Below are 72,089 nucleotides of genomic sequence, written 5' to 3'. Positions count from 1 at the left end.
CTGGTGCTTGGGGTCCCGGGTTCGATCCCAGCCCCCGCCAAGTGAACTTTGTGGTGGACAAAAGCCGTGTGCGTGGGTTTTCCCGGGGTTCTTCCGTTTCCTCCCACTTTCTTCATTCCACCATTTCATTCATTACTCATAATCACCGTATCCTTTAGCCTAACCGGCATAATCATGGGACGTAAAACTCAAAGATTTCATTTTCAATAAATATATAAAATTCCTTACAAGTAAATTTCAAATTTTCCCTGATACAGTCCCTGTCATCTCTTTAAAATTATCTAAACACATGAGCAAAATATATTAATCGTTGATAGATGGGGTAAGGTGATAGTTTTGTATTAACAGAATGAAAGTTACTGTTTAAATCTATATTTCGAATTAGATGAAATTGCTTGGAACTAGATACAAATTGCTTGGAACTAGAAAAAACCGGTCATATAGGGGTTGGTACAGGGGCGGATCCAGAACGAACTTCCTGGGGGGCGGTGGGTTGTAATACTTATACTTAAAGCTACTTTTAAGAGCTTCAAACTCTGGGATGGGTTTTATTTATATATAACATTAAAAGAAGTTTCCTCTTCTGGGGGGGCGATTGCCCAGATCGCCCCCCCTGGATCCGCCACTGGGTTGGTAAGAAGTTTGTACCGGTCACCGGCTTTAATCAAAATATCATCAATATTTCCGGCCAGGCCTGTCAAAAACCGGCCAGTTGGCAACCCTAGTAATGCCACTCTGTCTTGCAGATTGCTTTGTTGATTTTGATCGGCTTCGCTCGAACATCTCCCTCACTGTGGCCACCTTTTCCTCTGGTACCGAAATCGAGGGCCTGCTTGGTCTCTTAAATGTCCACCACGCTTCTGGTAGTCATTAATTTTCTGTGCAATTTTTAACTGTTTTTGCATCCAGAACAGCTTGCCTCCCATGTTGGCCCCTCCACCACAGTTGGACCTGAATTACGGACTACCACATCTCAAGTCTTGCTGCAATTTTGGTTCTCTCCTCAATGCTTAACCGTCCTGGTCTTCCTGTGGTTTCAAAGGAACAAAAAAAGCTTCACAGAATCAGAAAGGAATGGAATACTTTAGTCTATAAAACAAGATAACTTTCATTGCTATCTACACATAACATAACTAGAAATTCACAATTCAGAGTTGCTTTCCGCCCATCCTATATATGTCAGGCGGCGAAAGAAGCTCCGGGCTGTTGGGATGGTGGAATATTAAGCACGTTAAAAGGATTCTCTATTCTCTGGGAGTAAATCTAGAGACAAAATTTTTATAGTATATAGGCGCACTCGGTATGATTCTGCAGTCTAATGTGATATTTTGACCTCGATGAAAACCGCAGTAAAGATACACACCTAGTGTAAGGGGTTAACATACTGTCTGTTCGGAAAATGGAGAAGTTTCATGTTTCTAAAATTCTCTCTTTACTCTTTGTCCCTAATCATTGTCCTAGCCACTCTTGAATCGACCTTGAAAACCACAAACTTTTAGCTGAGGCGTTTCCTCCGCCATATTCTTTTCGTACGATGTCTTAGTTGCATCAAACCTCAAAATTATTAACGTATCTTCTTTTACTTCTAAATGCCTCATGTCATGTGCCATCTTACCTTTCTTCTAGTCTCTTGTCTTTCTTATTTGTTTTTCATTGTAATCTACACTTGCGTTTCTTTTTCTTCTACTTTTGTACTTCTCTTCTTCTTTGATCTGCGGATACCCTTCCACTTATCTTCTGAACTTCCACTTCCAGTGGATATCTCTTCTTCTGGGCAAACAACGTACTACGTGAGGTGCAGCAGAACTGCAGTGGGCAGTAAACTGAGCAGATGATGACGTAAAGTAGGCAATCTTTTTGATTTCCAAGAATGTGCACATTTGTTTAAGTCGGTATTGTATTACTCTTGAATTTTGTGTACAAAGTTTATTGTACGTTTTCTCACTGTTATTCCTCACTTATTAAATCATTTGCTATTAGTCTTTATCTGAGAGCCATGAATTTCGGAAGTTTTTATTCTATTCACTCCACTTAACCTTTATGTCAAGATGGAAGTGAAAATGAAATGAAATCTTTGAGTTTTACGTCCCACGGATATGCCGGTTAGGCTAGAGGAGACGGTGATGATGAGTAATGAATGAAATGGTGGAATGAAGAAAGTGGGAGGAAACGGGAGAACCCCGAGAAAACCCCCACACACACGGTGTTTGTCCACCACAAAGTTCACTTGACGGGGCTGGGATCGAACCCGGGACCCCAAGCACCAGAGGTGAACGCTCTACCACTGAGGCACCGCGGCCCCCTATGTCAAGATGGATAATACACATCACAATTAAATTTGCAATATTCACGCTTACACAACACCTTTCAGTTACTGTGACTAGACATTCGCTGAGACAATAGCAACACGGTCAGAAACTCTGCAACAGTGCGAACTCAACAAATATCTAATGTTGTCAGATCTGAAGATTAAAAAAAAAAAAAAAAAAAAAAAAAAAAAAAAAAAAAACCTAAAACAAGAATTGAACTAGTATCGAACATGTTAATTTTAGTAAAATTATTGATCATTGCGAATGAAATTATTCAACAAATAAAACCTATATTGTATTATGCAAAACCAGTAATGTATTGTGAACTTAACTATGAAAATAATAATAAAAAAGTAGTAGCGTATTCTTAAGTTACAGCCTGCAGAAAATCAAAAGTAGCCCAAAGAGTAGCGTCTCGCCCAATTTTAAATTTTTGTAGCGAAGATACTTAAAAAAAATAAAAAAAACGACCAATTTGCTACTTGTGGCCTAACCTGGCAGCACTGGTTCTGATGCGTGGAAGTCCGATAGACCTCCATGCAGACTATTAAACTGAAAGGGGCCGCGGTGGCTCAGTGGTAGAGCGTTCACCTCTGGTGCTAGGGGTCTCGGGTTCAAACCCTGCTCCCGCCAAGTGAACTTTGTGGTGGACAAACACCGTGTGCGTGGGTTTTCTCGGGGTTCTCCCGTTTCCTCCCACTTTCTTCATTCCACCATTTCATTCATTACTCATTATCACCGTCTCCTTTAGCCTAACCGGCATAATCGTGGGACGTAAACTCAAAATTTCATTTCATTTTCATATTAAACTGAAAAATGTATTTATATCGTCTACAGATCGCAATTACATTCTTTATAATACCTTGCTGATCCTCCTTCCACCATAGGGGTAGCGCCGAGGATAAGGCTTGTTGATCGTGATCGACCTAAATTAGAATGGTCCATTTCGACAAAGTTAACCGCCTTTCGTTCGATTTTCGATTCCCCGTAGGGACATTCGGTCGAAAAAAGGAAAAGTTTTACTAGGCCATAAATCCTTAAAGACGTTTTTCTACTTTTTTTCGCATTCACACCAGGAAATACTGGGATGGTACTAATATAATGATCCTAGGCCACTTTCTTTTTCCTCAGCCCTTTCTTCCTCTCGAATTAACCGGGTATGGTGACCGCCGAGAGACGTCATTCCTCATACGTGACGGGATTAACATAGCCATAGATGCCGAAAGTACAGAAATCTAATTCCTAATCCTAATCCGACAAAGTTAAAGTATGTGATAGTAGTATTTAAAAATATTCCGTTATACTGCGAAGATGTTTAACGATCATATAGTATTAAACGTGAACTGTAAGAAAACTACATGTGCAATTCAATTTGAAACTTCTCTATTGAATTGAGTTGGTTGGAGTTTACCGTCCGTTTTCAGAAACGAGGCTAGAAGTAGGATCTATTGTTAAAGTGGGATCCGAATTATTATTAGGGTTTCTGTCAAAATCGATTACCTCCACCGGAAATCAAACCCAGTCCACGCGCACAGAAAGCAAGCTCGTTAGCCACGGGGGCCGCGGTGGCTCAGTGGTAGAGCGTTCACCTCTGGTGCTTGGGGTCCCGGGTTCGATCCCAGCCCCCGCCAAGTGAACTTTGTGGTGGACAAGCACCGTGTGTGTGGGTTTTCTCGGGGTTCTCCCGTTTCCTCCCACTTTCTTCATTCCACCATTTCATTCATTACTCATCATCACCGTCTCCTTTAGCCTAACCGGCATAACCGTGGGACGTAAAACTCAAAGATTTCATTTCATTTTCTCGTTAGCCACTGGAAGGCACGAAGCCTCTCTGTTGCTGAATCAACGAGTTTGTCGTTCTTTTCCCCCCGAAAGAAGACTTGTCTTGATTGTCAAAAGCTACGTTGTATAGGACAAGAATGACAGTTGAAAATGATATCTGAACCACAGTAGTACAGAAATTAAACTCGAGATCTTGTGCTTCGATTGGTGGCATCGTTCCGTAATCCATCGTTCTCCTGGCAAGGTAGTGTGGTGGGAAAGAGCTTGTATTGCTTATATATCCAAATCGCTAGGCCATGTAAGTTCGTGGCGGACAAACATCGCATCTGTTAGTGTTCTCGGGGCTCTCACACTTTCCTCCTCCCACACTTTCATTCCACCAATTCATTCACCACTTTCAATAACTGTCCATCTCTTTTACCTACAGGGCATAACTGAGGAACTGCGTTTCAAGAAGGTTACATGTCCACCAAGAATAGTTTTTGGCAATATGAAAAAGAAACTTCGATGGCCATGATAAGATTACATGCAAAATACAATTTTTCAGGTGATAAAATATAGGGACAAGTATTTTTCTAGTTGAAACGATGTATTGTATTGTATTTGATGGAGATGCAGACGAAAATAAATAATTAATTGAAGTTTTAATTTCGAAATTTTGGTGACATATACATACATATATATGTCACCAAACACACACACACACAGCCACCCACCCACACACACAAACACACTATATATATATATCTTTTCCTAGCACCTCCTCACTTGTGGGACGTAAAACCATAAGTTTATATATTTTATTGCTTTCATCTTTTTAATACTTAAGTTTATTCCTCTTTCTCCATACCTTTATTTCAAAATTATAATATTAGATTCAAATTTAAAAGAATTCGTTTCATATATGCAAAAGGTAGGGATGCATTCGAGTCGAGTCGAGACAGAATTTTCCTGACAAAATTCGAGTCGAGACACAGCTCTTCCAATAGAAAAATATATATTTTTCGAGTCGAGACATCACTTTTACAGCATATTTTCGAGTCGAGACAGTCTCAAATCTTGTCTCGTGCGCATCCCTAGCAAAAGGAATGCATTTATTAACTGTTGAATTACGAGTACGGAAATACAATTTTCACTACGTAGGTTCTTTGTTTCTTTTCTCTTTTCTTTCTTTTTTAAATAAGATAATCTCAACCTATGGATCACGATTGACTTTTAAGTAGTGAAAATGTGTTAGGTGAGTCGCGAAGCTTTTGTATTGGACTCCAACTCCTAACGATTATAGTGTTTCTAAGAGATAAGCATTCCATAAAGTTTGGAGGGAAAATATTAACTGCCATCATGTCGGCCATTACTATACACCGTATATATACCCGCTGTCGACCATGCTGACTGGGATTTTCCAGGGTTTTCCTCAGTCTACCAGGAAAATGCCCGGATAGTACCTATTAAACAGGCCCTGGCCGATACCCTTCCAAGTACTTTCCATTATTATTGTTGTTGTTAGATATTCAGTAAAAAATGGCCTCTGAGCTGTGTCTGATGATTGTTAAATAAATAAAATGAAATATCAATTTGACAAAAATAGCATATAAGTTGCTTTTGTATTAATCATACAGTACAACTTTCGTGTTATTTTGTTGACTCGACTAACACTCTAGGAAAGTCTCGCAGTAGAATTTCTACTTTTTTTTTCAGCAAATAGCCTAAGTTAGGGTGACCAAATCGCCAACTAGAAAAAACGGGACACCTTTTATTTCTGGATAGGTTTCTCCTCTAAATATATATTTTTAGGCTCTCCGTTCTTCCTCTCTTTTTGTATCTCACACAAAAAAGGTCACATTTACACTTTTTCGTTTTAAAACCTATTGAAAAGGTTGTGGAGTTAATTAGATAACAAGTAATTATCAGCAGCTAACAAAAAATGAAATATTTGAGAACATTACTAAAAACATATGAAACATTTATAAATTTATTAAAATGAAAAACATGAGGTATATTCATGAGAATAATGTAATGCTAAACATGAGTTCGTTTCATGAGGTAGATTCATGAGAATACTTAGCTGTTGTCATAGCCATCTTTTAAACTTCCTTCTTCTCTAATACAAAGTTATAAAAGTTACAAGACTCCATTTCTAAATTGTATAGTACTTGAACAACTGCAGAAAAGGTCTCCACTCCCATCCTGTTCTTTCGTCTATCCACTGAATGTTCATGAGTGAAAATATTCTTTCAGTATTACCATTATGGGCAGGGATCCCCAAACACATATTGAAATATCTTTAAAAATTCAGAGTGCTGTTCAGACCTAACTAACTAACTCTATGGCCTATGGAACCTGTAGGTTCAATGCCGCGTTCACCAAAGCTCTCCACTGACTTCTATCCTTAGCGCTGTTCAGACCTAGGTTTTGAAAAAAACAAACAAACTTCTCGTAGAACTGGAGTGTTATTTTTTTTATCTTCTTCGCTCCACTCTATATTATTACTAACAAAATCCTTCAACGAAGCCATTTGATGGAAAAACAAAGAATCATTTATTTCAATACCTTTCTCCTTGAAGTAAGCAACACTATCTTCAACCTGTCTCCAACTGGGGATGCTCTTCAACAGCATCTATTTGAATATTGAAAAAGTAGAGAACAATACACTCTATTTCCTTAGATATTCAATGCAGGTTTCATAAAACTTTTAACTTCATTGTTGAAGTTGATTTTGTCTTGTTACGTAATTTCATTCATTTTAAGAACGGATTTTATATTAAATGATAAAAACTATTCCCCTTTTCTTTTAGATATAGCTTTAAGCATGCCTTCCAATACATCATTGACCTCCATAACACTTCTTGCATTTCCTTCAATTTTTCTGAATTCCGTGGTGGTAAGTACTAAGCTGGCTATGGATAAACCATAGATATGCTTCACTTAAAGGATTATTTAAAAACGTAGGCAAAATCTTAGGAGCTTTCTCCTCGCTTAGAAAGAATCCTTCAAAGCATCAGACAGTTTTAAAATTCGTCCTACTGTAGGCTTCAAAGACAACCAATGAGTTTTGGAATGTGTCAAAATAGTTTCAAATTCAATATCAACTATTTCACAAAATTCTTTTAGCCTCTCTGTTCGTACCGCGTATACAGAAAAATAAGAGAAGAGCTTCACAACAATACTTTCTGTCACAACTTAATCGTACGCAGTTATGTAAGACATGTGCTGGACAACCCACACCTTCAATATTTCTATGTAAATTCGCTTTCAATTTTGTAAACACATTACATTTTTACTGTCTATTCAAACCACCAAAATTTGTGTTTGTATTGTCACCACAAAACGCAATGCAACTGTTTTTATTTAACTTAAACTCATCAATACAGCTCAAACAGAAATCTACAGTTGATATCTCGTCTGACGTTTCACAGGGCAAGGAAGCAACTCTGACTTTACCCCGTCGTTAAAAAAAAAAAAAAAAAAAAAAAAAAAAAAAAAAAAAAAAAAAAAAACCCTGAATTACAAAAGAAAAGAGTTTGGTAGCTTTATGATTACTCGCATCTCTTGAAATGACATAAAAGGGAGATTTATTTATCTCTTCAATGTTAGTTTTTAAACTAAATGGAGCTAAAACACCAATTATCATGGCCGATTACTTTGTACTGGCAGAACTGAACTTCGATGCGATTGATCATTTGACCGAAAATTGTGATGTTTTATCGTGTGGTAGACCTTAGTTAACTCAGAAGCTCTCACTTTTCTTTCTTCATTTGATTCTTTTTGTATAAAATAATTGTTAACAGACTTGTTGCAACTTCCTGCACTCAGTCTGTTCCTATGTTTCACTGATTTGGTGTGTTGTTGTGTATCTGTACGACCACTATGTCCAATACTAAAAATATTGCTGCAAACTGTGCACTCAGTTTCATTGTCAAAACGTCCATTTTTAATATAGTTCCACTCCTTAGAATGCTCCTCCTTCAACTTGCATAAACGCTTAAGCATTGTTAAGCAGATAGTACGGAACGCAACAGAATAAACAATTCGTTTTCCCAATAAAAAATAACCGCAACACATCCTATTTGATTTAAAGTTTAACTCACTCTGACCGAAGATAATATTACTCTACAAAAAAATAGGCAACGACAATGTTAAATTCATGTATCGAGTTTGTGGCTGGAGGATCAAATCTGTCAAATAACAGGATTTATAGATTTTATTGCTCTCAGCATCGGATTCCAACTCCCTTTATTTGATTTTTTTACTTCTAAACATTATTTCACTTACAACTAATTTTCTTTTTACTTTCACTTTTATACTTCTATACCTTTGTTCCCCTTTCGTAGTGTGTTACATCTTAGTCAAATCACGAAAACACTGTACTGTACTGATGACAGCGTCTCAATCTTCCTCCGCCCGAAACAGAGAGAAAAAATAAGTTACATTTGTTCTTTATAAGACTTTCAGCTTCTTGCACTGTCGTCTGCGGATTGGGGAGGCCTAGGAGGGAAAACAATGCAGCCACCACATCCAATATCGGAAACGTCGTAATGACGTTGCTCATAGTAATTAGATATATTCCAATATAGTCACATAGCTTAGAAAATAGTAATATAAATTAAGACATTTTAGCGATTGGAGAGATTTTTTGTACACAATGTACGTAAATACGGGACATTTTGACGTCCCGGGAGAATTTTTCGGGACACCGGGAATGGTAGTGTAAAATGGGACAATCCCGTTTTTACGGGACGGTTGGTCACCCTAGCCTAAGTGCTTCGGTAGATCGATAAGTGGAATTAACAAATTCAGTTGCGCACCTTCTATGACTTACATCTTATTCTCGTTCAGAATAACTTGAGTCAAAATCGAACAGTAAAGTGAATCAGTTCTAGACATCATTTCAACAAATACTTGTTTGATACACTATAGATATGCCAATTGGGACGTTAATTGTACAGTCAACGACAAAAATTATTTCCGTTTGGTAAAATGTATTTTGGTAATAATGGCGGTATGACTCAAATGTGCAACAGTGTGGTATGGCTGGAACGTACAGAAATTTACGTTATTTTTAATTTACTGAAAACTGTGCTCAAATTGACCTTCCACTCTGAAGTTATTTACAAAACTAGTTTCATCAAATGACAAGCACTTTTGTTCCTTACTGTACAAGGAAATCAAATCCAATTACCAAGGTTGCTAGATAAAGTTTATACGGTACAATTAAGTGCATGGAAAAAATATTATTATTATTATTATTATTATTATTATTATTATTATTATTATTATTATTATTATTATTATTATTATTATTATTATAAGAGTTAGTTTAAGATATCTGAGAATGAATCTTTTAAGTTCTGAAAGGAGCTTCAAATAGAGATCTTATAGCCCAAGTGAAATATATCCAATATGACCCCCAAAATGCACTTGATTTCCTTGTACACTGAACGCGCCAATTTTTATTTCTCACTTAATGCATCCATATCAATGTTTCTAGGGTGGTGATTGGACTTTTACCGTATAAAACTTGCATACGATCATCAGTCTTATATTGTAGGCTGTAAATAAATTTCTCGTCATGCCAAAGAAATGAAATGAAATGAAATCTTTGAGTTTTACGTCCCACCGTTATGCCGGTTAGGCTAAAGAAGACGGTGATGATGAATGAAATGGTGGAATGAAGAAAGTGGGAGGAAACGGGAGAACCCCGAGATAACCCACGCACACGGTGTTTGTCCACCACAAAGTTCCCTTGGCGGGGGGCTGGAATCGAACCCGGGACACCTAGCACCAGAGGTGAACGCTCTACCACTGAGCCACCGTGGCCCCCTCGTCATGCCAAAGAGGGATGAGTGTTTGTGAAAAGTTGTACATTTTGGTGTAATTCAGATGAGAAGATCAATTGTGTTTATTTGCTGACGTTTTATAGTATTTAAATAGAATGAGCTGCTATTCGGAGTTTATTTTAACGCTATACTTTTTAAGTCCCCTTTAAGAAAAACGACCAAGACGCTAAAGATATATTTTAAGATTTTTTTCCCTGGATTGGAAATTAAAATGGAAAGTAAAAGGAAAAAATATCTTGGACATGTTCACATCTTCGAGGCCACGTTGCTTCAGTGCTAGAGATATCGACTCTGGTGCAAAGGGATCTCATTCAATCCCAGCCCTTTCCAAGTGGGCGTTGCAGTGGACTATTTAACACAGTATACTTCGAATTACGGGGATTGTATAGTACAGGGATTGTATAGTACAGGGATTGTATAGTTCGAATTACGGATTTTCCACACAAAGTTCGAAGCGTTATGCGGTGCAACGTCAGAGAATGAATGTTCAACAGCATTTTTTAAAGAGCCGAACACACAATATGACTAACGTAAGATATAGGAAAGGTCTTACTGACACTTTTGAAAATGTAACAAGTATTTGTTAAATGGTGCTGAATTGGGTAGATTTGTACCAACTTTTTCACAAAAGGGACTGAAAATAACAGCGTGGTACCAACGCAACGGGTCGATAAATGACAAAAAGGGCTGAATTTGGTACAATTGTACCAAGTATGGCAGCACTGCTTGGACTTCGGTTCCTGTGGTGCTGGTAGGATGCTAAGATTTCATGACGTAATCGGACAATGAAGGTCTTGATGCGCGGTTTGGAATCTTAGTTGTCACTTGTGAGTGCGTTACTGGATGAAACAACGTGGTGCAGCTAGGCTATGTGTGTCATTGATGCGGGCGACTGCCGAAACGTCTTCGAGTTACGTAAGTACGCTAGTTTAACACTATTTATTATTTTCATATCCTTCATCACAGTAAAGCTATCAGAAAATTGACTTGTTAGATCAACCAAGGATCACTAATGTCCTGAATTGCTAGGCATTTAGAATTTCGGATAATCCTTAGGTTTGTTCGCTACGGACACTCCTACTTTTTGGAATTTTGGTGAATAACTTAAAGACAAGGAAAACATCACTAAATTAGAAACTGTGGCAGATATTATCTGGTAAAAGCTATTAAATAAATAAACCAAGAACTATTTTTAGTACTTCAAAACTTTTTCTTTCTTTTTTCTTCTTTTTTTGTAAAAAAGGAAGAAACCGCTTTCTAGAAAAAAAAAAAAAAAAAAAAACAGAAAGGAAACATTTCGGTTTTCTCCAAAACTGATTCGCGTTTTCTCCAAAACCAGTTTCGACTTTTTATCAAAACCAGTTCTGGTTTTCACCAAAATCAGTTTCGGTTTTGTTCACAATTTCTGTTTTTCTTTATTTTTTTTTTATTGGAAGCAGTGTGATTTCTCGAAAGCGGGTATGGGTATCCTTTCTTTTTTCTTGTAGTACTTCTTCCCAAACAAGTTTGGGAAGAAAAAAAACGGTATTTGATAGAAAACCGGAGAGGTTTGAAAAACCAGGTTTTGATTTTTCAAAAAAAAAAAGTTTCGGTTTTTCTAGAAAAAAAAGCGAAAACCGATAAACCCGTTTTTGTGCCCATCACTAATTTCCACTTTTTTTTATGGGTCAGAAATGTGAGTGAGCAGTTTATGACGTCATGATTGTCGGAGATTCAAATTTCTATAATATTCGAAAGGTATTCACAAGTTGTTGGAATCATGCTATTTGAGCCTTACAAGAGTGTAATGTTCTTTATTCCACACGATTACTCTAGAACAGTGGTTCTCAAAGTGGGGTACGGTACCCCTGGAGTTCCGTGGGACGTAGCCAGGGTGTCCGCGACGCGTAAAAATTGAAATATGTTATAATAAAATGTAACTCTCAACTGTTATGCAAGGTTTTTTTTCAGTTACTAAAAAGAAAGCAATTAGAAATTATACTTACGTTTGTAAATTTAAATGTTTTCCTACTTTACTAAATTTCTGCCCTATGAGTATGAAGAGTTATCTAAAAAGACATTGCAAAATTTGATGCCTTTCCCTACCACTTACTTATGTGAACAGACCTTTTCTGCTCTTTGCAGTATTAAAGCCTGAATAGAAAGCGAAATCGTCTTAATGTGGACCTACGATTAATGGTGACAAAACTTATTCCGGATTTCAGTGCAATCATGGAAAAACAGAAAGAATTTCACTTTTCATATTTGTGACCCCACATTTGAGAACATTTTTTATCAAGTGAATTTTCTTTTTCTTTCTTTTTTTTTTTTTTTTAAAGCACATTGATTTTCAGTCTTGAAAATTGCTGTATTTTCAATTGAAATTTCGTTCACTAGGAAACAATCATGAATAAATTACTTATTGCAATATTTTTTTGATCTTTTTCTTGGCAGTGGTAAATTCTAATCAGTATAGTTTTTAATATCATATGAAATTTCAAATAGCATTGAAAGGGGGTCCGCAGATCACTTTCCGAATGAACAGGAGTTCCGCGGGTCACTTTCCGAATGCACAGGGGGTATGCGCCTTCGGAAAGTATGAGAACCACTGCTCTACAGTGAAAGCAAATTACTTTCGAATCCTGCTTTTGCGATAGATAGATAGATAGATAAAACAATTATATCGACCGAGTTCGTTAATGAACTTCACGGTTAGCAGTGACTTTAAAGGTGGCTATCCATATCCCATTTATTCATAAAAAAAAGACGTTCTGCATAACGTCAATATGTAAACCTAAAAACATTTAAGAGTACGGTTTTGCATAAACATCTAGGAGAAAATATTTACATTTTTCTCAACCCGTATTATAGACACAAGCCTATTCTTTGACAATTTTGCGTTTCTCGCGGTGGCGTAACTGTAGGGTGGCTGGATTGGCAAAAGTGCAGGTTCCTACACAAAAGGAAGGGGTCTTCTCGTAACCCGGAACATTTGTTTACTTGTTTTTTTTTTTTAATTTTACCTAGGTATATATTTTTTCCAAGAAAGCGTTCTTAATATTAAAGAAAGTAAACACATGATACTCATATCTATAATAATTATTACAATGATTGTCATTCTTAAATCTTTAAGTTACTACCGTAACGTCTTATGCGTAGGTGAGCTCCGGCCTCGCTAACCGGTTAGCGTACGCGCCTTTGGCGTGGAAGACCCGGGTTCGATTCCCGGCGGAGCTCATGTGGTTCGGATCCCACGTCAAGCTGTAGGTCTCATACAGCCTTGCTATTGAAAGGGACGCAAAACTGAAGATCAAATCAAACGTGTAGGCAATGTTGTAATGAGGCATTAGTGTTTGTTAGGGCAAAATACCAAGCGGTGGAATATAGTCAGCAGTATTTGCCTTAAAAGTGAGATTTCAAGACACATAAAAGGCTTTTTGTAAAGTAATTCTGTTGAGTCTCAAGTCTGACGAAGAAAATGATAAAATGAAATGAAATCTTTGAGATTTACGTCCCACGGTTATGCCGGTTAGGCTAAAGCAGACGGCGATGATGAGTAGTGAATGAAATGGTGGAATGAAGAAAGTGGAAGGAAACGGGAGAACCTCGAGGAAACCCACGCACACGGTGTTTGGAAGATAATGAAGTTGAAGCCCTGAAAATGTATAAGTCACAATTATAACTTCGTTTACTTAATGGTTTTCTAATGCAAAATCTTGGGGACAATTAACATTGTCTCCCACGCACTTTGATTTCATTTTTCAATTCAACGTCCCTTTCAGCACTGAGGCTATATAAGATGTGGATCTACAGATTATCGTGAGATCCGGACCAGATGAGCTCTGGCCGAAAATCGAACTCGGGTCTCCCACGCCAAAAAGGTGTACACTAACCGCTTAACCATGAGGGACCTCTAAATGCTCTTTAATCGATTGAGCTCCTTCGTGGATAAGCGGTTAGCGTATTCGCCTTTCACGTGGGAGACCCGGGTTCGATTCCCGGCGGGAGCTCACGTGGTTCGGATTCTACGTTAATCAATAGGTCCATGTCTCATATAGCCTCCCTACTGAAAGGGACGTTAAACTCAAAATCAACTTAACTCACTTTGATCGAAAAACGTACGTTTATGAAAAGGAGTATACCTTTTAGAAAGATGCGTTGAAGAGCTAAAAAAAATATCGAAATGTATTTGAGAAACTGAGATAGGCAAACGTTAACGAAAATAGCTGGTCAAATCAGCCCGAATTTCTTCATACTCGACATTGAATAGTATGAAGTCACTATGTCTTTTTTTTTTTTTTTTTTTTTTTTAAGACGAACGATTAAGGGATCCTGAAAACTTCTATCACGTAACTGGGTGTTTGCTTTTTTTTGGGGGGGGCAGAGGGGGTGCTAGACGTGATAACAATTCAAATAGGCCTATAATATGGTTTCAATCATTTGAGTGAAGTTATCTTAGACGTTAGCATGCTGGAACCTAAATCACTGTAAAATCTAAGCAACACCGTTCTTTCACATATAGCTGATGAGTTTCCCAGAAATATACAGCAAAGATATTTCTTCAGCACTTTTGCTAGAAATTATAACAATGCGGTCGGCTATTAGTAATGAGATTTCTAAAGTGTCTACAATAAATGAATCCAGTTTTCTGGGAGGACGGTGGCTCAGTGGTAGAGCGCTTACCTCTGGTGTGAGGGGTCCTGGTTCGATTCCTCACCAAGTAAGTTTATGATGGACAACATCGTGTTCATGGGGTTTCTTGGGGTACTCCCCTTTCCTCCCACATTCTCATTCCAACACTTATTCTACCATCATTGACTTCCCTTAATGTTGTCTCCCGTAGCTTAATAGGCTTAATCGTGGGACGTTGAACCGAAAGATTCCATTTCATCCAGTTTACCGTAAAGTCTGTACAGCTTTGATGTTGTCACTTACCAATTAGCATTCCTGTCAAAATTACGAGTGCGGAGCGTTTATTTTCCGAACTTAAAATAATAATATCTAATGATCATCATGAGTCATTCATTTAGCAGTCCTTCGCTGGGAAGATGGATATGGAAGAAATAATGGACACATTTGCCGAAGTCAAAGCAGGAAGGTAGGAACTTTAAGGTATAGAAAATGTTACAGAATACTACCTTCAACTTTTTTTTTCAGAAGTGAGCTAGAACTACCCTAACCTAACCTAACCTAACCTGCCCTACCCTATCCCAGTGGCGGATCTACACCGGGACTGGGGGACCTGGGCTTCCAGTTTATTCAGTGACATAAATAATTTAAGCTACTATTTATATAGCTTTGAAAGTTTATAGTAAACTCATGATATGCCTATGACACTGAAGGGGCTTCTGGCTGTCCCCAATTTTTACCTTCAAGATCCGCCACTACCCTACCCTACCCTAAGCTAACATAAAAACTTCTACCTCACATCCACTTAATATATCCCATATAATTTGAATATAACTTACGTGTCAATTATATATAAATTATATATTTAGAGTTGCGTATTTCTAACATGCGGAGTATAAAAAATATTCAATTTATATAAAATTGTGATGATGTCAATTGTTAGTTGTAGAAAACAGAAGAGTGCGAGCACGATAAAAGTTTGCCAGGGGACTGCAAGCCTCTGGTTACAACCTCCCTTTTCTTCGCGCGATCCTTTATTCCATTTAGTATTAATTTATTTAACAGCTTTTTACAGACGTTATCTGGCTCCGTTTCTAAGTTTCCGGTGCTCTTCATTAATCTCTCACTAAAATTTAAAAAAGTGAAAGTCAGTGCAACAAAGACCTTTAAATGTAATGCGAAACGGAACTACAAAATCCAACAATTATCGGAAAATTAAATTCAATTTCAAGTTTTCAGAGTCTCACTGTTTCGCCATTTAGGCTAAAGGAGACGGTCGATTAATGGAAGTGAATGGTTATGAAGTAGTTTGTGGAATGAGGATGTGGAGGAAAGGGAAATCCCGAGAAAACCCAAAGACACGATATTTTCCACTATGAACTTCTGAAAACCGGGGATCGAACCAGAAGTGAGTGCTGTACCATTTTAAATACTCTTACTTGTATCATCTGATTCTTTTCATGACTATCAGAAGTGACATACACACACACATCGACGAATGTTAACCGTAACGTGAGATCTTTTTCTTGTTACACTCTATATACTTTGGATGTGACATATTTCATACTCAGCACACAAAGTATATTATATTTCGAAGTCTAAATAAATTATTTTTATAAAATTAATTTTGAACGAATCTACGATCTCATTTTCATCTCACAAACATAAGCAAATAATTTTCTTTCGGGGAGTCTTCTGCAGCCAGTAACGGATTAATATTGCAAACTACAGAATTACAACAGATTCTGGGAGAGGTTGGGATAGTACCTATACTCCATGTCCTAGGTAAAAGGTTAAAATGCCAGTGTTCTTGAGAGGGACTCGAACCTCCAATGGATTGCGTCTCGCAATCCAAATGCGAACGCGCGAGACCACACGGCTATTGCCGCCGCGGCCGGCACCTCTGAGCCACAGTGCCCTCTCTGATGAACCAGATTTTTGGTTTGGAGTTTGAGACGTAAGCCTACAGCTTCATGTGGAATCCAAAAGCACTTGAGCTCCCACCGGGTTTTCCACGAGAATTATGTAGCCACGAGGGAGATTTCCGATGAACCATAGAGAAAAAGGTGGCTCAGTGTTAGCCAGGGGCGCGCCCATATGGGGTTCACCGGTTCTAACCCCCCCCCAAAAAAAACTTCCTAACTCAACAAATATTTGTACAATTTTTCAGTAAATCTATACTTGTTTAACTGGAAAGTAATAGAAGTGGCATAAACATCTGACAATCTAATTTATATATATATATATATATTTTTTTTCTGAAAATACAGATGGAAGTATTTTACAATTACTTATCGTCTTTTCGGCTGCAGAATAATATCCGTTCAATACTACATAGACGTAGTGGTTTGTAGTATTAGAACCCCGTCCCCAAAGTTTGGACCTCTCCCAACAAAAATTTATGGTTGTGCACCTGATGGTAGCGCGCTTACCTCTGGTGTCTGGGGTCCCTAGTTTGATCTCCGGCCAATTAAGTTTGTAGTGGACAGCATCTTTTCTCTGAGTTTTCTCGAGGTACTCTCGTTTCCTTCCACATTCTCATTCCACCAAATCTTCCATCATTATTCACTTGCCTTCATTGTCATATCCCTAGCCTAAAAGGCAGAATCGGGGGCGTTAAACTTAAAGATTTCATTTCATCCCGTTTTCCGAAAGTCTTTACAGCTTTGATGTTGTTTCTGACCATTCCCTGTCACAATTACGAGTGCGGAGTGTTTATTTTCTTAACTTAAATTAATAATATCTGAGGATCACCATAAGTCATGCATCCAGCAGTCCTTCTCTGGGAAGATGGATGTTGAAGAAATAATAGACAAATTTGCCGAAGTCAAAGCAGGAAGGTAGGAACTTTAAAGTATAGAAAATGTTACAGAATACTATCTTCAACTTTTTTTTCTGCAGACGTAAGCTAGAACTACCCTAACCTAATCTAACCTGCCCTATCCTATCCCAGTGGCGGACCTAGACCGAGACTGGGGGATCTAGGCTCCCTGTTTATTGAGTGACATAAATGATTTAAGCTACTATTTAAATAGTTTTGAAAGTTTATAGTAAACTCATGATGTGCCTATTATATGAGGGGACTTCCGGTTGCTCTCAATTTTTACCTTCAAGATCCGCCACTACCCTACCCTACCCTAAGCTAACCTAAAAGCATGTGTCTTATATCTGTGGAATATATTCTATATATTTCAAATATTTTCGGTGTAAATATAGGGGTATAAAAATAGTTCAATTATTATAAAATTGTAAGTATATCAGTTGTCAGTTATAGAAAACGGAAGAGGGTGGGCTACCATAAAAGTTTGCCATGGGACAGCAAGCCTCTAGTTACGCACCTGGTTTCGTGTGATCCTCTTTATTTTATTTAGCACAGTTTATTAATTTATTTAACAGCATTTAACAGATGCTATCTGGCTCAATTTCTAAGTTTCTGATGCCCTTCATTTTCCACTCACTAACATTTTTAAAAAATTAAGGTTACTGTATGTATCAAAGACCCTTAATTGTAAAGCGAAACGGATCTACAAAATTCCCAATGTACCGGAAAATTAAATATAATTTCTAGTTTCCTGTCTCACTGCTTCGCCATTTAGGCTAAAGGAGACGGGTGGTTAACCGAAATTAATGGTTATGAAGTAATTTGTGGTATGAGAATGTGGAGGAAAGGAAAATCCCGAGGAAACCCAAAGACACGATGCTGTCCACCACAAACTCGCTTAAATCGGGGATCGAATCACAAGAGATATGTAATATTAAAAAAAATATATTTTTACTTTCATTATCTGACTCTTTTCATGACTTCACACACGCAAACACATGAACGAATGTTAACCCGTAACGTGAGATTTTCTTTGTTAGACCATATATACCTTGGATGTGGCATATTTCCTACCCAGCAGACAACGTATACGATATTCCTAAATCAAAACGAGTTATTTTTGTAAAATTAATTTTGAACAAATCTGCGATCACATTTTTATGCCACAAACATAAGAAAATAATTTTCTTTCGAGAAATCTCCTGCAGCCAGTAACGGACTAATATTGGAAACACTGGAATTACAACAGATCCTTGGAGAGCCTGGGACACTATCTACTCCATGTCCCAGGTCAAGGTTAAAATGCCAATGTTCTTCAGAAGAACTCGAAATACCAATGAATTGCCTCTCCGAACGTGCGATATCACTCGGCTATTGCCGCCGACATCTCTGAGCCACCGAGCTCTCTCCGACGAAGCAGATTGTAGTTTTGGAAATGAAATGAAATGAAATGAAATCTTTAAGTTTTACGTCCCACGGTTATGCCGGATAGGCTAAAGGAGACGGTTATGATGAGAAAAGAATGAAATGCTGGAATGTAGGAGGAAACGGGAGACCCTCGAGAAAACCCACTACACGGTGTTTGTCCACCACAAAATTCATCTGGCGAGAGCTGGGATCGAACCAAGGACCCAATGCACCAGAGCTTTAATCTCTACCACTGAGCCACCACAGCTTTCTTGTTTTGGAGTTTAGTGTCTTGTTCAGTAACGAAGCTATATGAGACGTGGACAAGAGCGCCCGAAGAAATTTTTTAGGGGGACATCTCCATGGTTGCTATATTACGTCTGTTATTTAATATACGTGGTTTGCTATATTACGTATACTTTTTCGTGACCCAGGGGTCCCGGGCCCCACCCTGCCCTCTTTGGGCGCCCATGGACGTTTGGTTACAGATTCATGTGGGATCTTTTTAACTTTACCTCGCACTGAGTCTTCCACGCCGATCATATACGCACGAAGGAGATTTGCAATTAACAATAGGGAGGCTCAGTGATAGACAGGGGCGCGCCTACCAGGGGTCCACCAGGTCCGGACACCTCAAAAACTTCCTAAGTCAACATACATTTGTACACTTTCTTAATAAAACTATATTTGTTTAATAGGAAAATGATTGATAAGGATGAAAATTTGACAATCTAGTTTTATCTTTTTTTTTTTTCCTGAAAATATAGGTGGAAGTATTTAACAATTACTTATCTTCTTTTCGGGTGCAGAATACCATTCATTCAATACTATATAGGGTTAGTGGTTTCTAGTATTCGACCCCCCAAAACTTGGATTCCTCCCAACAAAAATTTCTTTATGCGCGCCTGGTGGTAGCGCGCTTACCTCTGGTGCCTGGGGTCTCTGGTTCGATCCCCCACCAAGTAATTTTATGGTGGACATCATCTTGTGCGTGGGTTTTCTCGAGGTACTCCCGTTTAATCCCACATTCTCATTCCACCAAATCTTCCATCATCATTCATTTGCCTTAATCATCCTCTCCCAAGCCTAATCGTGGAACATTAAACTGAAAGATTTTTATTTCATTTTCCGATGAATCAGAGTCCATGAGCATTGCTAGGTAGGACAAGACCGAGAATTTTACGAAAAAATAATTGTGGATGAGTCTTCATTAAGTAATATATTCAGAGTTAATGTCCTGTGCTAATGTTCTGAAGCCTAAACGATGCAAATGGTAAATGTAAGCTGAAATCAAGTTTATAGTTTAATCTACAAGGTTACGCGCAGAGGCTAAAGGCAAATACTTGAATGAATACAAAAGCAAATAAATAAAGTAGTATAAACTAAGACTAGGAAACATGGGAACTCCCAAGAAAACTCACTAACATAACGTTGTCCATTTTAAAATCACGTGTCTTTCAATCGAACCCTTCGCACCAGAAACTACGGTGTACCATAAACCAATGTACTTCACGTGTAAATATTGTATATTTTCTAGTTTGGTACCACTTATGATATACGTTTGTATTCTTTAGGCAAGAAGGGGGGCGCGGTGGCTCAGTGGTAGAGCGTTCACCTCTGGTGCTTGGGGTCCCGGGTTCGATCCCAGCCCCCGCCAAGTGAACTTTGTGGTGGACAAACACCGTGCTCGTGGGTTTTCTCGGGGTTCTCCCGTTTCCTCCCACTTTCTTCATTCCACCATTTCACTCATCTCTCATAATCACCGTCTCCTTTAGCCTAACCGGCATAACCGTGGGACGTAAAACTCAAAGATTTCATTTCATTTTTTTCTTTAGGCAAGAAATAATAAAACTGAAACAGACTGAACTCAATCGGATGTTTACCCGGCGGGAGCTCATGTGGTTCGGATTCCACGTTAATCAGTAGGTCCACGTCTCATATAGCCTCGCTGCTGAACGGGACGATAACCTCAAAATCAACTCAACTCAATCGGATGTTTAGTATGAACACCTTTTGGTGCACATGGTCCAGGGATCGAGTCCTGATGGGACAGTATTGAATGCATTACGTTGGTTCGAATTCCACCTTAAACTGTAAGCCCACATCTCGTACAACTTCGGTGGTGAGACGGGGCGTTGAAATTTAAACGTTTTAAGCTTATATGTAAGCTGTAAGTTGGAGAGGTTTTGGTAATAGAAATGAATGTCAAATTAGAGGAAACAGAACTCGGAGAAAACCTAGGACGTGGTGTTTGTAGAGAATTGAATATGGGAAGCTGTCATAGTCTTATCACATTTCTTGCAATCACGAAAGATAAAAATATATATATGAAATGCATTTGTCGCGTAGGACGCACAGTGACTTACTTGTAAGACTTAATCTTGGAAAGAAAACTTGCATGTTCGAATCTCGTTAGTACCATGTAAGGTTTGAGGAGATAAAAACACTATGGTGGGTAGAGGGGTCTCGGTGTACTCTTATTTTACGGTTTTTGAAATGAAATGAAGCCGGCTAGGATACAAAGGAGACAGTGATGATGTGAAATGAATGTAATGTAGGAATGAAGGAAGTGGGAGAATTCCGAGGAAACTCACGCACACGGTGCTTGTTCACCATAAAGTTCACTTGACGCGAGATGGGATTGAACCAGGAACTTGAGGCCCCACAGATGAACGCTCAACCACTGAGCCACCCCAGCCCCATTTTATACGGCTTTTGAAGTAGTTAACATTACACAAGTAAGGTGTTACTATTAAAGCAACGATACAAGGCAACGTGTTGTAATAGTTTTGAAGTAATTGTAATGCGTAACAGTGAGAAAAAAAAAGAAAAGAAAAGAAAAGAAACTGAGAGCTATATGAGAGAAAATTTCCAAGTAAAACTTCAGAATTTGAGTTAAGTGATATTCTAAACATTTTGAGTTTCTCAAACATGTACAAAAATATAAAAAAGATTATTTAATTGATTTGTTTTTTCACGCCCTAATTCAGCATCAAGGTTATATGAGATGTTGACCTACAGTTTGATAAAAGAGATCAAATCCACACGACCTCCCACCGGGAAGCGAACCCGGATTCCACAAGCTGAAGACACCTTGTAATTAGTGCTGTTTAAATAGATTGTTTCGAAAATCTGAACTTCGATTTTTGGAAAAAAAAAATTGAAATTAGAGAAAATATCGATTTTCGATTTGGGTTTTTTAAAAAATTGACTTTTTTCCTTACCTGACTGCAAACGTTATTTTAGGGTGAATGTGAACGGAAACAATGAAACGAAGTGGTAATAATATACAGAAAGAAATAGTACACTCGCATGTCTCAGTGTGTTGATTTTTTTAGTGCAAAGTGCTCACCACTGATGCCGATCTGAACGCTATAAAATTCTATCTCAAGAGGCAAAAATACCATTTGGATCTGAATTTCCCATTATTATTATTATTATTATTATTATTATTATTATTATTATTATTATTATTATTATTATTATTATTATTATTAATAATAATAATAATAATAATAATAATAATAATAATATCAAATTGAAACTTTTATATGACGTGTGTTACTTTTTTCAATTTCAGGATGAATTATGAGCTCTTTCGTTACTAAACAATTAGCGTACGCGCCTTTGGCGTGTGTTCGGTTCGGTTCCTGGCGGGAGCTCATATGGTTCGGATTTCACGTTAATCAGTAGGTCTAGTCCCGTCTCATATAGCCTCGCTCCTGAAAGGGACATTAAACTCAAAATCAACTCAGTTCATAATGAATTATCTTCAAATTTCGATCTTCTACGTTTATAAAATAGTTTGTGAATAACTATTTTCCTTAATCGAGAACAAATGGAGCCGGGATGGCGCAGTGGTAGAGTATTGACCTCTGATGCATGGGGTCCCTGGTTGGATCCCAGGTCGCCCAAGTTAACTTTGTGGTGGACAAACACCGTGTGCGTGGGTTTCCTCGCGGTTCTCCCGTTTCCTTCCACTCTCTTCATTCCACCATTTAATTCATTTCTCATCATCACTGTCTCTTTTAGCCTAGTCGACATAAAAGTGATACGTAAAACTCAAAGATTTCATTTTTTAATCGAGGACAAAGTTTACTTTGTTGTATTTTCACAAATGCAGTGACTCCTTCGCACGTTTCTACCATCATTTTATACTGAGCTGAGTGATATTACGAAAGCTTTATTCTAAATACATTTTTTATGGAATGTTCGGAAATTCTTTCCCGTTTGATATTTTACTTTTTTCTTTCATTCGTTCATTATTTTGTTTTCTATCTTTAAATACGCGGAGCAGAAGTTTTGTTTCTTGGTACTTGATTTTTAAGAATCACATATGATTAAGTCACTCCTCACTACCATGGATTTTGCCGATAAGAAAGAAATGACTTCAAACTAAAAGTTGAAACACTGACACGCTAATTGATTACATTATCTCTACTATTTCCCGCTCGTTGATAATCTTGTCGGCGCGAATTTTACGTATAGTGAAAAATCCCATGTACTATGTTGTCAATTTCGACGAAAGTTTCCTTTATCTCATTCTGAACAATTTATGTCAAAAGATCCCACAAAATGGGGATTTTTCTCATAGGTTGGCAGCACTTGCGGGCATACCGTAGTAATGTTCTACAATACACAAACAAGTTACATTAATATATATGGTATGCACGTTCCTTGCGTGAGAGGCGGCTATAGAAGGTTCACCTCTAGTGCCCTGATTTGAGACGCGGGGTTAATTACATTAGAATATAGTGACTGCAGATCCCAAACAATATTTACAAACATGTGAGATTGCATTTGTAAGAAAAGAATACGACATAAAAAAAAGTGTCAGAAATCTGCTTTGAACATCGATCACCTGTTTGATAGTCGCATACTTACCTCTGGTCCGCACCGAGCAATAGCAATTCTTTGCTTAGATATATGTTTTGCCGCCTGCCGTGCGATGTTGCCACATTGTCATATATTTTCTAGGATCTACTGGCGAAACAAGGCCCCAGAGGTTAAATCTCATATGATATTTTCATCTTTTTATCTCTAGCATTAGGTATACCCCTCGTTTGGCATAGATGTGTGTTTTAGAATAGTCGATGTGGATTTACCTAGGTATTTTTTTTTATGTAATGGAACTCCGTCACGTTTCCTGAAAATCCTAATGGTAAGTCAATGATTTACCAACTCAACCACGGCCACTCAATATATAATTAGTGAATGAGTTACTTTTATTTATTTAGTCATCCCAGAGAGAGAGAGAGAGAGAGAGAGAGAGAGAGAGAGAGAGAGAGAGAGAGAGAACCACTATCTGCTTCCCAAAGAAGGAGAGGAATGCCCTCGTAAGAGGAGAAAGAGAAGCTATTCTTTCTCTCCGTCTTTTCCCACTTATGTGGGGGCGACGACGAGTCGTCCCTCAGGTTCCATATATTACTGTGATCCAGTTTCCTCCCACTGTCGTGGAGGAAGAAGCGATCCCCACATGGGTGCACTTCCTCCTCCACGACAGTGGGAGGGAACCGACAGGAGAAGAGGGGTGCATGTAAACTTTTAAGGGAAGAAGAGAGCCATCACCTCCTACCCACGAGTGTCCCTCAGGCACGAAATGAATTTTAGTTCCAGGGGTAGTTTTCTGTTGTCTTCCACTGTTGGAGGGAAAAGAATGTGATACAGGTACAGGGAAGAAAATAATAAAAAGGAAGAAAAATAAAAAGAAAGAAATGATAGCGCGATGCAATAATTCCCTTCAGGTATGATATGGAAAGAAGAAAGGAGAGATTCACTCGAAGTAGAAAGAAAGGGGTATCTGCCCTCCCACTTCCCATAGGTGGCATATATAAATATATGGAGAAAGAAGTTTTACTTCAGTGCTGTAGAGATAAAGGAGAACATTTTCTCCTCTTTCTTCTTCGTCTCTGGGAAGAGGTGTCACAGGACTTTTCTCTTTCTGTCTCTCTGTATCTCTCAATAAGTAAAGGAACGAGAAAGAAAGATTCAAAGGGGAGAAAGAGATGACAGAAAATACTCTCCGAATCAGGCCCGCAACCAGCGAGTGGCTAGGGGGGCCTAACCGCCAAACGTTTCATGGCCCCTCCAGACCTCAACACAAAATGCTATTATTAGTACAAGAACACAATTTAGATATTTGTCAGATAGTTTTTGATGACTTGGTCCCCCTAACATAGTCATGACTCTCCCTAACCTCTTTTTCTGGTTTCGGGCCTGCTCCGAATTGAGGGTATGGTGACAGGAAAGAGAGGTTCTTGGGTACTCCGTCAATCTCACAACTTCTCTCTCCTTCCGTAAAAAAAAGGGGGAAGTTTCAAATTGTTTTCGGGATCGGCGTCGTAGCAAGCACAGAGGCAGATTCTGCTCTCTCCTTTTCACGGAGTTCTCCCGTTTCCCCCTTTTCTTCCTCAGTACATCAGCGGTCATACTCTGTCCCTCCCACTCTCCCTAGGCGAGCTAAGGGGCCCCTCCTGATTTAACTTCGCCTTTCAGCCTGAGGAAATATGCATGGAACATCTGGGGAGGAGTTTGAAGTTGGTAGAGGAGCAGTGAGAGAGGATTGAACAGGAAGGAGGAGAGAGAAATGGAGTGCGGGCATGGTGACTTCGTATGGAGAGTGAGAAGGGGAGAGACTGCTTTCGTTTCGCCCCCTAGGTCCCATAACAACCTTCTCTTCTTCTAAGAAAGGAGAGGGAGGGCCACACATCGCTCGCAACCTCATTCATGCTCGTTCTCAAAATATTTTCTTCTAAGGAGAAGGGGTGAGAGGGGCAAGTAATTCATTTCTTTTTCTAATTTCTAAATAAAAAATTAGAAAGAAAGTACTGGAGTTGGGGGGTAAGTACCCCCTTCCAGTCTTCTAAGGTGGTGTTCTATCTTTCTAAAAAATGGAAAAGAAGAGGGAGTAGGTGTATCATAATTCCTTCTATCTTGCTTCAGAGGAAAAGTTCTAAGATTTATCTTTACTCCTTTCCTGAATGAGAAGAGTTCCTATGAAAACCGGGACCGGCAAGGTGGGAGGAGAGAGCATATTCTTCTCACTCTCCCCTAAAAGAATACATATTCACCCCTGAGGGAAGTCTTTCCCAAGACATCCACCTCCCAGAGATGGAATCTGCTTCCTGGGGGCGACGGGAGAAAAGAAAACTCCTAGCCACCAACAAGAGAACCTTGAAAAAGCCAACGGACTGGATCAGAGAGAAAAAGGGAAACCGGAGGAGAAGTTAGGGGATGCGGGCAGAAAACGAGGAAAGTAGTTACTGTAGATTACGGAAAAGAATGTGCCAGGGTGCACCTACACGGGGCGAGCTCTCTTTCCTTTTTTAAAAGTGGCTCTCCTATCTTCCATTAAGAAGTAAAGAAAAGAAAGAAATGTGTTTTTTATATATTTCCTTTCTTTCTTTTATCCTCCGAACTAGTCCCTGAAAGAAAAAGGCCCTGGCTCCCTCAGTCCCCCCAGGATCTCTCACTACTATATTATTTCATAATAATATCTGAGTTGATATTTTTTCGAGTTTTTTCCTTTTAGTATTTTAACCTACATAAACACAAAGTCGGATAAACAGACTGCTAGAAACAGCATTTGTTTTCTTATGAATAGCTTATTGATTTATCTCTTACAATCCGCTTTTCAACTTCAGTACTGTCAAGATCCGTCTTTTGTTAAGGTAGCATCGAGAAAACATAATATGTGTATAGTATACATGGTGAGTTAAAATGCTTTCATATTCTGAAAGAGGTCATTTGTTCTGTTTTTAATGTGTGAAAAGCTTTCCTCCCCCTGAAAGTAATGTTCCCCTAGAACAACCTGTTGGTTACACCCCTGATTATCCTTTAATAAAAGTTGAGTTCCATTTCCAAATCGAAGAAAAATCCACTGGAAATTAGACGGGACTCAACGCTCGTTTACTAATTGTTTTATATGGAAACCTTTCAAAGCGTGTATCATGACAACCAGTTGTCATAAAAAGATGTAGTTTTCACGTATGTGTTCGTAATTCTTTTCTCTACTTCGTAAAGTGAGCAGTTAATGTGCTAATACAATATTTCTAATAAGCGCCTCTGCTATTGTCAAGATTCGCAGTAGCGCGAGAAGTCAGCGTGCAGAACTGCTTGTCGCGAATTGTCAACACCGCTCAAAGCCAATTGGACGCCGCGTAAAGCCAACTCAAGGCCATGCCGCTTCTCATCTGAAATCATTTGTAGTGTCATTCCCATCCCTGGCACCGAAAACAGCCTAGTTCCTCCTTGCCTTTGAGGAGAAGAAGGTAAAGGAAATTTGTTCTGGAAGGCAGTGTTGTGTTGGAGGGAAAATTATGTTTTCTTTCTTCTTCTTCTTCTTCTTTTGTCTTTTCCCTTTCATGACCCCTTCCCCCTTTTCAGATAATCTTGGTCTTGGATCGAACTAGTGACCAGAAGTCAGAGGAAAGGAAAAAGAGTATATTTCTTCCCCCCTTAGGATAGTCCTTCAATGGAAGAAAAGGGGAAGAAGGGAATCAGAATCCGAAAAAAAAACCAGCAACTGGTTTCCCTAGTTGCCTTCTATCCCGCACTATTTGTTCAAGGGCGGACAGTTTCTTCCCACCACTCAAGGGGTCAAGAGATGGGATGGGAATAAATCTTAAAAGAGAAGAAAGAAGTGTGTCGATTGATATGTTTTCTTATATATCCTTCTTCCACTTTCCTACCTTACTCTCTCTTCTTGCTGACGTTGAAGAATAAGTTACCCCTTTCCTTCTCTCAAGTAGCTCTTAGAAGGGGAAATAAGTGAATTGTTAATCTTTTCGCTGATTCCTCCTTCATATTTCAAAACTTTTATTCCCTCTTCTTTCTTGTCATCAACCTGTGCATTACGGAAAAGCTTGCACCTTGTCCCCCCCCCACGGAGGACATAAGAATATCTGCCCCTTCTCTGGCCCCAGTGTTCTTTCCCTTCTCACGTATTTCTTTCTCCACGGAACCACTCGTTTTTCTCCCATGAGAAAAATAGACAATGAGAGATAGGAAGAGAGATATTAGGGCCGCTCTGTAAGGGGGAAAGGGTGGGGCTTTAATCGTAAAAGAAAGAGGAAATAAGAAAGAGAGAGGGGCCTTCTGTCCTTAGAACATCTATCTGGAGCCCCTCTCCTTCCAACAGAGTCTTCTCATCGCGGCTCCCTTTCATCACTTCTCCTTCTTAAGTGCATGGTTAATCGATGCGTCCGAAATGCGTTTTTATGGCTTATGCGTACGCTTGGAATACGCTGGCCATGTATTTAAATGTGGATGACTAATCACAATGCGCTGCAAACGCGAAAGCATTAAAACACGCAGATCACGTTTTCTCGGGCGTATTTGGTGCGTTTCGGAACCAAAAAAACACCTACTGTTTCGGAATCAGTAAAAGACGTGTTACCAGGCCAGGATTTTGAGCAAGAAACAGCTGCTTGGAAGATGCTTTGTGTAGAGTATTGGAACTCTGCTATTATAAAGTGTGCGTGTATAACAAAAGAAAATTCACAAAAAATACAAGGAAATTCCGAAAAAAAAATACCTAATCACCGAAAAATCTATGTAACACAATAGGGTTATTTCTCGTGATTCGCACGAATGAGAATAAGGGTGTGGCAGTAAGGCCTGGAAACCGACTGGCTTACAGTATGATTTATAACTCTGGCGAAAGTAAATTTACCGAGTAGGCACCTAGGTCGCGTTAGCTGCGGGGGTTAACGCACCGGAAACGCATCCTCGAATAACCATAGTCTAACGGACGAAAGAGGGAAGACATCGATTCAAAGTAAATTCTCCAATCCAAAGCTTAGAAGATGAATAAAGAAGACTTAGAGAGGCCAGCCTGTGCATGATTCACAAACCGACAATAGACATAACAAGCATAAATATCGTCGCCTCCTATAGCTTTGGATTGGTACATTCCAATATGTTTACCAGATGGATTTATGGAACGTAACTGTCTGAAGTATTTCCTGGAACTGAAGTCTTATCTGTAACTATTCTTATAGACGAAAAAGGGAAAATAATGTGTCGTGGAGGTTTGTAAGTAACTGAAATTTGAATCATGATGTCCGAATGACAAACTAAGATTGATATGTATTAATGCAATGTTTTTCTATATTATAGAAATAATATTTACCACATATTATACTATAAAAGATATAAAGTAATACGTAGGGTTATAACTAGCTAGTATATTAAAAGTGCGTATGTTAAACCTTTAACACTCTTTTGATTCAAAATATATTTACTTTACATAAGCTTATTAGCTGCCTAAGTTGGCCACTTTTCAAAACAATCCGTTAACACGTTTCAGTGTTTGGATATAATTATAAATGTTTAATTTCTATTACTATTAAACTACTATTGATAGGAAGTTCTCTGTTTGTACATACCCGTTATAAAAAATTGTACATGCCACTGCCGTCCTGTATAATAAGGGTATAGGGTTAAAATTTCGTTCGGTTGGTACAAATGATTAGAACTAGGAATTAGCCTACACTTTTTAGCATATGCCTATACTTTCAGCATCTATGGTCATGTTAGTCTGTCACGTATGAGGGATGACGTCACTCGGAGATCACAGTATCCGAGGAAAGAGAAGGAAGAAATTATTGAGAATGGAAGGAAGGGACCTGGGACCTGTATGTTAGGTACAATTCCAGCATTTGCCTGGTGTGAACGAGCAAAACCGAGGAAAACCTTGCTCAGGATGACTGGCCTGAAAAAGCACTTACATTTTTTCAATCGAGTGTCCCCACCGGGAATCGAACCCGGGACCGCTGGCACCAAAGACGAGAAGTTTAGCGATTATGCTACGCGGAGCCAACTGGTGCAAATGAAATGTCCGCTTTGACGATTGGTAGAAACAAGACAAGGATAGACTAAGTTCACGTATCTAAAGTCACAACCTCTGTACTCATCCAGCAAAAAGAATGGAACCCTGAAACAATATAATTGAGCTATGAATGGCAAATAAACGCACCATTCGTAGCAACTGGTTCCTCAAATTTGGTTTCGCTGACACACTTTTCCCTTTAGATGAGCTCCTCAGGAGCATCGTGGAAGTATACCCTTAGCACTGCCTCCTACGTCAGCTCCGCGAGGAGGCAGTGACCGTCAGTAAACTGCTCGTGTCATTGCAGATGAGTTACGCAATCAACTTCCAGTATGGTTTGGCGGCTTCTTGTAACCGTTAAAGTGAAAAAAAATCGACTCATGAGTTCACACAGATCAACAAAAATTGTCGTCTGGAAGTGTAAGGTTCTCTGAGTGCAAGAAATAATCTGTAACATTTTGTGCATGGAATTGTCGCTTTAGATGATAAATGAATCTGCTATGGCAACCATAAACTTTCAGAACAGAGGTTAAATAGCGACCAGCAACCGTAGAGGTGGTTAAGCGTTTTTTTATTAAATATTTCCTCTACAAGAGAAGAAAAAAACTAGAAGAAAATAGTCGAGGTTGCAATTGTTAGAACAAGATAGCCATATCACGAAATCCCTTAAGGTTAGAGGCACTTTACGCTTTTAATTTAAAATAATTAAAGATGTTTCAGCTTTTCTTTTATGTTTCTCTTAAAAGGGAAGAAAAGGGTGGGAAGGAAAAGGATGGGGATTGCAATTATTATAATTGAAGGCCACAGGAGAAAAAGGAGGTAAGTCAGGAAATGGTCGAAAATGAGTTAACAGCAGGATTATGTAGCCTGAAATGTGTACAGAGTGGCCCAAAAGTAGGTTTACAGACCTGCAACTAAAAGTATGACATTTTAATTGATTAAGATAATAAATGTGCTTGTTTCGGTTTGTTCCGAGCTTAAGGTATAAGTTAAAATATATTAAGAACAGATAAGGAAGAAATTAAGTCAATATCAATATGGATAACAATAAGTAAATGATATAAAATATCTTGACCGATCTGTACGGGACTGTATACCTACTTTTGGGCCACCCTGTAGTTTGCATGGACTCAATCTCACAGCATAAAAGTCAGTCACTAAGAGATTTAATGCTAAAGATTTCGTCTGCAGGGAAAGAAGGAGGTAAGTCAATGGAAAACAGGGCAATTGTGTAAAGTTAGAAAAAACTGACTTGCCTCCTCTTTCCCCTGTAGTCTTCAATTATATGACGGCCATATCTCGAAATTCGTTAAGATTAAAGATATGCAATTTGGTATCTAGATGTTTCATTTAAAATAATTAAAGAATTGATTCTTTACTTTTTCGCATTTCGCCTGCAATGGAAGAAAAGGCGGGAAGGAAAAAAGTAGGAGTTGCAATTACCTATTAAAATAAGATGGCCATATCTCGAAATTCCTTTAATGTTAAAAGCATCATAATTGATATTTAGGCTTTCAATCTAAATAAAATAAAGAGTTGATTTGTGTGTTTGTCTGCCTGCCTGTGTGTCTGCGTGCGACCTGGGGAGCAGGCGAGTGGACCGAGAGTTACCAAATTTTGGTCGCGGGGGGATACCGAGACATGTAAAAATAATCCAAAATGACCGATATTAGTGTCAAATCCATAGTTTTGGCGGTCGCTGAGATCAATGGTGACACTTACATTAGCGATGACTTTCAAATTCAACTACCAATGTATGCGCGCCGGGGGTCACTTTCGGGGGGGATGCTGAGTATTTACCGGAATATGTAAAAATAATCCAAAATGCCCGATATTAGTGTCAAATCCATAGTTTTCGCAGTCGCTGAGATCAATCGCATAAACTTCCAAATTCACTCCATTTGGCTGCGGGCCGGAGGGTCACCGAGGGAGATACTGAGACATGTTAAAATAATCCAAATGGCCGATATTAGTGTCAAATCCATAGTTTTCGCGGACGCTGAGATAAATGGTGATACACCCACAGGCGTTGACTTACAAATTTAGCTACCATTGTATGAGGGCCGGGGGTCACCTGCAAGGGGGGCTTACAGAAACGTGTGAAAATAACCAGGGGGTCTCAGAGAGTGTTTACTGGGATATGTAAAAGTAGTGGGAAATGACCGATTTTTTTTTTTTCTTAAGTTTGTTTAGATAGATATTTTATCTGACCCATGCTAAGAATGGGTATTTCAGCTAATTTAAATAATTAAAGACGAGAGTTACAGTGTTTTTTTTTTTTTTGTGTGTGTGTGTTTCCCTTATAAAGGAAGAAAAAGGTGGGGGTTGTAATTGTTAAACTAATATGGGTATATCTCGAAATCCTTTAATTTGATTTGATTTTCAGTTTTTGCGTCTCTTCCAGCAGCAAGACTATGAGAAGTGATCCTACATCTTAAAGTGGGATTCGAACCACATTTTCTTCTTAATTTCACCTAGAAGTTATCAGAATCCTTTTGCACTCGTAGAAGAGATCAACATAAGGTGTGATAACAACATTTAAAATATATTTATTATTGAAATATGTTTTGTTATGACTTGTGTATCTTTAAACGTTGATAAATGATCCTCATTGTGTTCATGGAATCACTTTATCAATTTATAGTTTTTTTTAACAGTGCTTGATATCTAAGAGTTGGATGAATTGACGTTGCCTGGGAGACTAAATTGGAAGAATTTGGTGGTGGTTATGATGAAAGAATTGTTGGAATGAAATGTGGAAGGAAACGGGAGTATCCCAAGAGACACCCTAGTCCCACAGAATACGCTTTTAATCTAAATAATATGATTGAAAAAACAAGCTTGAGTTGAGTACTAACTTATCTTCCAAACGTCCCTTCATATTGATATCGTTTCTCCGACCCCGAAAACTATGAATTTGACACAAATCTCAGTCACTTTTGATATTTTATTTTGTAATGTAATGAAATGAAATCTTCGAGTTTTACGTCCCACGATTATGCCGATTAGGCTAAAGGAGACGGTGATGATGAGTAATGAATGAAATGGTGGAATGAAGAAAGTGGGAGGAAACGGGAGAACCCACGCACACGGTGTTTGTCCACCACAAAGTTCACTTGGCGGGAGCTGGGATCGAACCCGGGACCCCAAGTACCAGATGATTTTATTTTGTGTCTGTCCCTCTATGCTGATGAGGCTAAACTTGGACTTAAATGGCATTTGGAGCATCAATATTTAGCGTGCCCAAAAGCTATGATTTGTACACTAACATTAGTCGTTCTGTATTATTTTTACATAATATCCTTTCCAACTCCCATTCCTTCACCCTTTGGAGTGTCTTATTTTATTAGTGTTATTTTTTTCAGATTGCAAATCTCAAGTGCGGTTGGAATTGCTCCAGACGCTCCAGAGTAGTGCTCTCAACGGGTCGGGTCGGGTCGGGTTGAAGACCAACCCGACCCGACCCGTGACCCGAATTGACTGACCCGACCCGATGACCCGACCCGACCCGACTGACCCGAACCGTGATCCGATCTGATTGACCTGACCCGATAACCCGACCCGAGCTGACCCGGTTGACCCGACCCGACAACCCGACCCGAATAACCCGACCCGACAACCCGACCCGAGCTGACCCGATTGACCCGACCCGACAACCCGACCCGAATAACCCGACCCGACAACCCGACCCGAGCTGACCCGATTGACCCGACCCGACAACCCGACCCGAATAACCCGACCCGACAACCCGACCCGATCTGACCCGACTGACCCGACCCGACAACCCGACCCGAGTAGCCTGACCCGACAACCCGACCCGACTGACCCGACCCGACAACCCGACCCGAGTTGACCCGACCCGAACTGACCCGATCCGAGTCGGGTCGGGTCGGGTCACGGGTCGGGTCGGGTCAACCCGACCCGTTTGAGAGCACTATGGTCACGACACTGGGTGAACGCCAAAATGCACTCACATTGGGAAACTAGTTTTAAAAGCATAATTTTAGAAAATAAAGCATAATTTAAAATATATAGCACAATTCTTGGAAAATTCTCTTTAACTGAAAGTTTAACATACTGTGTTAATATTTTTTAAAGCCAATATTTACAATGCAAAATCATTGAGAACATAACAATGCAACAATGAAAAGCTTATTTTCATTTCTGTAAATTTATCGGTAAAATCCTTTGATGTGGAGAAAAGAAAAAAGTAAAAGAAGATTTTTTTCTGCCAACAATGAATAGTATGCAAGAACTCCATACTATATTGTTACAGTGACGACGCCAGCTTTAAGTTCTTAGGGGGGCAAAGGAGGGGCAGATACATTTTCGGGGGGGGGCTATTTGCCATACCAAAAATGACATAGGCTATATGATTATAAATTAAACTTATTTCAAATAAAATTTGTAACTAACAAATAAGTAACGTCTGCACATGAAATATTTTTCAATGAAACTTTTGAAGCCTAAACATAAATTGAATTACTTTCGCGTAAGCTACAAGTAACACATTCGTCTATATGCTACGTCTCTCTCTCTCTCTCTCTCTCTCTCTCTCTCTCTATATATATATATATATATATATATATATATATATATATATATATATATATATATATATATATATATATAGCCAGAGAGAGAATTTACGAGGAGCTGCTGAAAATGTCGTAGTCCAATCCAGAAGGAGTGTAGGTACTAGGTAGAAAAATGAAACCGTAGTTTAGAAAAACATATCTATGTATGTACAAATATAAATTTTCATATTAATAATGAAATTCTTATTGTTTCTCAGGCCTCTGAAGTGATTATGTGTGCCCAAACAGATAATTTCACGAACATCCAGATCCTTACTGTTATAACATTTTTGTTTCAGCAAGGAAAGTCACCGAAGTAAATTAATGAGGAAATCAGTGAAACACCACGGGACTCTCCTCCGTTATATATGGTGGTGAAGAAGTAAGTGGCTTAGTATAAACGTAGCAATTTCTCAACAAATTATTCTTTACATCCAGGATGATTAAAAGCAATGACTCTTCCTGGAATCATGGATGCAATTTGTGACATTATTCTTGAAAATTGCAGCATTTCACCCAGTGGTGGATATAGCCCGGGGCCGGAGGACCTAGGCCACCCCAGTTTTTGTATGACAAAAATAATTTAAGCAAAATATATGTCAGGAGAATAAAAGGGTAACGGCATTAAGAGAAGTCTTCTTCCAATTTGACCGTAATGCTGATCAATTTCGCTGACGAATAGTAACCATAGATGAAATATGATTGTACCACTATGATCCTGAATCGGAACAACAGTCAATGGAGTAGTAGCACTCATTTCTCCATCGCCCCAAGAAGTTCAAGACACAGAAGTAGGTTGAGAAACTGTTTGGAACATTCTTCTGGTATAAGTATGGAGTGGTAGACTACCTCCTCAATGGTCAGATATTTAATCCAGAATCTCTACATTACTTACAAAACTGAAAGAAAAATTCAAAGTTCAACGCTGCGGAAAATGAAAAGAAAGGAATTCTGTTCCTTCAGGAGAATACACCTGTCCATCAAGCCCCTGCGAACATAACTTACATTGCATAATCTAGGATTTCAATGTCTAGATCATCATTCTTATTCCGCAGATTTAGCTCCGTCTAACTATTACGTGTACTTATTTCCCAAACTTAAGTAACACTTGAAAGACGCCATTTTAGATCTGATAGGGGTAGTGCTACGAACAGTGGTGCGAGGAAATCTAGATTTTTTTAACTTTTCTGCAAAAGCTGGAACACTGTACAAGGTAGTATATTGACTCTCGGGGGAAAAGAAGAAGAAGTAAAACTTCACCAATCCACGTGCACTCCTTCTGGGTTGGGCTACGAATTTTTCAGCAGTTCCTAGTCAATATGGTAAACGTCACGTCAGTACTTTGAAACAAAATAAGTAAAGGAGCACTAGTATAAACCAATTACTAACTAAAGATCAGCACTCTGACAATACATTTTATTGGGAATCAATTTCTTCCATAATTTTATTATTATCATTTGCAGGAAGGGAAAACACAACTCTTTTTATCTCCTTCAAAAAATTAAGCCCTGGTAGTTGCAAACTAAGCTGTTATAAGCACATCCTCTGAATATTGGAAGCCGAGAATAATGTTTCAGAAAAAATAAGTTTTAAATAAAACAAAATATGAAACTGAAAACTTCAAACCTGGATAAATACAAACAAGTTACGTAACTGGTTTTACCTTTCTTTTGTTTCCAATCGAAGTTGATCCAATGAGAAGAAAACAAGTCGACCAAATCTACTATTGTTCGCTATGCACAATTATTAAAAATCATAAGAAAGAAGTATAACTAAAATTTACCTCAAAAGGGGCTAAATTAGAAAACAGAAATATGCGTGTATACCCAGACGCTCAAAGAAGAAAGCTTGAGGATTAATCTGCCACATAGTAAATTCATGGAAAGTAGACTACAATTTGTCAATGAGATTGGTTATGATACTGATATAAAATACTACGTGAAGAATGTTTAAAGATTGTACGAGTCTGGAGGGGCAGTCTAGGTGGCAGTCAGGGGGGCAGAAGTAGCTACTAGGGGGGCGCTCTCCCCCCTTCTCCCCTCTGGCGTCGTCACTGTATTGTTATGTTTACTTTTTGAACTTAAGCACTTTCTGTACTTTTTGGTGGCATCTTTTACTTTCCCTTTCTGTATATATGTACCTGTAAGGCGCACACAAATGATAGAAAAAATTTATTCGAGCAAAGCACATCTCTTTACAATGAATTAAGTAGAAAGTTCATTAAATATGAGAGAAACTAGTTGCAAAAAAATATGAATAAATAGATTAACATATTTAGAATATTTAATGTATAATAAATATACATTATACACGATTAATGTAAAATAATCATTGAAATTAACAATAAAGCATAATTTTAAAAAAAAAGCATAATTAAACAAGAAATAAAGCATAATGTGGGTTGCTCTAACAATTAAGTTGTATGAAGACGAGAAGAAAACGAAAGCTGATTCCTTAACGAATTTCGTTGATCTTCTTTGTGTCTACAAAAACGCATTCCTAGAAACCTACAAGCTAGGTATCATCTCTGTGATTATATCAGTTTCTAGTGCTACATGTGAAAGGTCATTCTCTTCTTTGAAAAGATTAAAGACTTGTATACGCAATTCAATGACTCATGATAGGTTGAAAAACTTAGTGTTACTTTATTTTGAGAAGAAAATTGATAAATCGTTAGATCTTTAACAAGTTGTGGATATGTTTGCTGCTGCCCACACGAATAGAAAGATCCTCTTCAAGTAGAGGCATGAACCTATAAGTTATTTTCTTTACCTGTAAAAGTGTATTTGCTTCCACTTAAGTCAACCAGCTACACATATTTTAAACGCCATGATTAAATAACTATTTACTTATATTAGAAATCAATTGCATTAATGAATCCTAGTTGTTTGAGGTACTAAATTCTTATATTTTCACTGTTTTCCAAAGAGTAAAATCATGAACAATAAAGATGGAAACATTCACCTTGAATACACACACACACACACACACACATATATATATATATATATATATATATATATATATATATATATATATATATATATATATATATATATATATATATATATATATATATATATATATATATATATATATATATATATTGGAGATGTCCCCCTCAAAATCCTCTTGGGCCCTTCATTTCCCCCCCCCTGAAAAAAACTCTAGCTACGCTACTGGACACCATGCACCAGAGATGAATTCTCTACCACTGAGCCACCGCGGCCCTGCTTGGGCTTGGTCGTCCATATCCAATATCTCTTTTGGCGTTGCTTAAACAACTTCTAGTTTTCTTCTAAATCCAGACTCCATATTGGCGTAGATATTAATATTACAGTCGATTGGTAAAATCAATCTTCCACATTTAAAAATTAAAGTACACACAAGTAGAAAAATAAGCATTTATCATAAAAACACTAGCTGCAAGTGTTCAAAATAGATTTATGGTTTCTATAAAATCAATTGAAAATTGCTATTTTTAATTAGGCAGCTAGTGAAAAACAGCAGCTTTCGACTCCAGCCGAGTTTAAACTTAACCTAAACTCAGTTGACCAAAGTGAACTGACCCGACTAACCCGACCCGACAACCCGACCCGATAACCCGACCCGACAACCCGACCCGATAACCCGACCCGACAACCCGACCCGAATAACCCGACCCGAGCTGACCCGATTGACCCGACCCGACAACCCGACCCGAATAACCCGACCCGACAACCCGACCCGAGCTGACCCGATTGACCCGACCCGACAACCCGACCCGAATAACCCGACCCGACAACCCGACCCGAGCTGACCCGACTGACCCGACCCGATAACCCGACCCGAGTAGCCTGACCCGGCAACCCGACCCGAGCTGACCCGACTGACCCGACCCGATAACCCGACCCGAGTTGACCTGACCCGACCCGACCCGTAACCCGACCCGATCTGACCCGACCCGACTCGGGTCGGGTCGGGTCACGGGTCGGGTCGGGTCAACCCGACCCGTTTGAGAGCACTACTCCAGAGTTACGATAGAATATACATTCATATGCATACATCCAAATTACATAGATGTACAATCAACGCATTCGGGGTTGCCTCTGTAAATTCCCAACCAGCTGACATGTCCAATCATGTCTGCACTTGGGATTAAATGTTATCTCAATTCTCACCTAATAGCTTAGCGACCCCGAAGACTATGGATTAGACTTCAATTTTGGTTATTTGAGACCAGGCGCGGATTCAAGGGGGGAGATAGGGGCTATAGTTCCCCTTGACGCTAAGGTATACACTGGATAAAATGACGCTAAGGTATACACTGGATAAAATGGGCTTCAATCCTGCTTTACACTGGATAAAGCTGCAAACTATGGTTTAGCCCCTCCCTTGATCATATCATGGATCCGCCACTATTCTGAGCTTGCTTTTTCAGGATTTGCAATAGTCTAACATAAACAGCCTCATTTTTACTGGGAAGCTAACAGAATATAAGCGGGAACGACTGTCCAAGATGTTTTCCATGTAGAGTATACAACTTTTAAGTTGTCAAATTATAACATTCTCTTATCACGAGTTCTGTGACTCAATAAGGAAAAATAATCTTTCAAAAACATAGCAGCCATTTGAAAATTATTAGCTTAAATTCAATTGGTCTTCTAATCCTGTTTTATGAGAGATTTCCCATCATATACATACCTTTTTAGATATGATCGCACTCTCCCAAACTAATGAATTTTTATACTGTTTAGACCACTCTGAGACAAATAATATTAAGCATTTGAAATGTCATTTTCTTTCTTTCTTTTTGCCATATTAGTATGCTATCTTAGTATTCATTGTTTTCGTTGAAACTAATCTCGCTTCAGCTTCCCATACTGTATAGACCAATCACAAACCGCTTTTTGTAACTTTAAGAAGATTTTTGTTTTAATAATAATTTTGTTAAATGAATTATCCCCTTTAAAAAAACAATCCTCTTATCATATTAAATTTCCCTTCAAATTGTATAAATTTCCCTTCAAACTATCCCCTTTAAAAATCCTCTTATCATATTAAATTTCCCTTCAAATTCAAAACAGAAATTCCTTTGATAAATATGCCAGGGGGCAGAAAAAGCTGGAAAACTTGTTAAAATCCGAAACAGGAAGACACAAATTAATTTGCTTGTAGCGGCGACTAACTTTTACGAGATTTGGGTTTTCAGAATTATCTGAAGGTAAACCACTTCTAACAAGGTGAAATATTCTTTGATGTTTATAAGTAGAACATCTTTTCAATATTGTTAAATTTCTCGGGAATAAAATACTCATTTAATATGTATTAGCCATAAAATATGCTAGTGAAATATTATTAAAACTCTTCCAATAATCGCATTTCATAAATATATTCAACTTTTTAAAATTTCTTTTTATTGCAGAAGAGTCACACTCCGTGCTATTTGCTCTGTGAAGGTACCGCTATATATTCAGGGAGTCAGATTAATTGTGCAAAGGTAAGCTTGATAGGAGTAACCACCCCCCCCTCCAAAAAATTTTTTTTCTTCCAACTCTCTCTTTTTTTTTTTTTTTTTTTTTTTTTTTTTAACAATGAATGTTTCCTATCCTAACACAAATTTCTGCAACTCAGCATGCTATTCACGACATTCATATCAGAAGGTAGAAAAGTGTGTGAACAAGAAATCACGGGGTTAACTACAAATATTTTGGAAGAAAATTGATACAATTATTCGCAAAATTTTAAAAGCTGACCAGTGGTGAATGTAGAAGTTAAAAACTGAGATATCCACCTAGAACCCAGACCAGTGGTTCTCAACCGATGTGTCACGAAATTTTAGAATTTAAAAATCATGGAGAATTTAATGATAAGTTAAAATTGAGACAGACTACACCAGTCAACATCTCTAGCGGTAGCAATAATGCTAAGTGCTACATAGAGTCATTATAAAAACTAATTGGTTTCACAATTATAATAGATATTATTTATAATAAAAGTATCAAACAAGTCTGTCGCGATGTCCTTCCTTTCACGTTCACGTTCACATTCAGTAAAATGTGTCGCCAGTCAAAAATAGGTTGGGAACGACTGACCTAGACTATGATAGGTATATCATGAGTTTATTGTAAACCTTCAAAAATATATAAATAATAGCTTCTCTCTAAAATAACAATAATTATTTTTGTCACTCAAACAACTGGAGGAACTAGGCACTCCGGACCCGAGCTAGAGCCGCCACTGAAGCTGACGTCACAGTTTGGTTCTGTCTATAGGACGAACCTCTCTTACTTCTTCCCTTTTGATGATATCCGAGAACGTTCGGTAGCAGAAGGAAATATTAGGCAACCCACATGACGGGACATTGTTGTGGGTCACATAACGATCAGGAAATCTACACTTAAAGACCCGGGGGGGGGGGGGGAGATTTAAATGTAGAAACGCTTGGATTCCGGCCATTTTAAATGTATTTTTAAAATTTTGTTACTCAGAAATTACCCTTTTAAAGTGAATGAAACTTTCAGATTCAATCGAATAAAAATGTACTAATGTAACAGGAAAGCAGTAATGCACTTAGCATTGTTGCCGTTGAATACACAGTGTTGCAAACTTTAAGGAATATTTTTTGTATGTTGAAAATCCAATCGAAAGATACATTGTCCGATAATTTCGTGTAAATTGCAAACGACCATACAACTAAATATAAATAAGTTTACATATACACTACATATCACAATATGTCACTCCGCCCCCTTCTCTCCCTTTTGGTGACATGTTAGGTGCGAGGACGTTTAGAAGCGTGGCGTGATGGTTGAGAACTAGTGCTAGGAACAGCATCGAGTGTTGTTTTCGTGTCACTGTCGGAAGATTCTAGTTCTAATATTATAGCAATGTCTAAATATTAGATTCATCGTCCGTTTCAAAAGCATCGGAGTCGCTATCATCTATTATTTCCGTAATTTCTCCAGGCGAAAATACGCCACTATCATAAAAACCGACTTGTTGCGGTGGTATTCATGACCAAAAACTCAACTATAAAGAGGAAGTGAACTCTAAGCAAATTACAAGAAGGATGTTCAAACAACCACACACACTTCCACTGGCTTATAAAACAGGAGAAAAAAATAACTACATGATTTTTTCCTTCTGAGCACTCATATCTTTTGGGGGAATATAAACTTGACACAGCATGTCATATAAATCTACGCAGTACGTGACCTGTAGGCATGAAGGTGATAAATATTAGTGAAAAGTAAACAGAAGGGACTAGCTGTATGAAGCTGTTGGCTTCATTCGTCAACTGCGTGTTGAAGTGCGGGAATTGACCTTGATGGGTGCATGGCAACTAAAGTTGTCTCCGGGACTGAACGCTTCGTAACAAGAGGGCAACTATAGTTGTCCATGGGTCTTTAAGTGTTTTAAGGCAAGGCAAAAAGAAAGAGTAAGCCAAGGTGGAAAGAGGTGTAGTCTTTCCACCATGGAGTAAGCTAGTACGGATCACAAACTAAGCTAACACAAAAGTGACGCGATTACGCGATTAGTGTATGGTATCATCATCGTCATCATCGTAGGTACTCTGCCATTATTGGCAGGTCACTTACCGCAGCTGAGAAGCTTCCATGCTCCACGGTCTTCCGCTAACCTCTTCGTCTTCAAGTACGATTTTTCTGTTTTCATATTGTCCACCAATTGTAGTCTCTTTCGCCGCTTCCCTCTTTTCCTGTCACCATACCCGACAGGACGTCCGTCATGATACAGTTCTTTCTTAACCAATGTTCCAGTCACTTTTCCTTCCTGTTCTTAATAATATCTAAAATTGTTCATATCTCCCCCACCATTCCACCACTTCTAAAACCCTCTCATTTTCTTTCTGCTTGACGCAGCTAATTCTCTCAATTCTTCTCCATACCCACATTTCGAAAGCTTCCACTCTTTTTTCATCATTTTCGCGTAATGTTCATGTTTCTGCCTCATACTGTACAATATTCCACACGAAGCATTTTATGAGTCTTTTTCTGTACTGTTTATTCAAGGCACCACAAAATAGTATTTTCTTTCGCCATTCTTACCTTTGGTTTTATTTCATGTCCATGATAACCCTAACAACTTCAATATTAAACTCAACATGAGGAAAACCTGGTTCACGGACGCTGGACAAGTGAAAACATCCATAGAGCCACAGCGATACCTATGAACTAAGCGCTTGCTATTGAGCAATCATCATGTAGTTTAACAACAGCCTCGTATGTAGATCTCCAGCTTCGATTCTCAGAATTGCTTACACTAGTTTATCACTACATTCGTTTTCCAATTTTGTAAGAAATGATAACTTAAGTCCCGAATATTTTCTGCGCCCAAAGGAACTTACTAACGCCACAAGGAGCTGTGTCGTGCAGTTTGCCCATGCTCTGCGAAACTATATATGGTCATCTGGTCGGTTCTTTACACTCTTATTTCTCATTTTCTAGACCGAAGTTCGCTATATCTTAATTTAACTAGTTACATCACAATGTTAGATCCTGAAAGATAATTTTAGGCTTCCACTTGAAGCAGAAACTGGGGGCAAACAAACCATTCGACTACGCATTGCGGCTTACGAAAATACTTATATTCTTATATACTCGGTCACATAATTCTCACAAGGAATTATGTCGTCATACGTTCGTTAATTTTTCAAATATCTTTTGAAATTAAAACAGCAATACCTATATTTAATTTATAAAATGGCCTATTTAATTAAAATGTTTATAATTAAAACAAATTTACGTAATAAACTAAACTAATGGAATCTTCAAATGACGGATGTGCTTCGCAAGCTGGAAAGATGCCAGCTTTTACAAATAGTGATTCAGTGCCAAGTGCTAGCAATGGTAACTGTTTTCGTGCTGCTTCTAGAGATGCTAATGCATTGCTCTGTCCTCATTGTGGAAAACATAAGTGCTAGAGGCCTAGCTATACATATTGTTAAGAAACATCGGGTTGCATGTGATGATGATGTTTACTCTGATATCACCTTTAATGCCTGCCTTCAGAATAAAACAGCAAATGTTACCGATACTAACAGCAGTAACAACACAAAAGTTTTGAGGATTTCTAACCTGGGCAAGATATTACTGTCACTAAGGTCCTCAACACATATTTTAAGACGTGTTCCAAGAGGTGCTCGTTCAACAGTGGCTGATGCACTCGTAGAGGTGTTAAATCATATAACAACTTCAAATGATACAAAAGACTGGATCAACCTATGCCTATTTCCATTTGTAGCCTTAAGTGCTCCCAAACAATCAGATAAAGTTAAGAATTTGACTTTGTTTTTGAAGCAGCGAGTTCGCCTCTGGTGCAATATTGGCCATGACGCTTTAACCTGGCCTTCAACAAAGATGAACACATCTCGATTAAACCACAAATTTTCTAATTTGAAGGTTGTAGAGAATAAACTTGCCGATGGTGACATCCGTGGAGCAGTACGTCTTTTAATTTCTGATGATACGGTTGCGGCTCCGGATACTTCTGTATTAGAGACCCTGTTGGAGAAACATCCTGTCCACCCTGGCAATTTCATTGCGCCGGATCTTCCTGATGATCAACACACTTTTCAAGGAGTTTCGACTATGGAGGTTCAAAAAGCAATTAACTCCTTTCTGTTAGGCAGCGCGGGAGGTCTAGATGGGCTTCGTCCTTCAATTCTTAAAGACCTTCTTTCTTGTCAAATACTGGAATCTAAGGAAAAACTCCTAAAATCCTTTTGTGATCTACTTAATTTAATTATTTCTGGAAAAGTTCCAATGGAAGTTCGCCCGCTGTTTTTCGGTGCCAAACTTACAGCTATGAAAAAAAAGGATGGTGGTATTCGGCCTATAGCAGTTGGGAATGTTTGGCGCAGAATATCGTCAAAAATAATTTGCTTTAGAATGCGTGAGCCAGTTAAGAACTTTTTGTCCCTCCATCAGCTTGGTGTTTGTGTTCCTAATGGGGCCGAAACAGCTGTTCACGCAACCAGAGTTTATTTCTCTTCTACTCACAGTGCTACTAAGGCGGTTGTAAAGTTGGATTTTCGTAACGCATTTAATGAGCTTCGCCGGGATACTATGCTTGCTGCAGTGATGAATGATTTTCCTTCAATTTATCCGTACGTTTATCAATGTTATACTCAACCAAGTGGCCTGTTTTTTCACGGAAACACTATTTCTTTTCAGAGAGGTGTACAACAAGGTGATCCTCTGAGCCCAAGCACTTTTCGCTATAACTATTCACTCTTTAGTTAAATCACTGAATACTGAATTGGACATTTGGCACTTAGACAATGGAACAATTGGTGGTGAACAAGAGGTGGTTCTTTCATCCTTAATAGAAATATATAAGATGGCATCACTTCTTGGTTTACATCTTTACTTTTCTAAATGCGAGGTGGGTTGTCTTGGAACCAGGGTGGAAAAAAATCATGATTTTTTTCAAAAAAAATCATTTTTGTTGATTTTTTTGATTTAAATCGATTTTTTTGATTTAAATCAAATATTTTTCTTCGTATAATACGAGTCGTGAACTGAAGAAAAAACATTAGGAATTAATATTAAATGTTAATTATGCCATTTAAGTGAAAGTATTGTGTTTTAATTTTGAATTAATTCCCAATTGTTAACCTATTTCAATCCCAAACAATGTTTCTTAAGCATTAAGGAAAAAGTACAGCAATGTATATCAACATGGCACTTTTCTTTTCACGAAAGTTACTGATATTTGGCAGAGGCATATTTTTAAACAATTGGAACTAGCTAGCGGCACGAAATACATATAAAGTACATTTCGCCTAAAATTAACTAACTCTATGACCTATGGAACACGAAGGTCCAATGCCATGTTCACTAAAGCTCTCCTGGCTTCTATTCTTAGTCAACTGAATCCAATTTCTATTTTGTATTCTTATTTCTGCGAGATTCATCTTAATATTGTCCTCCCATCTGCGCCTAGGCCTTCCTAATGGTCGTTTTCCGATTGGACTTCCAGTTAAAACTTTGAAAGCGTTCCTACTTTCTTCCATTCTAACTACATGTCCTGTCCACCTGAGCCTCCAAGATTTAATGACCCTAGCAATGTTTGCTGAACGGTATAAATTATGCAGTTCATCATCATGAAGTTTTAGCCATTTCTCATTGCCGTTCCTTTTGGTTCCGAATATTCGTTTCAGAATTGTATTCTCAAGTACTTTCACTCTGCGTTCTTCCCTCAGTGTAAGCGACCATGCTTCACAACCATACAGCACAACAGGCATAATTATCGTTTCATATATATTTTAAAGCTTCAAATTCCTCGACAGAATTCATGACGATAAGAGATTTTTGAACTGAATAATAACACGAATTCCCTGCTTTTAGTCGATATTTAATTTCTTCGTGAATATCGTTTTCTGATCCTATATATTAGCCGATGGCAGAACTTTCTTTGTCTTTATGCGATGAGCTTTTGTAAGTCAAAAATTTTCTGCAGGAATTAAAAAAAAAAAAAGAAAAAAAGAAATCAAGATGATCAGTTCCAGGAGAAGAAACACTTGTGATTGTTAAAAATATGCTTTATGTGACGTGAAAAACAGTTCAAATGCGAGTTGTCCGTGCATTTAAGACATCTATACATAGCAGGCACGTTTTTATACTTTTCTATTGGCTATTTTATTTCCTCTGACAATTTTTCCTGCACAGGCGCGGCAAATTTTCTGCGATCACATCACAGATCGCGGCATGTTCTGCAATGGGGTCAAGTATCCACTTTATCAAAAGTATTATTCGATTTTTTAACGCATCCAAAATTTGTCGTATTACGATCCCGAGGAACTTCTATGTATTTAGTACATAAATTTCGCCCCAAATTTTAAAATCTTTTTTTTTCTTTTCTTTTTCTTGTTTCGGAGAGGGGATTGGACCCCTCTGAATACGTCCCTATTATCTGGAAACAAACAAATAGACATGGACAAAAAAGAGTTTTCATCTTAAATGTCCATGGTGCTTTCCCCGTTGGAATAGAAATTTTAAAACCCTGTGTTACAAAGAGAAGAAAGCAGGGTTCACCCGTTACCCGTTCAAACGGGATTTTCCCTGATCGTTCTCTACATGATACTCGTTTTCATACTGTGCTTACATACATTTGAGTCTTATTGTATTATGATTATTATCTTCCATACTCGAAATAACAGAACAGAAACGGGATTTTACTTACTTTCACTTTAAATTAATTCATTTCAAAATTTGATTTAAATCAACGATTTTTATTTAAAAAATCAAGTGATTTAAATCTTGATTAAAATCGTGATTTAAATCAGACTGATTTAAATCAATCCACCCTGCTTGGAACAGATGAAACTACAGTCGACGAAATCTTTAGAAGATTTAATGAGGCTGCACCAGGCATACGTCCTCTAACAATTCAGAATGCTTGTCTTCTAGGTGCTGCTCTCACATCGGAAGCACTTACGAAAGTGCTATTGAATAAAATATCCAATTTAGAATTATTCTTGTCTCGACTTTCCTCAATTTCAGCCCATTCAGCCTTTTTTTCTTTTACTGGCATCTTTATCAATCCCTCGTTTAACCTTTTTTTTTTTACGATGCTTTCCATCTTGGCATGAGAGTTCTTTGCTGGAAAAATATGATACTGTCCTGAAAACTGGCCTTAAATCAATTCTGAACTGCTCCTTAAATGACGACTCTTGGATGCTTACTTGTTGGCTTGGGAGGTCTTGGTATTCGACGAGCTGTGGATATGGCGATTCCTACATTCTTAGCGTCATACCATGGATCTCTGCGTTTAATCAAAGATTTCCTTCCACAGGGTTATTGTTAGGACCCAGATGGTTCAGTTCAGGAAGGCTCTAATAAGTGGGCAAGGTTAGCAGATACAAGCCTCCCAGAAATTAGAAAAAAGTGTTATTGTGGGACTTCACATGCGCTGATACATACGCTCATTAAAGTCTCCCTCTGTCAGTAATGAACGCTGGAACTGTTGCTAATCGCAGAGAAGCTGAAAAGTTTCGTTTTCACTCCAATCGCTATTGAAACCAGTGGTGCTTGGGGTGCAAGAAGTCTTGAGTTCATTAGGGAGGGAGGAAGACGCATGTCTTGTGTTTCCGGCGAAGTTCGCTCCACATCTTATCTAATACAGCGCATATCTGTTTCTATCCAACGTGATAACGTCTCGTCGGTCCTTGGTACTTTACCACTTGGAAAGGAACTAGATGAGGTGTTTATATTCTAATAAGAATAGTTTTATACATCCCTAGACAATACTTTTTCTTTGACCTTATAATTATATATTTAAATTGTAATTTATATGAATGCAAACTCAGTGTAATTATGTCATTTCGGTTTTATTTAATAATTAATTGTTATAATTGTGTATGGAATTTGACAATGTAGTGGATTTTACATTCTAATTCAGATAATTTTTTATGAAATATGAATACAATCGCCTTAGAAATTAATTTTAAATATCATCATTATAAGTTCCTTACACACACAACATTTGTGGCACAAGCTATATATAAAGGTTAAAATGTGAAGATAAATCTTCTGTATATGATTCACATCATGTTATTGTGTTTACAAATCAAATCACAAAAAAATTCTTATATATTTTAACTAGTTAAAATATCCGTTCTTCGTTAGCGAAGAATAGGTTTAAGGGAAATCTCTTAAAATGTATACTTGAATTATTTTCATATGTTGAGGAAATGTTTAAAGAAATGGGCAACCTATCATGGAACATTGAAGGGTCATACGAAACTTTTAAATAAGACTGTATGCTATTTGATATATCATTGAAAGGATCATGAGAAAACAAACAAATTTTGTAGGAAACTTCTTTTCTTTTGTGTGTGTGTGTGTGTGTGTATGTGTAGGGCAACGTTTACGAAGTAACCACCATTTAAATATGAGTTCGTGTAGTCAGATTAAACATCCAGGCCCTATAAATCATTTAACGGCTGAAGTTGAAAGATCAAACAAAAAGTGAAATAGCGAAATGTCCAAGAGTGCATTGAATGGAGTGTACTGGTTGTCTCACAGGACTCCTACCATGGTTCTCTTGATATCACTCCAGGATTTGAAATTGAAATTTAAGTGATTGGATAAATGACTAAAGAAATTTTAAAATAAAGTATGATAAAGAAAACAACGTTTCTTGGTAAGAGTTGTCCCCTGTGAGGTACCCTTTATGAAGACCAGGAAGATTCATCAATTGAGATTGTTAACACTCGTAAGTGGTGTGCCAAACGAAAAGAAATCCTACAAAAGTTACTTTTTAAATGATCTTTCAGTGATATATCAAACGACAAACTTTTGTCTCATCTTCTGACAAAATTGAAAAATAGATTTAGCAGGTTCTGCATCTAATCCCTGATATATACTAGTAATATTGCTTAAGTATCTAAAAACTGGTCACTTGATCTGTTTTCCTGCTTGTATTGTTACAATTGAAATAGATTTTTTTCTTCCATTCTGTTTAACGTTTATTTTCACAATAGTCTGCTTTTAGCTACTACTCAGGCTTACTAATATCATGTTTGAATTATTGGTTGGGATTTCGCCACAAGATCTATGCAATATTTAAATTATATGCATCTAATAAGTTACTTCTACCTTCTACGTAAGAATTGTGGTCCTTCTGTAGATCTTTCTTAGCAATTACATTCTCTTCTATATTTTCTTGTTTTCTAACTCCTGCTTCTTCGTACAATCTAAGCTTCTGATTAACACTTAATCATATAAAGCATTTTTATTTGTATTTTTTTAATTTTTGTTTTATTTTATTCACTTATTTTTTGCTCTCCATTTTTGTCTTTGGAATTTAGTACTTTCTTAAGGTGATATTAATCCACAGATATTAATAAAAATTATTATGAGTTGACTGTTTTAATTGTCGGTAAGATCCACATAAACACCTTATACAGGTAGGTTTTAAAGTCGAGGACCAATACTTGTGTTGTTTCTGGCTTCTGAAGTATGCATTGGAAAATGGACATTACAGTCGCTTGACCTCAATCCCATGAATTGACCATATGGAAAGTTTTTAATTTTTATGTATATGTTATGAAAATTTTATATCTGGATTACCTATACTACAACTGCTCTGAACTTTTACATTGTTAATATCGTGTTTCAAAGAAACATAATGGAACGTTTTGCAAAGTGTATTGAGAATAGTGTTGGTCAAGAGAAGCACATACATTCTTTATTCTCATGACTTTAAAGCCATCTTGTATTTCCCTTTAGAATACAGAGCACAACAATAAAAAGTACACATACATTATTTATTTTACTACACTATGTCATTACACTATATTACAAGTCTACATGAAATCTACTCAAACTAATTTTATGTTTTAGCTAAACAACTTATATTCTTCTGGAGCAAAACGTGTCAAACTGATCTCAAGCATAGCAGAACTACAAGTCAACAACAAAGCGGAGAGAGGAAAAAGAAACCATGGATAGAGTTCTGCGAGAATTAAGTGACGATTGGGATGAACTTACTATAACAGTTTTCAGTGAAGAGTATGAAGAGGATAGTGAAGGTGAACTAAAGCACAACTATCAAAAAATGCATTACAAGAGAATAAAAAAAGTGACAAATATGAAGAAGAAGAAGATAGAAGAAGAAGGAGAAGAAGAAAAAGAAAACATGAACACAGAACAAAACACGGACGTAGAAGTCGTGACGAGGATGTGAGAGAAAGGGATGAAGAATATAGAAGAAGACATGAAAGGCACAGCAGCAAAAGGTACAAATATTACAAGAGACGCAGTCCGTCTAGAAGTCGAAGGCATGAAAAACATAGGAGAGAAAGACATAGTAAGGAAAGAAAAAGAAATTGGCACAACGAAAGAGAAAGGAGCGAAAGGCGTAGAGAACACAGTGGAAATAGACACGGAGAGAAAAGGAGAAGATCACACAAAGACGAAGGAAAGTGTTCCCCTGAAATTACAAAGATGAGAAGGCACGATGAGAAAAAGGAGAGATCAGGGACAAGTAGTGAAATACAAGTAGTGAAAGTGATTCCATGCAAAAACACAAGTGCAGCTGAAAAGGTAGCAAGTGTTCAAGCAGTAGATGAGAAAAAGATAAACGTTGAGTTCGCTCAAAAGAAAGAAGAATGTAAGCGTAATAAAATGGGAGGAGAAGAAACACAATCAATTGTGGAATTTGAACTTAGAGGAGAAGAAAATGGAGAAATTGAGTCAAACAAGATGGACGAAGAAAACCTCGTATCGACTGAACAACACGAACAAAATGTTGAAATTGGAGAAAATGAAATAGAAATACTTACAAAGCAAAGTGAAGAAAAGTCAAAAGACATGAAAAATCCTGAGAAAGCAAAACCAACAGTTTCTGAACAACAAACAAAGGAAGCATCGGAAAGTAGAGAAGAAAAGCCATCCACACCGACTAATGGAGAATTTCCTTGGGGAGTATTATGATCAGATAGTATCTTCACCAGATACAAAGGAAAGTGAAAGTGAGAAAGACGAAGGTGAAATATACGAGGAGAGTGGAAATGAGGATGAAAGGGCAGAAAAGGATAGAAGTGGAAACATGAGATTGAAGTCAGTCATAGGATATGAAAAGCCAGGTAAGTGCCTAATAGCATTACGAGCTTTATTTTATATCATAAAGCTAATAACTTGAGCAGTCGCAGCAAAATAAGAAATAAGGTAATTTGGGGTAGTCCCGATAAACTAAACATATTTTTGTCTTCAGACAGCTTTAATTTATCTGCATCGAAAGGATTACAGACGCTGTAATACTTTGTAAATTCATCCTCATAACCATACTACTTTCATACCTCAAACGTAATTGAAGACTTTAGGGAAAAAACAGGTTAAGTCCAAAAAATGAAAATGTAAAGGAGGTAGCTTCACATCGGTTTCCACTCATCCGATTTTCTTCAAACTTGGCACATATATAGTAAACCGAAAATGAGTCGACACGTATTTTTTTGTTTCTTTCGGAAAAGAGGTTAAGAGGCAAAGGCCCCCTTTTCAAAAATCGGCCCTCTTGATTAAAAGGGCCACATTAAAGGAACAAAACTCTGCCGATGCAAAGATGACTTCAAAGTAGGAAATACGGGTTTTGTCGTTTTTGCGAGAAAAGAGTTTCAGGGGGAAATAGCTCTCTTCGAAATGACAAAGGACCCCGCACAATTATTACGGAAATTCCTGATTTCGGTGGGATTGCTTGAAATCGTGATATATATATACATATATATATATATATATGTCGTAGATGTTGTGTACCTGAGAAAAAGTCTTAACGGACATAACCACCAATCACTGACCGTTTGGCCACTACACGACCACTTTTTTGAAAGCAGCCGAAAATAGTGATATTCTGGATTTTGTTGAAAATGACTGAAACTGTGATATGTTGTAGATATTGTGATCCTGAGAAAAAGTCTCAATTTGTACAACCATACACCACTGACCGTTTGGCCACTATAGGGCCATTTTTTTTTTACTGGACGGATAGTGATTTCAAGAAAATCGTAGACCTTTACGTTGGCGGCCCTAGTACCCCTTCTAATTGTCACAGGGAAATGAACTATACCTCGTTGTAAAAGCTATGGATTGCAAATTCCAACGAGCTAACTTTTGTGCTCCTCGTGCTAAACTCGTAGAAGAAGAAGACGAAAATTCTGAAGAGAATGAGATTTTTTGTTTTTGGTAATTTGTCAAAAGCTGGCAACACTGTTATTTGTCGTACGCAGGAAAAGATATTTTTCCGTGTACGCCAGACATTGGGTACAATCATGTAAAAAAAGAGTGAAGGGCGAAAGTTCAATACCTAGTGAGAAAAAATTCCGAATGTGTTTCCTACTAGAATCACCCTGTACACATTTTTCGAAATATTTTGGTCTACTCTGACGTCCCTAATTGGCACAGAGAGCTCATTTGAAAGCTTATGAGACAGACTTCAACGAGGTAACTTTTGTGCCCCTCGTGGCCAACCCGTAAAAGAAGAAGAAGAATATATTTAAAAAATAAAATAAAAATACATTTTCTGGAAGTTGGCAACAATATTATTTGTCGTGCGCAAGAATGGCCATACACAGGGTATCATTAGTTAGGATGTTTATTTATCTTTACTGATACCACTTTTTATGCTTGTAGCTTCTTTGGAGGGAGAGTCTCCCTCCCCCAAATGCTGAGGGGAGGGGGGCTAGTACATCTAACTTCTCCCCCTACCCTTCTGCTGCTGAACTTCCGATGTAAACGAAATGCACACCGTTGGAAAGTTTGATCCTTCCTAAAGAGATAGACACCAAAATAATCTCTTTAGATTAATTAGGAGCGAAGTGATGGAGGTTTAAACTGCTGGCTCAACTCTTGAGCCATTCGTTCTTCAAAGGTTAAATGAGCAGAAGGTAACGGTATTCTGGATTTCGGTGTAATTACTTGAAACTGTGGTATGTTCTGGCCGTTTGGCCACTTTTTTGAAAACATTAGAATGTAACTGTATCTGAATTTCGGTAGAATTGCTTGAAGCCATAATATGTTGTTAATATTGGATCCTGAGAAAAACTTTCAATGGGCACAACCACCCATCACTCACCGTTTGACCACGTAAGGACCATTTTTTTTCACAACAGCAGAAGGTAGGTCTGGATTTCGGTGGTGTTGGTTGAAACCGTGACATATTGTAGATATTGTGATCCTGAGAAAACGTCTCAATGGACACAACCACAATTACTGACCATTTGGCAACTACGGGACCACATTTCTTAAAACATCAGAAAGTAAGGATATTCTGGAATTTTGGTGGAATTGTATGAAGCCAACAACCAGGAAAAGGGATGGGGAGAGTAGCGTCTAACATCATTTAAGCATAGACAACATTCCGATGTTCATCTTGAGGGACAAAGGAAAACCCTGGAAAGCACTAGACATTTTTTTTTTCAGGATCATAACATCTACAACGTATCACAGTTTCATTAATTTACACCGTAATCATAAAATCGTTATATCCGGCTGTTTTCAGAAATCTGGACCTGTAGTGGCCATAAGGTCAACACTTGATGGTTGTGTCCATTAAGACTTTTTCTCACGATGAGAAGATCAACAATATATCACAAATTTACTCATTCTTACAGAAATTCAGAACATCGTTACGCATGGCTGTTTTCAAGAAAGTAACCCTGTTGTGACCAAATGATTAGTGACTTGTGGTTGCAGGGCCGGCGCTAGCAATTTTGCCGCCCTGGGCGGTACTTTCAAATGCCGCCCCTTTAATGTGCAAACCTTACTTTGAGAGAAGATGTTCAAGTGTCAGAAAAAGTAATATGCCGCATTTAAAAATATATATGAAATGGAAATGTACTTAAAAAATTAAACTACTTCTCTCGAATGCTTATGTAATATTTAAATAACTCCACACACGACACAATATTCAGTATGCTCTTCGCTGTATATCTGTTACATACAGCAGCGCGTGCAGAAAATAAAATTTAAAAAAAAGCTTTACTCACGACTAATAATTTTAATGTTTAAGCTTATTTTATGTCAAAAGGTGTTTCCAATAGAGTATGAAGCATGAAGATAATATAGTGAATCAGATATTACGGCAAAACTATGTGATTAGCCTAAGCCTTACAATTTACTAAAACACAATAGAGATACATAGATTTAACACACCTTAAAGAAATTTTTCTTGCTCTTATATGATCAAATTCCTTTATCAGATTCCCATAGTCCAATGTTTGAGCCAATTCGTGTCCTATTGATATCATTGCTGGACCGCTCAAGCGTGTTTTAGACATGGAAGAACGTAGATAGGTTTTAATAAGCTAGAGTTAATAAGCTAAACTTCTTTCTCCATTTGCCATTGTTACTGGTAAGTAGAGATGCAAGGGCTCGGAAAAAAACCGGCTTTTTTGGAAAAAAACTCGGTTTTTTCTGCTTTGCTTTTTTGCTTCGGAAATTTTGGGCTTTTTTCAAAATACTGCTTTAAATTGATAAAACAGACTTTGTATCGCTTCTCTATAACACAAAAAATCATTTAATTAGTGGTTGATGCTGATAATAATATAAAACATCGAAAATAAACTATGAATTTCGAAAAAATATTTCAAACAACTTTTCTTCAACATATTTACATTATGAATTCCACAGGATTAACCAATGTATATAATAAGAATTTTTTAACCTCCTATATACAAAAGTAAGCAGAATTGGCAAGAACCGTGGTTGTTTTTGAAAATGCCAAAAACCCGTTTTTTTGGGGGATGTTTAAACCAGGCTTTTTTGGTTTAAACCATGCTTTTTTGACAGATTTTTTGCTTTATGTATTTATATTACATATTCACAGAAATAGCCTAAGTTTGTTTCGCCTTGATGTTATTATGCAACAGCGGGGTTATGCCGGAAGAACTCCCATAAGCTTAAAGAAGTGCGGTCAGTAAATTTCTTAAGTTGAGAATCTCCCGCCCTAGCCACTCGGAAAATCCCGTCATTACTTGAAATGTAAGACAATAACGGGAAAATCCTGTTATTGCTTTGCATGTAAAATTTAAGGGTCAACGTACCAAAATCAGTACGCTAAAACTGAGGTATCAAATTACAAATTTAGTACCGGTACGTAGATATCATTGAAAGTCCAATCCAAGCTAATGTTGGAAGCTACGTAGGCAATCGATAAATTTTGCCAATTTCTATCAATATATTTAAGCAATATTGGCTTCTTTATAAAACAACACGCATTTAGGCATGTAGAAATATACAATTTGGTTTGTTTCGTATATTTAGGCTTAACATCCTTACGAAATACCGAGGTTATCAAGGAGAAGACTTTCGCTTAAACTGACATCCGAACCGCTACTTGGGTTACGCATGAAAGAAGGATTGTGGTTCGACCGAGAATTGAACATGGGACACCTTGATTAAAAGGTGAAAGGGAAATAAAACTATTGCAGGTGGTTTGATATCTGGAAACGTTACCATGAAGTTCACACGATTCGCATTTTTCATTCTTTTTATTTTTGTGGTTTAAACCAGTTATTAAAAAAAAAAGTTGGTGTAAATCAGCCAACCCTAAAAGTAAACACTTCTTTTTAAAGAATACACAAATAACTAGCAAAATAGTACGTAGTATTTTTAGTTCAAAATATTCCATACCCTCTTTTTGAAACAAAATAAAATTAAAATAAAACATAAGAGAAATACTTAGATTTATATGATACACTTAAAGACTGCACATCTAGAGCTTTTGGTTCTGTATATTCTTGAAATTCTACAGTTAAGTTTTATAGAACCACCATCACAGTTTACCCAATCCTCAACTTTCTGAACTTTTAACAAGAGGGATTCAACATATCATTACGGAACTCCCCCTCCCCCCCCAAAAAAAAGACTACGGAATATATTTAAGTTAAGCTAAATACAACTGCACAACAAACATGACTGAGTGGTTAGCTTTTGCGCTTCTATCGGGAAGTCCGGGATTCAACCAGCATTCGACCATTCTGTCAAAGCTTTTCTTCATTCCATCTGTGAATGTAGAAATAGTGCGTGTACTGTGAGTTGGGCGACTTCCTTTTTTATTGTTTTTAAATCGTTATTATTACTAATTACCAGCAGTGACGGTTTTGCGAAGGTTAGGGGGGCGGTCTTTCGGACTAAAGCCCGTTCCCCAAAGTTACGGAATGTCTGCAACAAACGATATATCTATTATTTATGCCTTTACTCATAAACTTTAAGCTCCCGTCAAATAAAAATTACGAATGTTTAAAAAAACTAAACATTAGTAAGAAACCCTTCCCAAAATACTTTTCTAAATCCGCCACTGATTCTCAGTATAAAATTATTTTTAAAGTTGTATCCGGAAGATTATTGCTAAACATATAAACGAAACGAAATATTAGTTATGCCTGTACTCATAAACTTCAAGCACTTCCCAAATAAAATTAGGACTTTTTAGGAAACGAAACAATCAGAAAAAACCCTCCTAAAGTACTTTTCTAAATCCGCTACTGATTATTTGTATAAATTGGTATTCAAGATTGTGTCCGGAAAATTATTGCTAAATCACTTCACAGCTACAGTATAACAGAAATGTGGAAGTACGGTTTGACATATATTGAAAAACGTACGCTTTGACGGATAAATAGAAAAACGGGCAAGTTTAACTTTTGCGCTAGAAGCTAGAGTACTAAAAGCTCTTAGAAATGAAACACGGATGACAAACTAGAGAAGAAAAAAGATGTCGATAACTCAAAAGTTAAAATAAAGTTAAATAGCCTCTAAAATTACCCTCAAATACTACATTCTTCATGTTAGCTTTAATTCGTAAAACATGTGCTCCATCCATCTTGATGGTGAATTTCAGAGCGAAATATCACATTCAGGTCATGGAATTCTTATCTAACTATAGAATATACTATAAGAAAGCTATTTAGATAGAAAAATCATGAAGTTGAAAAAAGCCAAAATTTCCAAAATTCTCGTTTTTTTTCCCAAAAAAGCCGGCTTTTTATGTGAAAAAAACCATCGATTCAAAAAAGCCGGCTTTTTTGCATCTCTACTGGTAAGACTAACAAAATCCTAACTGCAACACCGCACATTGGGAGCAAAGTCATGTTCCTTAATTAATTTTAATGTCTCTTTCGGTGAACTTTCACAGGTTTAATTATAGTCGATAACATTTTCAGTTCGTCTTTCAAATCACTGGAGTTAATATCTTTCGATTCTTCGTATGTTAAAATGCTGGCAAGCTTAGTACACTTTTCAGACAAAAAGTTCAGGAGGTATATCTTTACGATTACTTATATCGTAAAGAAATTCGAAATACCCGCTGTGATGTTTAAGTTGCCCAAATCTTTCTCTTAAAGCTAACACAATCATGTCTAGAACTTTGTAATAAAAATCGATCTTGTATCTTATTTGTGGATCTTTAATAGCTTCATCCTCTATCTTGTACTGAAATTATTTCTTCTTTTGACTTCGAGCTTACAGTGTATTACCTATCCATGGTTCATCCGTATCTAATGCTGATGTCAACTCCATCGCATCAACCAAGTAAGATTGAAACTTTCTATCGTTTCTGCTCTCTCAAAGTACGCATATATACATTCAAGAAACCCGACTGCATCCAACACATGAGAATCAATGCTTTGGAGACTTTTGTTTACTATGTTTATGTGGAGTAACAAGTCATACCAGGTTCGATTCCCGGCGGGAGCTCATGTGGTTCGGATTCCACGTTAATCAGTAGGTCCACGTCTCATATAACCTCGCTGCTGAACGGGACGTTAAACTCCAAATCAACAAGTCATACCAGGTATAACGAGTGAGCAAAGGAAAGTAAAGTCACGCAGCTGGTTTTCTACTATACGCAGAGCATCTTTGGCGACCATTCTATCTGTTCTATTGTCGTTACTTATTTGGAGTAAGGTATCATAAACCTTCCCTATTTGATATCTGAATGGAGTCAGAGCCCATTGTACTGATTAATGGTTTTAAGAGTGAGACTGCTAATATGTTCCTTCAGTATGTCTCAACGTTGAACTAACGCAGAAAAAGGTCATAATTTTTTTAAAACTATGCCTCAGTGTTGAACTAACGCGGAAAAAGGTCATAAGCTTTTCTAACTATACAAAAAGTTAAACTGCGTACCGGGATGCTGTAGTTGTATTGCTAACGACAAGGTTTTGAATGACTAATGCAAGAAACATAGAAGGCTCGGGGAATTATTTCTAAAATTCTCTTCTGAATACCTGAATGGAACATATTGGAACAATTGTCGTATCCTTGGCCTCTCATGTTTCCTACCAGTTTCAGAGAATTACCGTTATTATTTGTGTAACGGTAGACTTCTTCACCTAAAGACTTTACTATTGTAACTAGTTCTATTACGTTCTTTCAATGTTGTGCTTCGGTATTTAACATTTTCTAGTGTTTTGCATCAATTGTAAGACCACTCTCCAGTCTTATTGAAAGCTTCGTCCATCTTTCCGACACAAGGTGAAGAGGAGACCTATCATGACTAGCCAAAGCTTCAGAAATGTGGCACCAATGGTTATAGCCAATTGTGAAGTATATTTTACTTGTGGAAAATAATTTGCAACAAAAATAGAAAACAGCATTCTTACTTTCTGAATAAACTAACCACTTTCTGAGCACAGATTCGCCATTACATAACGTGTACTTGAAACAGTGACCTGTGAACCGACGGTTGAAATTATCTCTGCCACAGTCGTCAAACTTGGTTAATTGCTTTGGAGGACCTGTTTTGACTAGGGAGTTCTAATATTCGGAATAATCAATTTGTAAATTGGTTAAAAACTCTCTGTTAGAACCTAAAAGTCTAGATGTTGTAGGCTAGAAAGACCTGTCTCAAGTGGGAGTGTACCTTTTGCATACTTGGAGTGGAGCGTTAGAACATTGCTGAATAGAAAAAATATAAAAGATAGCTTGGTAATCTTATCCTCTCTAGCATGAAATCTTATCTACGCCGCTGCAAGAGAAATATTGAATCAGATACCTGTGGCTAGTAGTTTGATATTGAAAATAAGGGGGAATGCTCTGAATTTCCTGAGTGAGTGTTTTCTTGAAGGTGGGTGAAGTAAGTTCCATTATATTCTCAGGTAAACACAATTTTATTTTTCCATGTGGGTCTGTTACGAAGCATTTTATTTTGAAAGTATTCCTTTCTTTCCCAAATTTTGCCGCCCATTAGACTTGCCGCCCTGGGCGGTGGCACGGCTCGACCCCCTCGCGCCGGCCCTGGTGGTTGTGTCTATTACGACTTTTTCTCAGGATCACAATATCTACAACATATCAGGTTTCAGCCATTTTCATCAAAACCAGAATATCACTATCTTCGGCTGCTTTCAAAAAAGTGGTCCTGTAGTGGCCAAGCGGTCAGTGATTGGTGGTTATGTCCGTTAAGACTTTTTCTCAGGATCAAAATATCTACAACATATCACGTTTTCAGTCATTTTTACTGAAATCCAGAATATCGTTATCTTCGGCTGTTTTCAAAAAAGTGGCCCTGTAGTGGCCAAACGGTCAATGATTTTTGGTTGTGCCCATTTAGACTTTTTCTCAGGTACACAACATCTACAACATTTCACGATTTTAAACAATTCCATCGAAATCTAATTTCCGTAATAATTGTGCTGGGTCATTTGTCATTTCGAAGGGAGCTATTGCCCCCTGAAACTCTTTTCTCGCAAAAATGACAAAACCCGTATTTCCTACTTTGAAGTTATCTCTGCATCTGCAGAGTTTCGTTTCTTTAATGTGACCCTCTTAATCAAGAGGGCCCATTTTTGAAAAGGGGCCTTCGCCCCTTAACCTCTTTTCCGAAAGAAACAAAAAAAATACGTGTCGATTTATTTTCGGTTTACTATGTATGTGCCGATCGGATGAAGTTTGAAGAAAATCGGATGAGTGGAAACCGTTATGAAGCTACTTCCTTTACATTTTCATTTTTTGGACTTAACCTGTTTTTGCCCCAAAGTCTTCAATTGTAATCTGTTCAATTTTCCGCAAACGCTACAGGTACGCCATGTCGAGTTTTCCCAGCTTTTTTGGGAAATTCCGACACTTGTTATTGTGAGTTCCCGCTCTTCATTTAAATAGAAATAAAGAGGTAAAACATGCAGCAATACAGTAGTATACACATAAGTGGCATATGTAAGTAGCAAATTCACACATTAAAATCTTAGAAGACCTTACAAATGTGTCCTGATTTATCCCATAAATTATTGTTTTTTAACACTCTCCCGAAGTCTTAGCAAATGATTTTATTGTATCTTTTGTTGGGTCTCTAACTCTAGCAAATGATAATCCTTGACGTTTCTGTGTAGTCACTGATGGATGCCAGCTTTTGAAGCTATACATCCAATCATATCCAGTCATTTCCGACTTCTTGCCGAAACGATGTTCAATTTAGTTTTTTATCAGCATAAGAAAATGTAACCGACGTAAATCGGTGACGGTGAGACCAAATCCAAAAATCGTTTTACAGACTCCTTCTCTTGTTTTTCTGACAAGATTGGACAACCCCTGAACTTCTTATTACTGAACCCATCTACTTTGAAAACCATTTCTCGTAACGTGTTTCTAGGCACATCAAATCCTCTAGCTGTCTTTTAGTTAGTGACATTTCATTTCTAGCAGCCTCAACGGCACTTCATGTTTCTTAAGGACCAACTCAGTGACAGTTTTATTTAATGACAGTTTTTCGTTGATAATTACGTACCATTCTGCCGGAATTATAAATGTAAAAAAGTGATAGGTTCGTTTGAACCCTTTAGCTTACTTCATTGGGGCTCGGGCTCGCGCTCAATTATTGAGCCCGAGCCCGATTGAGCGCGAGTGTCGAGCTCACGAGCGTCGGGTTCGCGAGTTTGGACACCTATGGTTGGAACTCCCCAACATTGACTGTCGCGAATACCTTGAAACAACCTGTTCACTGCTAGTTAAATATTTTGTTATATAGAAACACTGAAACAGCAACATCCACCTGCCATACTCTAGCCTTTAGAGCGCCTATGCATTATTTCTTTCTTTCTCTCTTATCAAACTAGTGAACGTTTAGCTACGTGAAACCGTATTTTACATGAAACTACCTTATAGACAAGTATTTACACAACTCATCTGACAAATACCTCTATCCGATACGATAATAATCTAGAAATGATTAGCTGCTCTTATAACTTACAACACACTCGGACCTCTCTAACAAGGTACGTTCGCGAAGTGTCCCCTCGGGATTCGTGCAAAATTAATTCAAATGCAAATTTCTCCGCGGCCCAATATGTATTATACTAATTTTAGCCGGCCATACCGGTGATTTGCATATTTATGGACCTCCATATATATCCGAAATTCAATCATACACTACTATAACGCTCAGACACAAAACTGCTTTTAGGAGAAAATTGTACATGAATTTAGGAGAAAATTGTACATGAATTTGATGTATTACTTGCACCTATTCCCGTTTGACAAACCGAAAGTTGAATCTAATATGTCGGATCCAAGATGGTGGCCAGGGTGGGTAACATATGTCAGAGAAGCAGTACTTGATCCAATTTGTATTGCATATGCCTACATTCATATCCAGCTACATCTAAAGAAACTAATAGCAATTTTGTGTCCGAGCGTTATAGTAGTGTATGATTGAATTACGGGTATATGAATTCCCACAAATACGCAAATTACCGGATGGGCCGCTAAAATTAGTACAATACACATTGGGCCGAGGAGAACTTTGTATTTGAATCAATTTTACGCGAATCCCAAGGGGACATTAGGCGAATGTACCTTTTGAGTCTACTAAATTCATTTGCCTCCCTCGAAAATCAAGTGAGCTACAGGGCTGCAAGCTTAGAGCTGTCGGAATTCCCAAAATGTCGGGACCACCCCAAACGACCTTAATTAAAATAACTAACATTGAAATGAGAATTTCTAGTCGTTAGATATGTTATTTCGAACTGGGTGCTCTGTGACGTCATATTTTACTTCTTCCTTCTCAGTAAACTACAGGGAGAGAACAAGGAACAGAGGGGAAATCTTCCGTTGATAAAAGCCAGTGCTGACAGAAAATCAAGAACATCGATGGATTAGAGGATGATGTTGGAGATACGCTAGTGGTGGATACACTAGCCGTCCACTTCCGACAATTCCTTTCCATTCTTTTACCCATTTCCCTTCTTTCGTTTGCTCCATCTGTTCTCTCTGTCATTTCTCCGATCCTTAAAGCGTACTTATACGTCACAAAGCGGGCAGTTTTAAAATGACTACCTTAGATCATCGATGGAAATTAAAAGTTGCGTATTATTGTGCATTATGTCTGTCTCTATTACAATCTGATCCATTGGCTTTAAGACTAAGATAATACAAACATACATGATGTAGCGGATATTTTCTTTTCTTTCTTTCTTTTTTTTTTGTGTTTATTTACAAGGTTCGTTTAGACATAACGTTAAGTAGCTTTGACAATAACTTGACAGCAGAGCCAATTAATTACTTCGCAGTTGTCTGATAACAAAACCGAACTATTACTATTACAAAGCCGTTATTTATTCGATTCTTACTTAAACTAAAACCGTCTCTAGTAAAAAAAAAAAAAAAAATATTACTCACATGGTGTTTTCGTGGTATCAATGACAGATAGATCATGACTTTAAAAACGGCCAGGCAAAATCGATGAGGCTGACTGATTCTAATGTAAGGTTTGAGATATTTTCTTTTTTATTCAGATAAATCGAAGTTGTACAAAGTAGATTTCTGGTGGTACCATAATGAGAGGCTTCAGAATCTCCATAAGATAACATGTAAAATTTAATTCCTAAATATCTTTTAAAATATTGCACGTAGGAACTTGCAATTTTGTACATGAATACCAAAGAGCAAAACAAATAAGATGATTGTCTCAATTTTGCAACTTATAACTTAGATTAATTGTAATGCGTACTTCCGTAATGAGGTAATCACTACTGCAGGTAAACAGTCGAAATATTACTTCCAAGTCTCATAAATTACTATGGGTGACATTCTTTCAAGATCACATGCGGGGGAGTGATGCATTGTGGCAATTTGGGAAGCGAAACTCGTGTCTACCACCTCCATTTTTATAATCATTTTCGCCTTGAGCAGCCTCCTTTTCCTCCCACACCAACACTTCTCTACTGAGTTTCTACAACTTTACGACGACAACTATCTGAATTTGCTTTTCCAGCAGAAGCTGGTGTTACTTCCGTGCCAACAAAGTACTTCGTAGAACAAAGATATTTGAAATCTCGATATCAAACATATGTTTCCGATTGCTTCTTTTACATCTTTTGTTGCTTGTGCGCCAAAGGAACCTCTATGAACGAAGCAGAGGAGCAGTTTTATCCCTGCAATTTCAGAGTAATCTAGGAGCATATCTAGTTGGGATTCTGTACTATGTGTTTGTCCGTGTTGTGAACAGTTCTAGAGAAGGGAAACCTGACAGTGGATGAAGGTATGGTACTCTCGTTTGCCAAGAAAGAGATCTCAAGCAGGTCATAGCGCTGAAAATGACAGGAAAAATAAAATAGACCATTCCATTTTCAGTACATGTTCCTATTCTCAAAATACAGGGCATTACTGGCTCTATGAGTGCTAACAACGCAAGAATATAAAACACACACACAGAAAGGGTTAAAATCTTTCAGTTTTCAGGGAAATCTTAACGTCCCGCGGTAATGCTCTTTATGCTAAGAGAGATGATAAGTAAGGCAGGAGAATGGTGATGGAAGAATTGGTGGAATGAGAATGTGGAAGTAAATTTAAACACCCCGAGAAAACCCAGGGACTCAATGTTATCCACCACAAACTTACTTGGCCGGGGAGCGAACAGGGACCCCACGCACCAGAGAAAGCGCTCTACCACTACGCCACAATGCCTTCGGAATACAATTGAGCAGATCGAGTGAACGTAAAGGTATGTCACATTTTCTAAGTTTTGAGTAAACTTGGAAAGAAGCTCGACCGTTCCCATGAAATTCAATATAACGGCACATACCAAAGAAGCTTTCCCTGCCATCGGTAGATACATTTTCAGAATTAAAGTACCTACATACTGTTCTGTGGTTTGGGGTCGTGGTGGCTCAGTGGTAGAGCGTTCACCTCCGGTGTTTGCGGTCCCTGGTTCGATCCCAGCTCGCGCCGTGTGGACTTTGTGGTGGACAAACACCGTGCTCGTGGGTTTTCTCGGAGTTCTTCCTTTCCTCCCACTTTCTTCATTCCACCATTTCATTCATTCCTCATCATCACCGTCTCCTTTAGCCTAACCGGCATAATCGTGGGACGTAAAACTCAAAGAATCCATTCCATTTCTTTCTTTCTTTTTCTTTTTTTTCTGTGGTTTGACCACAACTCATTCCACCTAACAACTTAATTTCACCGGAAATGACGCTTACCATTATGTACGCTCAATTTTACTGACCCCTAAAAACGTGTATTTGTGTTTCGGAGCGTACTGGGGCATTGCCATGCAACAATTCATTCAATAGTAGAATTAAACAAGTCTTGTAATCTTTGGGTACCACAATCTTCATAACCACGTTATTATTATTTGTAATAGTAATAGCATTATATGTTATTCTTTTTTCCTCAAATATTTAACTCAAATTAAGACTCGGAGAGAAGTAAAAAAAAGATTCCGATTTCCATTTTAACATCCTTTTTCGTAGTTGCGGACCTACATTTTAACGCGAAATCCGAACCCGGTTTTGGTAGACGACTTAATAAGGACGAAATTAACTGACTTGTTTATTGGCTACGGTTGACAGCAGAATATACAATGACAAGGGGGAAAAATCCAAAGTTAGAATGTAGTATACTATGTACATAAATCACGTTAATCTTCTTACGTTATGTTGAATATTTTCTACTTTAGCTTGATTGTACTTTTGCTACTTTTATTATAGCAATTGCATTTTAAACGTTTTAGTAAAATTAAAAATAAAATAGTGGAAAATTTGTTGCCATGATATTTTCCTTAAATCACAATCAAACCCGGGAGGAAGAATATGATTGATCTTAACATTTCTTGGGGCCGCGGTGGCTCAGTGGTAGAGCGTTCACCTGTGGTGTTTGGGGTCCTGGATTCAAACCCTGCTACCGCCAAGTGAACTTTGTGGTGGACAAACACCGTGTGCGTGGGTTTTCTCGGGGTTCTCCCGTTTCCTCCCACTTTCTTCATTTCATTCATCTCTCATCATCACCGTCTCCTTTAGCCTAACCGGCATAAGCATGGGGCGTAAAACTCAAAAATTTCATTTCATTTATTAAATTTTCTTCTTCTTCTTCTTCTTCTTCTTCTTCTTCTTATTATTATTATTATTATTATTATTATTATTATCTATTTAATATCCTTTTTCTAAGGCTATCCTTCATTGTAATTTAACTATAATGTCCTTATAAATATTTGGAGCGAAGCGAGCGAAGTTCCTCTGTAATTGTCTTAGACATTCGTTTAGCCGGATACTCTATAATATGCCTTGAAACTTTCTTAACCAAATTTGGCATGTTGATTTGATAGCGTGCGCTAAGTGTCGTAAGAGGTCCCGATCGGACATACCATTGAGGAATAATCACCAAAAAACTGGATCTCCGAGATGTCTGAACCGTACTTCATCCATCTTAAGATGGTGGTTTGGGAGTGCACGCTGAGAAGGGACCTTTTTTTTTTTTTTTTTTTGACAATTCGATTTCTAAAAATGCTTGCTATCATCGGTTGCAGCACCCAAAGCAACCGAGAAGAACAAGTTTTTATCGGCAGACCGTAAACAGGGCCGGAGATAAAGGGGTCCAAAAATTCGAATACAGGACGCAGAAAGTGCATATAAACATCATGTAATTTTGAACCGAGTGGAGGAATTGAGATCAAATTTGAGATGTGAGTATCGAGTGTGAAGCTCTTCGGAATAGGTATATTGCGCATCATGTCGGCCATCTTAAAAGTCGCCATATTGGAGTTATCGAAAATAAAGAAACGGGAAGGAAATCATGTGGTACATCAATTTAGGCTAGCTTGTTCCCAGAAATTGAAATATGAAGTTAGTTTATTCCAACTCTTATGTGTTGAGTAGTTACGGATGCTGCAAATTTTGAACAGGCGAAATTAATGGTAGTGTGCAGTCGCCCCTTGTTGGCCTGAGAGCTCAGATATTGCGCTTATAAATGACGTAATTGGGGATGTCAGAACCGACAAGTTGCGCCCACACTGAGAAAAATCCATTATCCGGACAGCGGTATATTGTACAAATACAAGGATTCGTTATGTTTACTAAGGAAATCTGTACGGAGCGTACTTTATCCATATGCTACACAGGTACTGCCTTTTACCCGCTTAGATATTACATCATGTCGCTGCAGGATGTCTGACTTCTAACAATCTTCTGTATTTTACATACATATACGTATGTTAAATACTTCAGCTATATGTTATATACGTCCATCTGTGTGTGAGATCCAGGCCGCCTATAGACACCTCTTTCTTTCGCCATGGCTGACGTCATTGAACTACCGTCTTTTGCTTGCGAAACGAGGTTGTTTACAAACGGAAAAGAAGAGAGGAAGGAAAAAATGCTTGGGTAAGTACACTAGTTAACTATTACTTTAGTTAAATATTCCATTAATTATATATTCTTTTAGTGTAACTTGCTTTAATATAGTACTAAGTAAGTAATGTAGTTTACGAATACAATTCTTACTATTGTAAAACTCGTTAATGATTGAGGACAATGGAATGGGTGAATCTGAATTTTGAAAAATCTTTGAATATTAATGTTTTGAAACATTTTACATTTCAAGGTAGCAAAATGAATGTTATGTGTTTATTCATTCCGTTTTATATGTGACGATTTATTACTTGGTGCAGATTTACTACAGGGCTGCTTAACATAATTGCTAATAAACCGTTTTCAGCGCAAAAATTCCCTTGTGTAGTGAAGATTTAGGATTTAGATTTCTGGGCTTTCGGCATCAATGGCCTTGTTAGCCCGTCACACATGAGGGATGACTTCCCTCGGCGAGCACACTATCCGGGGAAAGGAAGGGAAGAATGGATTGGGGAAAAATGGGGCTGCGGTGGCTCAGTGGTAGAGCGTTCACCTCTGGTGCTTGGGGTCCCGGGTTCGATCCCAGCTCCCGCCAAGTGAACTTTGTGGTGGACAAGCACCGTGTGCGTGGGTTTTCTCGGGGTTCTCCCGTTTCCTCCCACTTTCTTCATTCCACCATTTCATACATTACTCATCATCACCGTCTCCTTTAGCCTAACCGGCATAACCGTGGGACGTAAAACTCAAAGATTTCATTTTCATTTTTGGATTTGGGAAGGAAGAAAACGGCCTGGGACCTATATGTTAGGTACCACTCCGGCATTTGCCTGCTGTGAATGAGGAAAAGCCAAGGAAACCTCATTCAGGATGGCTGGACTTAAAATCTTTTGATACTTTTTCGACGGAGTTCCCCCACCGGGATCGAACCCGGGACCGCTCGCACCGAAGGCGAGAGCGTTAGCGACTACGCTACGCGGGGCCACTAGTGTAGTTTAGAAAACTCATTTTTACTAGGATATTTGCAAGATTTTTTTTTCTTTTAGTTTAACGCCCCATGATTGTACATCAATGTAAGAGAGAAGGTGACGATGATATACATGATAATGGTGGAATCAAGAAAATGTAAGGAAACTGGAAAGTCTTAAGAATAACCACACCTACAGTGTTCACCAAAAGCCTATTTGTCGGGAGCAGGAATCGAACCAGGGACCTACCGCGTCAGAGGTAAGCGCTCTCAGAGCTTTCTTTTGTTTAAAGAACTTGTTTACAATGAATATATATATATATATATATATATATATATATATATATATATATATATTACGAAGATATTGACATATTTTACAGCCTCACTGAAATTTTAAAAAAAAAAGTAGTCAGGGAGAGCTTACTTGTCAGGTTTTTATTTTTTAATTTAATTTATTTTTATTTATTTATTTTTGCTTTGTTATGTTCCCTAGTTAATTAATGTTTGGGTTACTGAAAATTAAAACCTTTTTAGTATTATTGTTATGTCATCACTTTGGAACCAAAACGTTAGATTTTTTTTCTTGTGTTTTCATATAGGAAGTTGGTGAGTTTGTGCCTTAGCATTGGTTTGGTTTCTAGAACGTAATTGAAGGTCATGTTGAGTTGAGTCTTGGTGGGTTTGAGTTCGTGAAGTGTCAGGCACTGCTTGTGCCCCTGTCTTCTGTTTGTGATGTTTCCTGGCTTTGGGCTGTGACGTATTTATGTTGAGGAGTACCAACGCAGGCCGCGTGATATACAGGTAGCTACAGTAGGTAGGTTCCCTTCCGTCACCAAAGCATGATGGCGGACGTTGAATTAAACTGATATCACGCTGTATTACGGGCTTCTAGCGCTGCGGTGTTGCCAAATTAGGCCCTAAAAGGGTTGAAATTCCCTATATTTTGCATATTTATAGTGTAAATCAGGCAACATTGTAAGATATAATTTAATTAAATTTTGATATCAATTTAATTAACCCTTTAATCAAACTCCTATCAAAATGATTACCCCTTTAATCAAACTCCTATCAAAATGATTACCCCTTTAATCAAATTGCTATTAATTTATTCAATTAAAGATGATTTCGTAGAATTAATGTAATCGCGTATGATGATATACGTACCGTTATTACCTTATAGTACTATTTAATTATATCAAATTTAATTAATCCTTTAATTAAACTCCTATCAAATTTCATTACCCCTTTAATCAAATACCTATTAATTTATTCAATCACATATGATTTCCTAGAATTAATGTAATCGCGTCTGATCATACACGTGACGTCATTACCTTGTAGTGGTGTTTACTTACTTACCATACTCACATTTATTCTTGGCGCCAAAATTCGTTTTCCTGATTGGTCGGTTTCATTTCTTCTTTGAAGAATACTTCATACATGATATAGGAAAGATTCTGAGTTGAATCTTTGTGCTTGACGATAAACTATGATGTAATAGAATATCAGTTACTTTTAATAAAATAATAATGTAATAATTTGGTATTATAATTTAAAATTAAACAGAATATCATGCCTTTAATACGATAACTGATACTCTATTTTATGCATAAGAAGTATATGTATTCTTCCTTTATCTTATACAGAATACACATACATATGTTATTAATGTACGTAAATAAACTTATGTAATAGTATATGAAGCATATGTATTCTTCCCTTATCTTATATATAATACACATATCTTGTATTAAGTACCTTATTTGATTGTAATTGTACAGGATGTAGAAATAAAAAGCAGGGATGTAAGTTTTAAAAAAAATTTATTGAAAATTTAAGAAAAAAGTTGATAAAAAAATTGTATATATGATAAAAAATAAAAAAATGTAAATATATAATAAAAAATAAAAAAGTATTTTGAAAATAGGGAAAAGGGTATATATACAATATTTATATATTGATCTATATTTGTTTACATAGGTTTGTTTATACTTGATTTGAATTGAGAAAATAATTTAAGCTTTGAAATATTCTATATACAATATACATGTTATGAAAAAATCTATTTACAATATATGAAAACTATTTACAATAATATACAATGACTTAAAATACGATATACCTAATATATAAATACTATTTACAATATAAATGATTTGAAAAATATTATTTACACTTGAAGACGTAGATCTTAGGGTGTGAGGGGTCGTAAAAGATTTAAAGAATTTGATAACATAACATACCCGGGAATAACATGATACAGTGTATAATTGTTACGTGTTTCCTTTTATTCATACCATTATTTACATTTTCCTCATTCATTCATTTATTTTATTTACAGTTTTTATATGTTTTTATTAGATATTAACAAGATATATACAAATATTTACATCGCATTCATGCACTCACACATTCACACATTTGCCAACCATTAGGCGCGGTACCCAAAGGGTAATGTCCTGTAGTCAGTCATGCTGTTAGGATTTAATCGACGTCTTTTGTTGGATACCATTTGATGGGTCTTTGTTTCAGGACGTGAAACGATGACAAATCCCTGCTTACGGGTAATCCTACCTGGGATGTTTATTGTTTTTCTTTCAATTTTTCCACGAACCAGGTTATGGAAATGCTCAAAATTAATTTCTTCGCATGTTCTATAATCCAAAGTGATACCCCGAATTTTATACACATAATCAAATTTTCCCGTCCCAATTTCTTTCAACCTATACGCATAATTTTTTGGCCCCAGACCTATAAATTTGTCTATTTCCCACCCATCTTTTACTTCATCGGTTAGTTCACCCAAGTAGGGCCCTAATGTAAGCGGAGATTTTTCATCACGGCGTTGTACGAACATGATGCTATCAGTATCACAATACAACACCTTATCACGCCCTACACTTGTCATCAAGTCATACAGTTTTAACCGCGCCCATGACGTAATGAACGCCGCAAGAACAACGTTTGAGAATTTCCAGGGCTTATTCTTATTTTCCGTATTATGAAAAGTAAGAATAAGATGTTTATTTCCGACGGGTAACACGCTTTGTACTTCATATTGTGGTGCCCATAGATAATGCAAAAATTTTTCCGGTGTGTCAACAATTACGGATTGCGACAAGTCCGTTCTTTGTCCCCATTTCCCATAAAGCGAGTTAAGGAATATCTTGGAGATATACCTCAGACCAGGGTTCGATTCAATATTTTTTTCGTCTAATTGTATACCTTCATGGGCATAATAATCTGCTATGTATTTATGTTTGTCTCCTTTGGTTTTGCACCAAGCAGGAAATCCTGAAGATTCCTGCTTTAATTTTAGGAAGGAGCCCACATAGTCTTTAAACAGACTATCCGAGTTTTCCTCCTTACAACCGAGTAGTTCGAATTCCCATACTTCAATAATTTGCAGAATTTTATATCCGGCCTTTAACGCTTTATGAAGTTCTGGGGTACAATATGTGTCTGTTAAGGCACGCTCGGCGTCGCAATGCATGCAATCATTGATACCTTCTTCCATACACGTGCGACATAAGCCAAACATAAGTCGACCGTTACACGTATATGGGAGCACCGGAAAAAATAGATCATTTGGAGGCAAAATGGTGCATTTTACTAACCCATTGATACTTCCCACATCTGGGAAGTCCGGCCCCTTGTATATTTTTGGTTTACCTACGGGCATTGGTTTACGTGCCATTACCCAAGGATACAATGATGTTACATCATAATATGCAATGAACTCATTGGAAGTACATTCGTACAAAGCATTGAAACACTCCGTCCGACCACCATGAAAACCGTCCTTGGGTACAAGGTGATCAACAAGATCATTACATTGAGTTTTAATAAACTCTTGCAAACTCTTGTCATTCTTCACCATGTGATCCCAATCACATTCCCACATTTCAACGAGATTAACACCCCGTTTCTTGAGGTAATTAGCTTTTATGATGGTCTTTTCGAAGCGGTCTTGTAGGGATGTACTATCCTTAGAGGCAGAATCGAGACTGACGTGGCGCAATGCTGTAAAACAACGCTTACACCCGTGGAAAAAACATCCATGAAACTCATAAACTGTATTTGTTTTGCTATCATAACCATCGACTTTATATTTACCAATACGCCTTTCCAATCCATTCCCTGAATGTTCAATTTTATTACCTTTGGTACGTTCTAAATACCGTAACCAATACAAAGCTTTTAGACTTTGCCGATCACGGTGATCGAACCCATAAGGCGGAATAATTGGAATGACCTCCTTTGGTAAATATAAGGACCGATAAGTTAAAATTGCCAAACTTGCAATTGTAGGGGAGGAAATAAAACACTGGATACCATTCGTTTTTTCCTCGATTAAGTTCGAAAACTTAATCACAGCCTCTGCAAGAATCTTAACGTCATTCCTACAGTATTCCATCATCTCGTATTGGAGATCATACTCCTCGCCACTTAAAGCACGTTCTTGGTGCCAGGCGATTAATTGTCCCCGTTCTTTTGGGCTGAGACTGTCTGCATCAAAATACTCTAAAGACGGAATTTTGCCTACATAATTTTGATTTTCGGATGTGTTAAATAAGTAGGGGAAATATCCCTTTCGCAAATTGCCAGATAAACCTAACGCTTCTGGGAGCCGGGACAATTTGACTCCCATATACAAATATGTGTCACGAAAATAGATTTTAGTTCCAAGTCTCATTTCTACAATTTTTTGGCCCGTCATTATTACATTTGGTACGAGATCATGTTTTTCTATTAAGGTTTTTGCACAGAACTGCATGTCATAGTTACTTCCATTATGAGAAAGTACTATGATCTTTTTGAACATTGCCCGACTTATTAGCACGTGACTAATAAATCCGTCAATATCCTGGAAATCAAACTTACGGGATCCATT

General features: G+C 37.7%; 1 protein-coding gene across 1 annotated transcript; it reads left to right on the top strand.

The window, feature by feature from the left end:
• Nucleotides 1–39,580: 39,580 nt before the first annotated feature.
• Nucleotides 39,581–50,760, top strand: LOC145676855 (uncharacterized). Its single transcript, XM_081747643.1, has 2 exons — nucleotides 39,581–39,651; nucleotides 49,523–50,760. The coding sequence occupies exon 2, from the start codon at nucleotides 50,126–50,128 to the stop codon at nucleotides 50,612–50,614; it is 489 nt and encodes a 162-aa protein (XP_081603769.1). The 5' UTR covers nucleotides 39,581–39,651; nucleotides 49,523–50,125; the 3' UTR covers nucleotides 50,615–50,760.
• Nucleotides 50,761–72,089: the final 21,329 nt, after the last annotated feature.

The sequence above is a fragment of the Thermobia domestica genome, unplaced genomic scaffold (genome assembly GCF_964235325.1).
Source record: "Thermobia domestica unplaced genomic scaffold, izTheDome1.hap1.1 HAP1_SCAFFOLD_430, whole genome shotgun sequence".
Classification (NCBI taxonomy): domain Eukaryota; kingdom Metazoa; phylum Arthropoda; class Insecta; order Zygentoma; family Lepismatidae; genus Thermobia; species Thermobia domestica.
The sequence above is the reverse complement of the archived record's forward strand: the minus strand, read 5'-3'. Positions and strand labels throughout refer to the sequence as shown.

Coding starts and splice junctions, on each gene's coding strand:
- LOC145676855 (XM_081747643.1), top strand. CDS start 50,126: ATGAGAAGGCACGATGAGAAAAAGGAGAGATCAGGGACAAGTAGTGAA.